This window comes from Lycium barbarum, chromosome 10 (assembly GCF_019175385.1).
Source record: "Lycium barbarum isolate Lr01 chromosome 10, ASM1917538v2, whole genome shotgun sequence".
In the NCBI taxonomy this organism is placed as follows: Eukaryota; Viridiplantae; Streptophyta; class Magnoliopsida; order Solanales; family Solanaceae; genus Lycium; species Lycium barbarum.
Window position 1 is genome coordinate 120,901,424 of NC_083346.1, and position 72,089 is coordinate 120,973,512.

The following is a 72,089-nucleotide window of genomic DNA, read 5'->3' on the forward strand; positions in this document are numbered from 1 at the left end:
TACAAAAAAAAAAAAATGCAACAGCATTTCTAACTTTTTGAACAGAATCATCAAAATGCACAAGACCATCTTTAACAATTAAATTTAAAATGTGACAACTACATCTTACATGAAAAATATTTCTTAGAGGAGGGTTTATTTCTCTTTTTAAAAGACCAATTGCCTTTGTATTATTAGAAGCATTATCTAAAGCAATACAAAGTGTTTTTCTATAAATGTTAAAAAATCTCATTATAGTAGACATTGAATCGGCTAAAATTTTTCCATCGTGACGACCTTTTCCTTCGTCATATAAAAAAGCTATAATTCTTTTTTGCATAACCCAGTTGTCATCAACCCAATGACATGTAATAGCAAAAAAATCTAAATGGTTAATACTAAGACCCAAATCAGCGGTAAGACAAACATTACAATTTAAAGAATTAAATACATGGCGCAAATAAAATCTATATTTTTTAAACAAATCTATAACATCGGCTCTACAAGTACTTCTAGGAATACCCTCAAATAACGGGTTATAACAACGTTGAATGTAAGTAACAAACCCCAAACCCGAGGGAAAGGAAAATGGTAAACAATCATAAGCTACCATTTTAGCTATTTCTACGCGTTCTTTTTTCTTGTCATACTTAAAATTTCTACCGGTTCGTGGGTCTATCGTCATTTGAATCCCCCCCATATTTGAACCCGTTTGTTCTCCCCAAATATCCATATGTTTGGTTCTCATATGACCATTTAGTGTACCCGTTCCACCATCCTTACCAGTTCCTTGCTTAAAACTAAATACTTGTCCATATAGGGTACACGTAGCTGTTTGGTTTTCCCTATTCTTAGTCATAAATTTCCAAACTTTAGCTGTTGGCTTACGAGTTCTAGGCGGTTTGTCTTGTGTATGTGATTGTGCAGGACATGTATCTCCTATGGGATTTTCGGGGGGTTGTGTTTCATCATCATCATCTAAGTCTTCATTAAAAGTGTCGGTAAAATGTTGTTGCATTGCCTCATGACCTAAAAGCGGATTATTTCCACCAACATCAATACCTAAATTAGGTGTTTCTTCCACAAATGTTTCCTCATTAAGCGCACCCCTAACAGTACGACTACTACTACCTGCACCACGTCTTAATCTCTTTGACATTATTAAATAGAATTAATTTAAATCACAATCAAATAAATCACAAGAAAATAAATTAAAACAAATTAAATTGCGTAAATTAAATTGTGAAAAATAAATTGCTAGAATTAAATTGCGAAAAATAAAGATAGAGTTAGAACGAAGGTACCAAATTGCCGGATTAATTTCCAACAAAGTGAAGGCGGCTAGAATTGCAAATCCACCAAAGCTACTTCGGATTGTTGCAAAATCACCAACTCCACCAACAATATTATAATTGCAAAATTAATAATTGAAAGTTGAAACTATAATAAGACTTTGTGGCTAATTATTGCAAAGAAACTATAATTGAGAGATTGAAATTTGAGAGAAAGATGAAGAAGAGTGAATTGATGTGAATTAAAATGAAAATGAAGAAAGGTTTATATAGGGGTGGGGATGGGTTAAAGTGTTAAAAAAAAAAAATTTGGGGCCAAAAATTAAAAAACTGACCGTTTGGCAACGGCCATTTTTGCAAATGGACCGTTGCCAACGGTCCATTAAGGCCCAACGGCTCTTTCCTTTTTTTTTTTTTTTTTTTTTTTTTTTAATTTTCAGCGGTTAAACCGGTCTAACCGGTCCGGTTCCGATTTTACCGGTTTAACCAGTTCCGGTTTCCAAAATATTGGAACCGGACCGGTAAACAATTACACGGTTAACCGGTTCCGGTTCCGGTTTAACCGGTCTGGTTACCGGTTAAAACCGGTTAGCCCGAACCGGTTGCCACCTTTAGGTTGGACTCGAGAACACTAGCATGGTCCTATATTTGGCCATTATTCATTGATTTGTTTGACAAATGGGATCCAATACAAAAATCACAATGTTGGATGCGAAGAAGTGTCAATGTGGAAGAAAATTTTGATTATGAAAATTCCAAATACAACTTGAAGTTGTATTTGGAATTTGAAAAACAATAAAAACCTTATTTTTCACTTTTTTTACTACCAAAACTTTGTTGTAAAAGTACATTTTAACAAAAAAAAAACTATGGCCAAGCACAACTCTAACTCCAAAATTCCATAAAAAAGAGAATAAATTTTTTATTTCTATGGGCAAACGCCTACTAAATCGATGGAGTATATTTTAGATGGTAGTAATTATCTAGGCAATTATAGGCTTAGAAGATTTAGGACTAGACCTCACTATTAGTTTGCTGCTACTCCTCACAAGACACTTTTGCAATGTTATTTCTTTTATTCAGATTGTAAAGGATATGGTAACCCAAGGATTATGTTCACCCATTTCTTCATGGACTACTCCTTTATGTACGTCCCACTCTATTAAAATCTATAGTATACTTCTTAATTTATTGCTTCGTAAATTTTGTTAATATTCCTTGACTACCAAATTTATCTTGCTTTTTCTTGTTTGACCACTTTTATCATTGTATTTTTCCCTTATAGGTGGTTCAATTATTAATTTCACCAACAGGTTTATCAAAAGCATGTTTAGCATCACTATGAATGAGTCACTTTTTTACAATCAACGCGGCATGGGGAGTCATTGGTCCCCTAATCATAATTATTTTTGGCATATATAATATATTCGGCGATCATTTTTTTTTTTAAAACAATCGTAATATTCGAGTCAATTTGCGTACATCTTGATTAATTTCACGGTATACAAACTTAGGCGACCATTGAAACTAGTAATGAACACTTACATTGACAATTCGACTCGTGATTAGAAGCTTGTTAAGCTTAACTGGGGTCACGATAAAATATGACGAGTATGACAAGTTTAAGATTGAAAGTAATAACAAACATCATTTTTTGAAATCAAGCCAACATCCTATTCCTATATGTCGAGTCAACTAGACCAATCTTCTATCTATATGCCTTGTGGACAAGATCAAGTATATGGAGTAATATATAGTCTCCAGAGAACAAATAAAAAAGGTAATTAAAACGTTATAAAAACATTCGTCTAGATATGTCATCTGATGATCAAATTTATAAACAAGGATTGAAGTCATCTAGATGTAAAGAGTTTCTTAAGAAAGCTATATATTGTCTGTGTCATGTCCTATTTTCCAGAACAGTTCGAAAACCAAAAAGAAAGGACTAAAGAAATAGGGTCAAAACTATAGAACACAACAACCAAAAGGACAAAAAAAGGTCTTAACGAGTAAAAAGAAAAAAAAATAATAACAAAGAAAGTTCTTTTTTTTTTGGTTTTCTAAAGCTATCCCCTGAAGCAAGTTTTCTAATTGTCTGCTAAAACCTTGGAAAAAAAACTTCAAATTACAGCTATCTGCTTCATGCTTAATATTCTCCTCCTTCCAAACATACATGCATACCCTGCAAAAATAATCGTAAATTAATCAATAAGGATGCCAGGATGCACATACGAACACGCAGACATATACATATTACTTCTTTCATCCTAATTTATATGATGCACTTTCCTTTTTAGTTTGTTAAAAAAATCATACTCTTTTATATTTAAAAATAATTTAACTTTAAATTTCATATTTTACCACAAAGTCGTACAACATCTATCACTTCTCAATTTTGATCCATGGTGGGTAGATTCGATATATGAATCATCATTATCCATTCGATCATAAAAGAAAAATTACGCGAGATTGTTCACCTAGAGAGTTCTAAAATGATTCTATATATTTGCTATAAATATTTTCACTATTAATGCACTTGTAAAATGTAATCAAAGTTCCTCAAACATTATAATTTACCTCTAGAAACATAATATGAAGATCATCCCTTGAACCAACAGGCAACACCGATAAAACTAATTATTGCTCCAGAACTAGTAAACCAACTATTTTCACTCTTCTATAATGGACAATTTGATACAATTTCACAACAAAATCATATATTGGTTGTTAGGAAACTTAACAGATCAGACACAAAAGGAAAGACACAGAGACAAGCACACATATCCAGATGCGAATAAAATTTCCATTTTTCTCATTATATTTCATGACTAAGAAATATTTTTAAATTTTTTAAACTTGTACCTGTACTTTCCTGTGCTTTCCTTCTTTCTTCATTTAACTTTTACCTTTTCTCCTGAACAAGTCATTGAAAATTGCCAGCATTTCCAAAACTCAGCTGGCTTTGATTTCTCTCTGGATCAAATAATGAGCTCATCATGTTCAATCCATTATGCTGCTGTTGTTGTTGTTGTTGTTCTCTTTGGCTACTAAATCCTCCACTCATACTTCTTACTATCTCTCCAACTCCAAGGAAATCTCTGGTTAATTGTTTCTTCTGAGGTGGTTGATGCTGCTCAAAACTTAACTTGGTTGCTGTATTGTACCCTTGTGATCCACCTCCATAAGCATTCATTACACCATCTACCAGGTCATGCAAGTGGTTATATCATTAAGTTAGTGGTGGAGCAAGAAATATAACAAGTAGACACAAACGTAATATTTCACGTGTCTCAATTTAAGTGATGACGTTTAATCAAGTACAAGTTCAAGAAAGACAAACTTTTGAAAATAGGTAATTACTTAATTACTCGTACTTATTGATTATGCTGTGTTAACTTACTATAGTTAAGTGATACAGTGAGGTGATATTAATTAACCATGATTAAGTGGTAGCTATAAGTCCATGCGCAAATACATATCATATATCTATTAGTTTAGGGTAAACACCTAGTTCAGGTTATAAGTTTTTATCGTCTAAAATATGCTATAGACATTTCTGTCGCTGTAAGTAAAATGAGAATTTTAAAGTTACATTATTGCTAAATAAGTAAATGTATTATTCTTTTTGAGACAGACTAAAAAGAAATTTGACATATAAAATGAGATAAAGGGAGTATATAATTAAAGGGGTTCAAAAAAAAAATAAGGGGTTCAACTAAGTCTAGTATATTTTAAACACCGAGCATAAATATATATGTGAAAAAGCGCTAAATCTTAACTAATAGTATGCGGTAAGAACTTAACGATTGAATCCGTTGAATATCAGTCATGAATCCACCTCTGCCAATAAGAAATTCGAAAAAAAATGCAAAAATGTCACACCTGAAATGTCATTGCCACAGTTGAGAGCTTGGTGATCAGATTTTGTGCCACTAGAAGATGAACCATCTATACCAGTATTAGTACTTCCAAAGGCTTTGAGCAATGTAGCATTGGTGCTAATATTACTTGTAGTAGATCCAATTTGAGCTGCCTTTTGAAGAAGTGCTGTGGCTGACATTACTGGTGCAGCTGAACAAGTACTACTATTCTCAACTTGTGAGCCATAAAGTGAAGGCATTGAACAACTAATATTATTGTGATCACCCAAAATACCACTTGTGGACAAATTATTGCTATTGCCAACACCAATATTGCTGCTATTGTTCTGGAAAAAATTGAGGCCAAACATACTAGGAGTATTATTATTGTTCTGATCAAGATTAGGGAGTTGCATTAGGCCATGGACCATTGGCTTCATGTTGGCATAATCTTGATTTGATTCTTGAAGGAAAAAGGAAGAAGAAGAGCCAATGGGTGTTCCAATAATGAGGTTGTTATCAAATTGACAACCATTAGTCTTTGTGTTGTTAATACTGGAACCCAATTTGGACAAGCCCAAATTTATGTTGTTGCTATTTCCATATAAGAATTGGTTGCCAATGGCACTCAGGGTGGGTGGATTTCTTGTACTTTCTTGAGCAAGGGCATCACAAAAGGCTCTATGTGTGATGAAACTGTCACGCCTGTGTAAAAATAAATGAAAAAATTATTAAGACTTTAAGTTCTATGCACTGATAATACAAGAACTATTTATACTGATGATATGATATAAAAAAGAAAAGTTTAAGCTGTCAATGTGTATAGTATGACCTAAATTCCAAAAATAACACATAAACCCAAGGTGAAAAAAATAAAGAGAAAGAAAATTTTAGTAGCTCAGTTGGTTGGTTACTTTAATTTTTTTTTTATTGGTGAGGGATGGATTCTCCACCTTGTAATCCTCCCCTACCCCTACCTGTGCCACTTATGTATAATTAGAAAATAAAAGTAAACAATAAGAAGAAGAAGAAGAAGAGGGACAATTTAGATGAAGTAGGTTAGCTGAAATTGAAATGACCAAAAATTAAAGAAAGAAGATTCCAGTTAAGGCTCTCATGTCCAATTGGGACATTATATAACTTCTATATGCATTGATATCAAATCATTCTAAAAATAATACACGTAACATTTCATAATAAGTGAGAGTAGTTACTTGGAAATTAAAATATGTTAAATTCAATATTACTAAGTTAAATCCAATTCAAATTGTCCTGCAACTAATGACAATGACAATCGCATGTTTTTGGGACTAAAACAAATTATGGACGGTTGTAGCAACAACTACAAGAATATTTTCTTTAGCTAGTCTAAGTAAAAACTTTACGTAGCATATGATTACCATACAATTGAATTTACCGAAACTAGTCAAGGAAATTGACTTGAAAATGACTCAAAGTTTGAGAAGTGGTCCCATTATAGAAAAGAAAACCTGTCAAGTTGACCAAGGAGAAAGTTTTGTGGAAAAGCTAATTAAGGACAAAATTTGGAGATAAAAATGAAATTATAAATGCATTTACAGGTACAACATTCAATAAATTCAAGCTAGTTTTTTGCGGCCATGTCATTGTTAAATTAATGTTGGTGGGAGAATAACATAATATACAAAAACAAAGTTATGAGGGAAGAGATGAAAAAAAAATAAGTTACAAAAAAGAGAGAAGAAAATGAGGAATATAATTGCCAAAATTGACAGAAACATAATCAAGGATGGTCAAATAATATATTGCCAAGTTTGGGTAATGAATGGTGAGAATGAACTTTCCGCAATAAATAAACAAACTAATGAAACAGAAGAAATTGAGAAATTAAATATCAAATCAAAGAAGTGAATTGCATAATCTTCAATAAATGAAACTGCCAGTCATAAAAATCATTTAATTAAAGTGAAGAAATCCCTTTCTGCTATTCTTTCCATTCCTTTTTACTTGTTCATACAATTCCAAAATATCGTACAAACAATTTGTGTAAATAAAGGAGAAATTCCAAATATTATTTTAGAGTCTAGGGGCCTAAGAGAAGGAAGATAGATCACCAAGGCTGATTTTTAAAAGGGAAGCTATATTTGTTAAGTAGAGGAGAATTTAGGACGGGTCTTATAGGTTAAACTGAACATATACATATATGCAAACTAATATTATAAAAAGATACAGTATATATAATAAAGTAATTTGCTACCTCTATATTTTAAATTCGTCTGATCAGCTGGTATCAAATGACAAAGGGGTCTAAAATATTAGTACTATCATGAAAAGGGCTGGCTGCAAAAATTCAGAACAATACACATCTAGCCAACCAATTAAGAAAGAGAACAAAACCTGGCAAAGGTGACCATTTCTGCATGGACATAGCAACACGTGAATAAGTTGTAAAGGTAAATGTAACGGAAAAGCACGATGGTTCCTAGGAGAGACAGACTCTCTGGTCGTTGGGTTGGTGAATAAAAGATTATAATTCCGCAATATCATGATTAGCACACATTAATAGAAATAGAGGATTTTCTCATCGATATTCAGTGAAAAAATTTGTGTTATAAAACATCATATTCCCAGCTCATTCCTACCGAACCAGCTCATTGGAAATTAAAATGCTGGGAAACTTTGTAATTTTTCCGTGTGAAAACACTATTATTTATGTTTTTCTGACCACATTCAATGGAAATAGCCACTGAGCATTTTTTTAGTGGGAAAATAATACTCCCTTCGGATAAAAAAAAAGAGCCTACTTAGCAATTTGCACGCCCCTTAAGAAACTACTCACTCCAAGAAAAAAATACGTAAATTGACTAAACTACCCCTAATTAAATAGGCATTGGGATTTGATCACATAACACTTAATAGGGGCAAATCTGGAAAGATAAAGGTTAATTGTTTCTTGGTTTAATAAGTGAAAACTTTTTTTGACCCAAGAAAAAAATGCTAAGTGTGGACACTTTTTTCTATCTGGAGGGAGTAATTTTTTAGTAGTGACATTTTATCTCTATCCAGGATACTCCCTCCGGATCAAAAAGAGTGTCCACTTACCCTTTTTTTTCGTTCAAAAAGAGTGTCCACTAATTACCAAATCAAGAAACAATAAACATTATTCTTCCAAAATTGCCCTTATTAAGTGTTAAGTGATCAAATCCCAATATATTTAATTATGGATAGTTTAGTCAAATTATCTATTTTGGTCTAAGGATTAGTATTTTCTTAAGGGGCGTGCAAATTGTTAAGTAAACACTGTTTTTGATCCGGAAGGAGTGAATAATCATGTCATTACTAATTCCGAGATAAAAAATGACACATTGTCCTCCTCCAAAACTTTCCCCCCTAAGTTTCTTTTAAAAAAAAAAAAAAAACACAAAGTTAAAATTAGAAATGAAATTTTATCCCCATTTATCCGGTTTAAACCAAGTATATATTTTATATTATACCTCTATCCTAGTCATTATTATAATTTTGGAATAACTTGTTTCTAACAAAATGAGAGTCCATAGAGAAAAAGAGAAAGAATATGTACCATGGTAAGAAAACAAAAAAATATACGACCATGGTTTCTCAAGGATAGTTTCACGTGTACACATTGTCTATGCCAGTAAAGATCAAAGAAAAAAACAAAAACCTACAAGTGTACAAAACCAAAAAACAAAGACCAAACAAAAAGAAAGAAGATAAGAGAAAAAGGTGAAAAAAATGAGTTCAAAAGGAGAATCTTGTAACCGTAGAAAACTTTTTCCTTTCATTTCTCCTCTATTTCATCACCTGGGGAATCTAAAATTAGCCCTAAAACCCAAAGAATATGCCAAAGCTTAATTCACTTCATGTGTGTAACAACTACACAGTCACGACTTCAAATAAAAAAAAACAAGAAAAACCAAATTTCAAATAATCAATAGCTGGTCCGAAAGGACGATCAGTCACATTTCAAGACTAAGACATGACTCAAAATCACTAGAAACAATAGCGTGCACTTCAAAAAAAATATATATATATTCCGTCTGTTTTAAGTAATTTATTGTATAACGTAGTTTGACTGAATACAAAATTTAAGAAAGTAATGATTTTTTTTTTAAAAACTTGTAGCCTTAAATATGTTAGTACTATTAGCAGAAAAATGGTTCATAAAAGTCGATAATAATCAAATATTCGATTGTCATAGGTTCTGTTGTTAAGTCAATAACGACGAGATTTAGTAATTAACCCTAATAAAAAAATTTAGGCCACTAAATAAAAAAAATAAAAATAAAAAATAAAAAAAGCTAGATAGACGATCGAGTTCACTAAAAAAAATAAAAAAATTAGCGGCGGACGGATAACTTCTATCGCTAAACAATGAAAAATTATCATTAATCCTATTCTACGATGAATTAGTGACGGATTATTATCAAAAAAATCCAGTTAGGTGCGAACAGTCTTGCACTAAATTAGCGAGGAATTCCGTACCTTGAGAAAAGAGTGCCACAATCACATCTATACTCACGAGTGCCACAGGTTTTGCTATGTGCTTTCCAATCAGACTGAACAGCATACTTCTTTGAACACTTCTCACACTTGTATTTCTTCTCACCATGTTTTCTGAAGTAATGTTTTTTAACCCCAGTGAGGTCACCAAGTGCTCTGCTAGGTTCATGGTGAACACATGTTGGTTCTGGACAAAGATACACCTTGCGTTTTGCTACTTCATTTGGATTCTTTTGCTTTAGCTTCCAAGGCAAATTGTGTCCTCTTCTGTGGAGTTGTAAATTTTGTTCTCTTTGGAATCCTTTGTTGCATACCTCACATAAGTATCTGTTTGTTGCCATTAGGGTATATGGTGATAATGCTATCACTTCTGCGTCTGGATCTGTTCATCCCACCACAAAAAAAAGGGTAAAAAACAAAATTCTAATGACAAAATATTTAATGAATATGTACATCAACTATGGTGGAAACTTACAAAATATTACTCCATATTTATGAAGCCAACACATAAAAATGAAGAGAGACGTTTTTCTTTTCATTTCTGTTTTGTTCCAGTCATCCCAACCTTAATAAATGGACTATGAAGAGATAAGTCGAATGGCTGGATTTTTAGTCGGTTTTCATTCGCCTTCTTCCCTTATAGTCCATCATCTATAAATGGTGGAAACTTACAAAAATAGATTTTATCGGATAAACTTGAAGAGAAAGATACTTTCGCTTGTGCAATTTGTACTTCTACCATTTCAGCATTAATGAATGAACTATATATGAAGGGGTCAATTAAGTGGTTCGAGTTTTCAGTCATTCGGTTTAGCTTTTCCTCATAGTCCGTTAGTGGAAAGGGTGATTTTCTTTGCAAAAAAGAAATTGAGGAACCTATCAAAATTAGGGTTTTTCTCAAAATTGTAAGGTAAACTTGAATTTCAGTCTTAAATTAGTGTCCTTTTCAGCTTTTACTTGTACATAAGAAGATTAATAAGAAAGGAAAAAAGAATTTAATGTTCTCTCTTGTTCTTTTGTTTCAAAAAATTGAATTGCATTCCCTTTTCACAAAATTAGTCTAATTAATTAGATACTTGCTTGGTGTTCCAGGTTGATTTCTTCTCTTCTTTGTTGTTGCTTGAGCTTGAGATTGAGCCATGGTTGAGGATTGAGCCTGTTGATGATGAAGTAAAATTCCTTGTTGATTCATCTCATGTTGATTTTGTAATTCTTCCCTCATTGCAAGAAACATAGCTGATGATGACCCTCCATCCATCTTTAAATTAATTTCTTGTTCCTCTTCTGCTTTAAATAGAAAAATTAAGAAGCTCAACCAAAGAGATGGAGGGAAAAAATAAAGAAGAAAAAAAAGAATTGAATTCAATAAGCTTCACACACAAACCTTATCAAGAAACTCAACCTTGTTGCTGCAAATGAATTTTAGCTAACATAAAATTAAGTGAGTGACTGAGTATTTTTTTTTTTTTTGAGTAAGGAAGAGATTCATCCCATGATGAGCTATTTGATGTTCTTTTTGTTATCCTTCAACCCTTTTGGTATAAATGAATTTGTCAAGAAAAGATGCTATGAGGTTCCTCTATATGTGTTTTAGGTGTCATGCATATACACAAACACATATCCATACCCTTTTTTTTCTTTTTAATTTCTCTCTCTCATTTTCCTCTCTTATTCATTTAATTTATCTCTGTTTTATACTTTCATATCACTACTTAAATCTACTACTCAGATTCGATGTCTACACCAAATAAATAAGTATACAAAATATGTCATTTGTATAAATTACTTCTCGCACTTAATCATGATTAATTAATATATATCTGATGAGCGCACGTCAAAGAGGTTTAATTCGATTATATTGCCATAATTATTAAAACATTTGTGAGTAATTTTAGTGATAGTATTATTGGAAAATTCACTTCTATGTTTTGTTATTTGAAGGTAAGTTGTGAGTTTAACGTAGAAGAAATTGATTTAAAACAACAACAAATCCCAAAATATCCAAGTTAATAACAAGAATTGGGCAAGTATATAACAAAAACAAAAATTGATTCCTTTTGCAAAATTTTCTCAAAATTTGAAAGGATTGGGAGGAGGTGAGGGGTTTTGTCTAGATAAACAACTTAGTTCAATGTTTACACAAAATAAATGATTACACAATATATGTCATTTATATAAATTATTTCTCTCATTGAACCATAATTGAATAAGATATATTCTCACCTCAATTCATCAGCTAATCATGATAAATTAACGTAATTTAACGTACAATAAAGTAAATATTAAACGTGAATAAATATTTTCCGAATATTTAGCCTAGGATGATGTGATGTTAATGTGTAACATTTGGGTCCATCGACCAGCAAACGTTGCCTCCCTTTCTCTCATTTCGTATCTTCTACTCACTCTCAGACAAAATGTTCTTTCGTCACCTTCTTCTTGGCTGTCAATGTGAAAGAGGCACTTTAATATACAAAAAGATAATATAATAATTTTCTTTTTAAAAAAATGTTTGTATAGCTAGATAATAGTCAAAATAAATATTCCAAATGTATATAGAATTGTGAAGTCCTTGTCGAGTTTCATTTTGCCATTTTGTGTCATTGCGTTTATTAGGTATGTTCTTGTGGAGCCTGTTTGCTAAAGAACAACCATTCTGTCAGTCTTCAGATTTGTATCTGATAATAAATTAGATAAATTGAACTGAAGAACAATTTGAAAATAATTCAATTTGCTTCTTGAGAATAAACAATTTTTTTATTTGGTAGCGTATGTTTTTAATTAACTATAAATTTGAAAGTGTATATTTTGTTTACCTGAGATAGGGTCTCCCACAAGAATATTCTTTTTATTGAGACGACTAATCCGTTAGATTTACCATTTAATTAATTCGGCAGATTAAAGTTAGTCTTGTCTTTACCGTCTGTCACACACCGGTCAGAGATGGAGCCACATGCAGTAGTTGTTACAGGTTTGTCAAAACCCAAAAACTTTAGTTCAAAGTTCAAATTCTTTATTTGTGTTAAAGGCTTTATTTAAATACATACAAATAATCTATCTAAAATTCAATTAGCAAAAATAATTATAATTCAGAACCTATAAATTAAAAATTCTGGCTCCGCTCTGACACTGATTTTATCCACTCGCTTCTCTTGCTTCTCTTAGAGGTTGTCATCATTAATATGAAGATGTAACTTATATTCACGCACCGTTAACTGGTTAATTAATAATTCATAACTGATAATTAATATCTTAATTGTTTGATTATCGGTTTAGTATATTTACAAATTGATAAACGATAAACTAGACCATTAACATTCAAAATCGAACCAAATCAAATGTAAATAGCTCTAGCTTGAATTCATAAGTTCTAATTAAGATAAAGTCTTACGTCCTACCGCATTCTTTGATGATGTACATACAACTTGAGACTAGTGACTTATCAAGACTCAGAAAGAATAACCACTTTCTTGGCGGTGGCTCTTGTTGGGAAGTGATGATGACGACTGCCAGGAAGCATATGTAAGTGCTAGAGGAAGATGAGTTAAGCCAAGGGAGACTATTACATCACAATACCAACACTCTTATCTTTGCTTCAATTTGAACATTAATAGCTGCAGTGTTCGAACAAAAAAGAGACTTAACTTCGTTTTGTTCTTTCTTGACCCTCATGAATCGGGGAGAATGTTAGAATTCATGAATTCAATATATTTTGCTCGAACGTCATATATTTATAAAAAGAATTCATAAAAGAAGTATAAATAGTTAGTTTAGAATTAAGTAAATCAAATAAGTAGTTATGGTAGAATCCAGAATCCGTAAAGTTAAATCTTGGTTCTGTCAACGGCATGTTTTAAATGTTTCAAAGCTTGCGTTCTTGCACTTCTTCTTGACATGACGTCGTCCTTGAGTTTCACTTGCATAATTTTGAATTTTAGGATACGGCTTTTTTTGAGTTTCATTTTCATAGTTTCGAATTCCAGCAAATGGTGGTTGAGTTTTACTTGTATAGTTTAAAATTCCACGATACTATCCTTAAATTTTGTGTGGCTACTTATGTAGTGATATTTTAAAGATTTTTCAAAATTTTGGTATTACTTGGAGAAATGGCAATTTACTTATTGGCCAAGACAAATACTTGGTTGGCAAGTTACTTGTTTACCAAGTACATGTACTTGGATGGCAAGTATACTTGCACTCCACCACTTTACTACTATAAATTGGCCTAAGGAGCTTTCACAATAATCATCCAACAACTAAGAGCTAATCTCGTGCTCCAATTTAATTATCTCGTGTCCTTTTTTATAAAAAGTTCTTTAACCACTATTACTCTTTTCATATATAGATCTTTTGTTTGTTTTCATTGAAACTTGTTGGTATTATTTAATTTTGTTGATTCCTGTATCCTTTAATTAAATTTAGAGAAGGACTTGTTTAATTCTGGGGAAACATTTTACATTGCTAAAATAGTTTCTTAGGACAGTGCCTAGCACGACTCAAGTCATCTTTACAAAATATATTATCGTAATAATGTTTATTTTTCCAAGTATATTTTCAGTAGTATTAGTTTGCTAAACAAAAAATATTATTTATTATTGTACTGGTTTTATTTTGTGGTTTTCCTAATAATCTAAGAAACTATGGCAAATAATATTGCTTGTGAAATTAGTGATAATACCGACATGAGTGTTGTCATGGCTTCTCCCGTTCCCGTCATCTTTCTAGATATCCATGGTGATGCAGATGCATTAATGTGTCCACAGTTTAGCCAAATGATGATGCCAAAATTCAGATATGTAAATGGACATGGTTACAAGCCCAAAGGCAATAATAAAACCTTCATGAAAAATACACCTCAGTGCAAGAGAATATTTGGGAGAAATGACAATCCCGTTAAGTCAAAAATAAATTTGGCTGAAGCGGAAGATATAATTATTGCGGTCATTTCAGAAATAAATATTGAGGCCAATATGAGAAACTGGGTAATAGACTCTGGTGCTACTAGGCACATTTGTGTAAATAAAAATAATTTTGTGTCATACACCCAAGTTGAGGAAGGAGAAGAAATTGCTTATCTTGGTGACTCAAGGACAACTCAAGTTCTTGGAAAAGGAGAAGTTCTTCTCAAACTCACATCTGGTAAAATTCTAGCATTAAGTGATGCATTGCATGTTCCTACTATCCAAACCAATTTGATTTCTGTGGGATTATTAGGAAAAGTTGGGGTGAAGGTTTCTTTTGAAGAAAATGAGATTGTGTTGACCAAAAATAATATTTTGGTGGCAAAGGATCTTATAACCGTGGTCTATTTGTGCTTAATGTTTCTAATGATATATGTGAAAATGCATCTACTTCTACTTATATGGTTGAGTCTATTTCTTTGTGGCATGCTAGATTAGGACATGTTAATACTGTATATATAAAGAAAATGCAGTCGCTTGGTTTAATATCTGGTTTAGACTCAAATAATTTTGACAAGTGTGAAATATGTGCTGAAACTAAAATTACTAAAAAGTCGTATTTTTCAGTAAATAGAGAAACTGAATTATTATCTTTGACTCACACTGATTTAGGTGATTTAAAGCAGACTATGACTAAAGGTGGTAAAAGATATTATGTGACTTTTATTGATGATTTTTCTAGATTTACTAAGTTGTACTTGCTTAGAAATAAAGATGATGTTTTTAATGCTTTTATTTCTTATAAAATCGAGTTTGAAAATCAGCTTAGTAGAAAAATCAAGAGAATTAGATCTGATAGAGGTGGAGAATATTTGTCCTTAAATGTTTTTTGTGAAAAGAATGTATTATTCATGAAATAACTCCGTCTTATTCACCTGAGTCTAATGGAGTAGCTGAAAGAAAAAATAGAACATTGAAGGAAATGATGAACTCCATGTTAGTTAGTTCTAATGCACCTGATAATTTGTGAGGTGAAGCTATTTTATCTGCATGTCACTTACAAAATAGGATTCCTCATAAAAGAACTGGCAAAACTCCTTATGAATTGTGGAAAGGTTATAGACCTAATCTGAAATATTTAAAAGTGTGGGGATGCCTTGCTAAAGTTCTCTTGGTTGAACCTAAAAAGAGAAAAATAGGTTCTAAAACTGCTGACCGTATGCTTATTAGATATGCTGAACATAGTGTTGCATACAGATTTCTTGTGTTGAAAAGTGATGTGCTTGACTGCAATACTATAATTGAGACAACGAATGCTGAATTTTTTGAACATATTTTTCCATGGTCTGATAAATTTCTCATGCACCTGTTGAAAGAAATAATGAGATTACCTCTAATGAGGAACTAAGAAGGAGCAAAAGGCCTAGGAAGGAATATTTTTCTTATGGAAATGATTTTCAAACTTTTCTTGTCGATAATGAACCATCAAATTATTTTGAAGCTATATCTTCTTCTGATGCTAAGTTTTGGAAAGAGGCAATAAAAGTTGAACTTGATTCCATTATGAAAAATAATACATGGATTTTAACTGATTTACCTCCTGGTGCAAAACCTATTGGTTGTAAATGGATTTTCAAAAAGAAGCTTAATCCTGATGGCTCTATAAATAAATATAAAGCTCGTTTAGTTGCAAAAGGATTTTCTCAAAAGCAAAATATTGATAATTTTGATACATTTGCACCAATGACTAGACTTTCTTCTATTCGAGTTTTAATTGTCTTAGCATCAATTCACAAGCTCTTTATCCATCAAATGGATGTACAAACAGCTTTCTTAAATGGTGATTTAGAAGAAGAGATTTATATGGTTCAACCTGAGGGATGTATTGTTACTGGACAAGAAAATAAAGTTTGTAAATTAGTGAAATCACTTTATGACCTTAAGCAAGCTCCTAAACAGTGGCATGAGAAATTTGGTCAAATCTTATTGAGAGACGTTTTTTCTTCTGTTGAGGTGGATAAATGCGTTTATACTAAAATGGTAGACAAAGATTATGTTATAATATGCTTATATGTTGATGACATGCTCATATTTGGTACAAATTTAAATATTGTGGAAAGTACCAAATTATTTTTGTCTACTAGTTTTGATATGAAAGATCTGGGTGAAGTAAATATGATATTGGGAGTTAAAGTTATAAGGAGTGATGATAATATATTTCTGTCACAAGAACATTATGTGGAGAGACTTCTTAAGAAGTTTGAATGTTTTGAGGTGACACCTGCGGCCACTCCTTATGATGCTAACTCTCAATTGAAAAAGAATAGTGGTGACCCAGTTGCTCAGTCTAAATATGCACAGATTATTGGGAGTCTGATGTATTTAATGAATTTTACAAGGCCTGATATAGCCTATGTTGTGTGTAGACTGAGTAGATATACTCATAATCCCAATCATGAGCATTGGTCTGCATTGATTAGACTGATGAAATATTTGAGAGGAACCATGAATTATGGTATTATGTATAGTGGATTTTCCTCTACTTTAGAAGGGTATTGTGATGCAACCTGGATCTCTGATTCAGATGAGACAAAATCCACTAGTGGCTATGTGTTCACCCTTGGTGGGGGTGCAATATCGTGGAAATCAGCTAAGCAGACTATCATTGCTGGATCGACTATGGAGTCAGAGTTTGTAGCTCTGGAGTTAGCTGGTTCTGAGGCTGAGTGGCTTAGAAATTTTCTTAGCGAATATCCCTTCAACGAAGGATGAGTTGCCTCCTATGTTTATGCATTGTGATTGCCAAGCAGCAATAGTTATTGGAAAGAATAAATCTTATAATTGTAAGAGCAGACACATGAAATTGAGACATGATGTCGTTAAGCAGCTGCTGAGAGATGGAATGAATTTGGCCGATTCACTAACTAAACCCGTGGGAAGAAAATTAATTCTTCAAACATCAAAAGAGATGGGGTTAAGGCCATATGATTGTCAATAGAGATGGTAACCCAACCTATGTGATTGGAGATCCCATGAAGTAGGTTCATATGGATAATAACAAGTCGATATTGGCTCTGCGCACTTAAAGAGAGTGCTTGAACTGCTACTAATTGTGAGGATGAGTTATTAACTCTTAATGAATTCATAGTTCTTATGGATGGTGTATTTAAAGCAGTATACAGTTGATGAATTCACCTATATGAGAGTGGAGTGGGGCCGCTCCTATGAGACATTAGCCTAGTCTCTAGAGCTCTCATGAATAACCAGGCACGCGCATGGCCTAGGGCGCAAAACCGCGTTGAACAACAAAATTACGGAGTCGAAATGTGATTGATAAAGTCTCTGACTTACCACAAGAATTATTGGTTCATAGAAATTTTATATTTCACCAGTAATTCTGTAAGTTAAATTTTATCAGTCTAAGTTTGGTTCATAGCCCAAAAGGCACCAAACCTACTGCATTTCAGACATACAAATCCAGCAAGTTTTACTCTTCTATTTAAAAATTCTTTAAAATAGTGGGGGATTGTAGTGATATTTTAAAGATTTTAAAATATTTTGGTATTACTTGGAGAAATGGCAATTTACTTATTGGCCAAGACAAATACTTGGTTGGCAAGTTACTTGTTTACCAAGTACGTGTACTGTCATACCCCATTTTAACCGGAGTACAACATATTGGTGATTCCTGTTTTATTTGTTTTAAGGAGTCGCCACCTAATTAATTTAACGGTGAATTAGGACACCTAGAGATTAACTAAGGCAAAGTTAAAACTAAACCTCAAATAATAGTCTGTTTAACCAGTGTGATTCTAGGTAAGGGCTCTATATTATCCTAAAGGGAAGGGGTTAGACATCCTTTAGAATCCGTTAACTTACGGTTATCCGACTAAACTTAGGTTAATTAATATAGACTAAACGCAAATATAATATTAAGAAAATAATTTGTAAATTATTGCTAAGGTTTTAAAAGAAAAAAAATGTAATAATGCTATTTAAAATAATACTTATAGGTATTACTAAGGCTTTAAATGAGAAATATTAGCTAGAATAAGATTGATAGAAAATATGATAATTTATATAGAAAGGAAATTTCAAATGCCGTTTAACAGAAGATTTGAAATGCTAAATAACACTTAAAGATATGTTGATATGATTTTAAATACTAATACTATTTTAAAATAAAACTTATAAAAGATAATTTGCATATGAGTAATAGTTTTAATAGAAGACTTCGCAAATTTGAACTTTGAATAAGATAGCGTGACATGAATATGACTATGTAGAAAAATCTAGACTATTTTTTAAATGGAAAGCAAAAGGAGGTGAATTTTCTTTCTCATTTCTTATTAACTATGATAACTATGCTTAGCAGAAAATATGCGTGATTGATTCGAACTTGAAAGGGTTATTTATAAAATATGCTTGAATTTATATTTTTGCGTATTAGTGGCGTTTTGAAACTTTATGATAAAATACGATTTTCTTTTACTTAAAATATATATTCGTGTCATTTTGCCAATCAATTATTCCAAATAATAAATACTATAAATAATTTTAACATGAAAAGAAGAGAATAAAAACTTATGGAATTAGTCATTAACTTCCTTAAATTATCTACCCATTACTAAGAGAAACTATTCATACTAATTTCCATAATTCACCTAAGCTAAGGGAAAGCGCAATAAGAAAAGTGTTAGTCAAATAATATACAAGTCAAAGGCACAAAATAACGCAGAGGCATAAATAAAATTAAATGGGCTTGGCCCATTTTCTAGGACTGCTGCTGTTGGGAATGGGCTCAGCGCATTTTAAAGGCTGCTGCGACTGTTCATGCTTATTGGGCTTTGGCCCAGTACTTCTTTTTCTGCTATGGACTGTTGCTACTGCTGTGTGGGCTTAGGCCCAATAATATTTTTTTATGCTGTTGCGGATAGACTGATGGGGAATGACTCGAGAGGATTTCGTTGGGCTTTAGCCCAACATCGAATGCGAAAGGAGACGAGTCCCTCAGACTCATATGCGGTGGTCATGCATAAAATGAAAGAAAAAAGGATTAGGATACAATTAGATGAATAAGATCAATATGCAAAATATATACTCGAAGCAGTTCACGTATATGCGGTATATAATCGAGTATACCTCATGTATACATATATACTATCAAATATGACCTGCTTGCAACGTGAAGGCATAAAAATGAACAGGCAGGAACACAACATGCCTTTTTTAAACAGTCTATTAACAACTTAATGACTTTCGAAAACCTTAACTGAATGTAGCAATCCAACACTCTATATTCCATTTAAAACAATTCAGAACACGCAGAATAAAACAGACAAGCATGCAGGTGTACGTCACAGGCAGAATTCGAATGAGGTATATGGGAGTATTCATGCATATACAAACAGGACCAACTCTTTATATCTGCGTGTGCAAACAACTCATGAAGACCAACAGGGTTTCTTAACTGAGATTAAGAACCTGAATTTCCTTTTTTATCAAGCACTGGAATCAAACTCCTTAAGCTAAAACCGATACTATCCTTCCAAACAATGCCCTAGAAAAGAATGACGAATAGGATGGACCAGGGACTAAAGTCTGGATTTCCATCCAGTTAAAATTCTTTTAAACTGAGAATCAAGATCAAGCAGTTCAGATGAACCACATACCACTACAAAAATTAGGAAATTAGGACCCATCCTCAGGTCTATAACCTCAACACAATGACATAGATCGAGTTTCACAGTTTAAAACTTTCTTTATTGAGTTCTTAGATAAGTGATCAAAGGCTAATAATTAAGCCAATCCAACATGATCCCAAATAAAAGCTGGATATGTGACTATTTAACTGATTCATACTAGATCGACTAGGTCATATTAGATTAAGTTCCACCAATGTGAGCATCTGCAACAAATATGCCGAACTAACCATTAGCCAAATTAACTAGGAGTGAGACCCAAAATGAACCTATAAATACTTCTAGCATGATTCCCACATATCACTTAGATGCAACAGATTCACAATTCATACAGATTTTAAAACGAAATATCTCCTAATGATGTATACTCATATGATTCACACAATGCTCATAAATGAACTTAAACAGATGAGACTCAGCAAGATTGATAACTGAACATCAATGAATGCCATGAAACAGAACACTTTCAAACAGAACAGATTCATACAGATTCAGATGCCCAGGGAACACAACTGAAACCAAGGATGAAAAGGAGGGATATCTAAACTGGACATTAGGGAACCAGGGGGAATCGTACTCATGTAACATTACCTCTTTTCACATAACTAAACTCAGGCGACTAACTACAAACTACAGATCAAGATTTGCTGATTCCAGATTACAGGAATGTCCATTATGAATTAAGCTAATAGCAAATAAATCGTATGAAGGGTATTTAGATTTCCCACGAGCGTACATAGCCAACTGACACATAATGAACATATCACGAAATAATTGTCATTAAGCTAAATCTGATTTGCCAACTTAAGACTTGCTATTGTATGCTAACATAGGTAGATAGACTGAAACAGAACTAACGTGTATGCTGACCCTCATTAACTGCAACTAACACATCAAGGCCAAACTAACCAACTAATTTATATACTAGACATATATGAAACCTCATTGGCCTAACCTAAACAGAGGCCAACATAACATCAGTTGCTCTCAACAACTATTAGACTAATTTTCAACTAACCAGCAAGCATATGAAACGCATACAACACATAAGACAGACAGGAAACATTTAATTCACTGATAAATTCATGAAGGAAGATGTTTACCGACCTTTTTCGGATGCAGCGAAGTGGGTGCGGGTCTTCGATTCACACTCGAAACACTTCAAATTCGAGGTTGCGAAACTCGGATTCGCAACAACCACAGAACAGACGAAAAATCGTTTGAGTATTTTTGATTCGATATTTTTGCGATATTGTGACAACTAAACAAAATATTTCGCAGGGGATTTCTTGAACTGAAAGAAAATCGGCTGTTTGGGAATTTGCTGAATCCAAAAAAATCCCCCCTTTGATGATTTAGAAACGATTATTTATAGGGCGATTCTAGGGTTTGTTGCGAAGAAGAGAGAGAGGAGCGGGGGGGGGGGGGGACAAGAGTGAAGTGGAGGACTGGAGGAGACAGGGTATGGTGGAAACGATTATTTAGCCTAGTATCATTCTGATAGGGAGATACCTACTTTGTATATAATGACTTTCATACATCAATACAAATCACGGATTGATTTCCTACATGGTATCAGACTAGGTTTCTCCTAAAAACCCTAACTTCTTAAACCCTAGCCGTCCACCTCCCTCTTCTCTCCTAACCCTAGCTGTAGCTGCCACCCCTTCCTCCTCCCTCTTCTCTCTTCAATGGCTGACAACAAATATTTCCATTCTGCTTTAACCATCACAAATGTGAAATCTTTAATCCCAATCACTCTAGACATGGAAACCAGCCATTATCACGAATGGGCGACACTATTTAAAGTTCTAGCCCGCGTCCACTCCGTACTTGAACACATCATACCACCAACTGACACCACTGAACTCACCGCGTACAACGCAACAAAGGCGGCTAACCTTCCGCTCTGGAAACGGCTAGATGTGGTGGTCCTTCAATGGATATACGCCACCGTATCCTATGATATTCTTACCTCTATTCTCATGACGGATGATGTTGCAGAGAATGCTTGGGATCGAGTTGCTCAAATTTTCCAAGATAACAAGCACTCATGGGCAGCGTACCTTGAAACTGAATTCACCACCACAAAAATGGCCGACTTCAGCTCGGTTATGGCCTATTATAATAGGCTCAAGTCTCTCGCGGATCAGCTTGACAACGTGGGGTCGCCGGTGTCCGACCAACGTATGGTCTTACGCCTCCTTGCAGGCTTACCGGAGACATATGCACACTTTGTCACCACCATCTAGCAGAAGGATGTGCTGCCCTCTTTCTCTAAAGTGTGCTCCAGACTCAAGCTCGAAGACGCAGCAGCCAAGGAACGTGCCCGCGATTCCAGTCCCGCGGCTCTACTTGTTGATAATGATACTCCCTCCCCGCCACCTGGCAGCAACAATAATTCAACTAACTGTCGTGATAATAATCGTGGCAGGAATTCTAACAGGAACAAGGGAAAGGGGAACAACAACAACAACCGCGGGAAATTTGACGGCGACGGCGGACAGACTAGCAACGGCCAGTGGCCGACGGGACAGCCATCGCCAGGGGGCTACTACTGTCCTGCCTGGCCGCCCCAGCAGTGGCCAATGACCCCCTGCCCGTATCCGACGAGACAGTGGCAGCAGCGTCCCACCACACCGCGGCCCGACAGCGGCATTCTCGGTGCGAGTCCACGACCTCAGCAGGCCTATTCCATGCATGGTCCGACCTATTCTGGGTACACTCCGACAGACGTGGAGGCAGCCATGCACACTCTGTCCATGCATCAACCGAATGATAATTGGTACATGGACACCGGAGCGACTTCCCACATGACTGCCAACTCAGGTACTCTCACGTCTTATTTTAATTTGAGCAATAATTCTGGAATCATTATTGGTAATGGTAGCACTATTCCAATTCGAGGCTATGGTCATACATCCCTATCCCCACCTAATCCTCAATTACGTCTCCTAAATGTCTTGCATGCTCCAAAACTCATCAAAAACCTTATTTCCGTACGCAAATTCACTAAGGACAATAATGTTTCTGTTGAGTTTGATCCTTTTGGGTTTTCTGTGAAGGATTTACCGACGGGAAGCCGCCTAATGAGATGTGAGAGCACCGGGGAATTGTATCCTATCATTGCCACAAAATGGACCACTCCACCATCCACCTTCATTGCCGCATCACCTAGCTTGTGGCATTCCCGACTCGGCCATCCGGGAAATGCTATCCTCAGTTCTCTTCGTAGTAATGCTTTAACTGAATGTAATAGGGCCCGAACTTCTTTTTGTACCTCTTGTCCTTTGGGGAAACATGTTAAATTGCCATTTTATGATTCATTGTCATTTACTACTATGTCGTTTGATATCATTCATAGTGATTTATGGACATCTCTTATTTTAAGTTCTAATGGGCATCGCTATTATGTTTTCTTTCTTGATGATTATAGTAATTTTCTTTGGACTTTTCCAATCTCTAACAAGTCCCAAGTGTATTCCACTTTTCTATCTTTTAAGGCATTAATACAGACTCAATTCGAAAAAGACATTAAAAACATTCAATGTGATAATGGGCGGGAGTTCGCCAATGGGCATTTTCAATCTTTTTGCGCCTCAAATGGTTTAAATTTCTGATTTTCTTGCCCCCATACCTCTCCTCAAAATGGCAAAGTGGAAAGAAAAATTAAATCCATTAACAACATAGTGCACACTCTTCTTGTCCACTCTTCCATGCCCCCTCTTTTTGGCATCATGCTCTCCAAATGGCCACATACCTCCTTAATGTACTTCCCACCAAAGTCCTTGGGTATAAATCACCAACGCAAGTTCTCTATCAACGAACCCCCTCCTATTCGCATCTCCGAGTTTTTGGGTGTCTATGCTATCCACTTTTCCCATCTACAACTATTCATAAGTTACAAGTAAGATCCACCCCGTGTGTATTTTTGGGCTATCTATTGAATCATAGAGGATATAAATGTTATGATTTATCCACCAACAAAATCATCATTTCAAGGCATGTCTGTCATCTTTGAGGAAACTCGATTTCCCTTCTCCAAATTGCACTCACCAACCCCAACTTCTTATGATTTTTTGGACCATGGGATTTCTCCATATACCCTGCATTTTCTGTCACAGCCTCCTCCACCCGTTGTTCCCTCGGTCCAGCCCCTCCCCCCATTGCCGAGCAGCCCCTCCCCCCGTTGCTCCACCCGTGACTGCCCAGCAGCCCTCCCCCCACTGCCCAGCAGTCCAACCTCACGGTCACTGCCCCACAGCCCCTACCCCCACTGCCCCACCCGTGACTGCCCAACAGCCCACCCGCATGGTCACTAGAAGCCAACATGGGATTTTTAAGCCCAAACAACCGTTCAACTTAAATACTTCTAGCACTCCCTCCATCTCGCCTATCCCACGAAATCCTGTCAGTGCTCTAAATGACCACAATTGGAAAGCTGCCATGGTTGATGAATATAATTCTCTAATTAGCAATAAGACGTAGGAGTTGGTTCCACGTCCCACTGATGTGAATCTTATTCGTTCTATGTGGATTTTTCGTCATAAAAAGAAATCTGATGGTTCTTTTGAGAGGCACAAAGCCCGTCTTGTCTATGATGGCAGGTCTCAACAGGTTGGAGTTGACTGCGACGAAACTTTCAGTCCGGTTGTCAAACCGACTACTATTCGCGCTGTCTTGAGCATTGCACTTGCACACTCTTGGCCCATTCATCAGTTGGACGTCAAGAATGCTTTCCTACACGGTAATCTTAATGAGACTGTTTATATGCATCAGCCTATTGGGTTTAAGGATCCAAAGCATCCACATCATGTCTGTCTCTTGAAGAAATCGTTGTACGGACTTAAGCAAGCTCCCCGTGCATGGTTCCAACGCTTTGCAGACTATGTCTCCACTATTGGTTTTTCACATAGCCGATCTGATCACTCTCTCTTTATTTATTGTCGAGGTTCTGACATTGCTTACATTCTGCTATATGTTGATGATATTATTCTCACAGCTTCCTCAGATGCTCTCAGAAAATCCATCATGTCTCTGCTTAGTACCGAATTTGCTATGAAGGATCTGGGCCCTCTAAGCTATTTTCTGTGTATCGCTGTTACCCGGACTTCACACGACATGTTTCTCTCTCAGAAAAATTATGTAGCAGATATTATAGAGCGTGCGGGCATGACTGCCTGTAAGCCAAGTCAGACACCGGTCGACACCAAAGCCAAACTTGGTACCACGGCCGGGCCTCCTTGCAATGATCCCACCCAATATTGTAAATTGGCCGGTGCGTTGCAGTACCTTACATTCACAAGATCAGACATCTCCTATGCGGTTTAACAAGTATGCCTTCACATGCATGATCTAAAGGTTGCACATATGTATGCTCTTAAACGCATAGTCCGATACATTCAAGGTACTATTGAGTTTGGTCTCCATTTGTACAAATCCTCCATTGCCTCTCTTGTTTCTTATACAGATGCAGATTGGGGTGGTTGTCCAGACACTCGCCGATCCACATCAGGTTACTGTGTCTTCCTTGGCGATAATCTCCTCTCATGGTCATCCAAACGACAACCTACTATGTCTAAGTCAAGTGTTGAGGCCGAATACCGTGGCGTCGCTAATGTCGTCTCTGAGTCCTGTTGGCTTCGCAACCTTCTTTTAGAGCTCCGTTGTCCCATCCGGACAGCTACATTGGTTTATTGTGATAATGTTAGTGCCATATACCTATCAGGTAATCTAGTTCAGCACCAACACACTAAACATATTGAGATGGACATACATTTCGTACGTGAGAAAGTTGCCCGTGGAGAAGTTCGTGTTCTTCACGTCCCGTCCCGTTACCAGATCGCAGATATCTTCACTAAAGGTCTTCCGCGCGTGCTCTTTGATGATTTCAGGGACAGTCTAAGCGTACGACAACCTCCCGCTTCGACTGCGGGGTGTGATAGACTATGTAATAGTCTATGTAAATATTCTCTTCCTTATGTATAGTAATTAGGTCCTATAATTTAGCCTAGTATCATTCTGATAGGGAGATACCTATTTTGTATATAATGACTTTCATACATCAATACAAATCACGGATTGATTTCCTACAGACTCATATATTGATATAGATATTGGGTTAAATTTACATTGCAGCATTAAAGTCGTACTAATTTCAAGGGAGTGATACCACAAAGCAAAAACATGCTTCATAACTATTTTTTTTTTTACAGTTAACAAGCAAAAACTTATTTGTAATCTTTTGTTATAATTAGCATATAATTCCCAGCCGCGTTTAGGACCATTATTTGGAATATAACCAATATAACTTGTTTCCCAAAAGCTCTTAAAACCCAATAATGTTTGGGCCTTAATATTATAGCCCAATCAATTCAACCCCAAAAAGTTGGTATTGTGCATTTAACCCATCATTTTCCCCAAAAACTCTTAGGGGTCGTTTGGTACACGGTATTAGCTGGAATATCTCAGCACTAACTGTGGGATTAATTTTGTACTATGTTTGGTAGAAGGTATAAATTTATCCTGTGATAAACTTATACCTTGTACCAAACAAAGTATAAAGTGCATCCCAAACTTAAAGATGAGATATCCCATCTTATCCTATTAATCCTGGGATTATTTTATCCCATCTCCTTGATGGGATAAATTAGTCCCAGGATTATAATCTTGAGATAATTTTGTCTACGTACCAAACGACTCCTTAGGGGTCATTTGGTTGGGGAACAAATTATTTCAATATTAATTATCTCAGAATAACTAATTCCGAGATTAATTGTACCGCAATTTTCTCCCAACCAAATGTAGAATAAACTCATCTCAAATTCATTCCCGGTACCAACCTTTGCCCTTACAATCCAATAATTTATGGGCCTGAAGATTAATTAGCCCAATCCCCAAACAGTCCAAAGCCCAAAAACACATTAACAAACCACAACAACTTACAAATCTCCAAATCCAGGAAAACTTGCAGTTCCAATCGCTGCAAAAATGGAGGTACCAGGTTCATCGAAAAAAATGATAGCAACACAAGCAGAATTAATTGAAAACAAAGTACCATTAGCATATCGTGATCAATGTGCACATCTTTTAATCCCTTTAAACAAATGTCGTCAATCTGAATTTTACCTACCTTGGAAATGTGAAGACGAACGTCATGTTTATGAAAAGTGTGCTTATGAACTTGTTATGGAACGTATGCTTCAAATGAAACAGATCCGTGAAGATGAAGCCCGATCCAAACAGAAAAACCCGGCCCAACAAGGGATTCCTCTTATCCCTAAGACTGCTAATGCTTAGGGTTTGTTTTCTTATCATCTAGGTCAGTTATCGCTACTTGATTTCATTAATTGCTTAATTGTTATAGTGATGTTCGAATTGTTCTAATTTTGTTTTTAATGATGTTGTTTGACTAAATGTAGAGATTAGAATGTTGAGTTGATTTGATGAATGAGTTAAGTAGTAATTTGGGAGGTTTGTTTGAATGTGGTAATTTGAAACTTAGCGAGTGTAATTCAAATTGGAATGGAGAGTTTTTTTTTTTTTTTTTTTTTTTTTTTGTTGTTGGCATTTTACTGATTTAAGGGATTTCGTGGAAGGATAAATATAAGATTCAGATAACGAAAAGATTTAAAGAATTCCACTAATTTTGTGTTAAAAGACAAAAAAAAAAATTGATTAGCGCCGGGTGTCCGAGTCTCTTTGAGCCCCGACTAATCCCGGGGGTGCACAGGCCCTCGGCAAGGATTTCCCGCAAGTGCACCACGGGTAATTCAGGGTTTCCCCAGTCCGATAGCCCTCAGAAATTGTTTGCACCCAGCGGGTTTCGAACTTGAGACCTTGAAAGGGAGCACCCCAAGGCTCAAGTCAATTGCCACCAGGCCAACCCCTGAGGGTTTAAAAGACAGAATTTTGTATTGAAATGTATTTAGTATTGGAATGAAACAATCACTAAAGTTGCGCGGACTCTTCACTTTCAATGTCGCACCCGTGTCTGATTCTCCAAAAATACACTACTTTTGGATAATCCGATACACACCCGTTGACATTTTTGAAGAGTCCGAGCAACATAGGCTATGGAAGCCCGAATGAAGTAAAAAAAAACCCGGCCAAGGCCCAGCAATCCATTCCTCTAATTCCTAAGACTGCTAATGCTTAGGGTTTTCTATCATCTAGGTCAGTTATCGCTACTTGATTTCTTAATTGTTATAGTGATGGTTTAAATAGATCTCCTTATATATTAGTGAGATTTTTTTTCTCTTTTGCATCCTCTTTTTAATTTTGCTCCAAATAGCTTTGAATATTATTTCTTACACTGGGTATGTTGCTGCTGCTTTGAATATTATTTTTAGTGATGGTATTTGACTAAATGTAGAGCTTAAGACCATCTCAAAATAATTAAAAAAAATGTAGAGCTTAAGATGTTCACTTGATGAATGAATTAAGTAGTTGTTTGGGAGGTTTGTTTGAATGTTGCGAAAGTTCTATATAGTTATAATATTTGTGGAATTGTGTCAAACATTTTGAAACATAGAGATTGGTAAACAAATTGGAACGGAGAATTTTTATTTTTTTTGGGGCAATTTACCGATTTAAGAGATATTTTGGAAGAATAAACCTAATATTCCGAGAACGAAAAGATGCATGAAGCAAAAAAGCCTGGTCCAGGCCCAACAATCCATTCCTTTCACCCCTAAGACTGCTAATGCTTAGGGTTTTCTTATCATCTAGGTCAGTTATCGCTAATTGATTTTGTTAATTGTTACGTGATGGTTTGAATTGATCTGCTTATATATAATGTCTAGTTTCTTGTATCATCTAGGCCAGTTAACGCTACTTGATTTGTTAATTGTTGTATTGATGGTTTGAATTGATCTCTTTATATATGGATGAGCTTTTTTCTGTAGGCCTCTATTCAATTTTGCTCCAAATTTCTTTGTGTTTTTAATGATGCTGTCTTGACTGAATATATAGCTTAAGATGTTAACTTGATGAATGAATTAAGTAGTAGTTTGGCAAGTTCGTTTGTGAAAGTTGCGAAGGTTGTATAAAGATATTATTTGTGGAATTGTGTCCATTTTGAAACTTAGAGAGTGTAGTTTATTGTTTTGGCATTTTACTGATTTAAGTGATTTCCTTATTTATGGATGAGCTTTTATTTTCCAGCATCTCTTCAATTTGTGCTCTCTAATTGCGTCTGTGTTTTGTTTTTAGTGATGGGTTTTAACTGAATTTGGAGCTTAAGATGTTAATTTGATGAATGAATTGAGTAGTAGTTTCGGAGGTTTGTTTGAATGTTGCAAAAGTTGTATAAAGTTATGTAATTTGTGGAATTGTGTCTAATATTTTGATACTTAAGAGTGCTATACAAATTAGAACGCAGAACATAGCCTTTATATTGCTGACCATTTTACTGATTTTAAGGGATTCTTTTTGAAGGATAAACGTAAGTTCAGAGGATCAAAAGATATAAGAATTAACTAATTTTGTATTAAAAGACAAATAATTTTGTATTCAAATGAAATAAGTATAGTTATTGCTAAGTAGACGCAGAATTCAAGGCTCCAATAAATGCATTTAGTATTGGAATGAAACAATAACTAGAGTTGCAATGACCCTGGGAAACCAGGGCTCATATTCCTGTACAGACAAAAGTATAAGTTTTGGTGGATAGAGTTAATCGGTACTTTTGCTGGTGGAAGGTAGCATGTTTCCCCTGTAGATTAATTGACGAGTGGCAAAGTAGCCTTGATACCACTTTTATGGAAGAAACAAGAAAATATTGAAGTTGTGGTTAGCAAGATAGATTGGAAGTTGTATATTTTAATATTATTTGTAGAATTATGTTATTAACTTGAGACTCATTAAGAACGTAAGTAGATAATGGGGGCATGTGGCACTACAACAGTCAATATCTGGCATATGATTGGCCTTTCATTGAGAAGAAGTTAAGGAGATCATAATGGACTGTTTCTTTGGACAAATAATTTGGTGCATGCTTGAGTTTATGGTGGCACATCTTTAGATTCCTTGCCACATATCCATACCTTCTACAATCAAACCTTTTTTTAGGACTTGGAAGATTTTATCTGAGAGTTGATGGAGTTTGGTAGGTTCTAGAACATGTCCACAATGTGTCTATTGGGAAACTGACATCGTGTGTGATTGAGATTATAGTAACACATATTGAGATTCTTTGGCACTGATGCATATATTTTGCATCAACTTTTCCTTTAGGATAGTCATATTTTTCTCATATAGTTGATGATCTCAGTTTCAAGGATGTTAGTTCCTTCTTTTATCATATTGAGGATATCTAGGTTTACTTACAGAGGCAATGATTCATTGCCATGTGACTCTTTTCAGCAAGGGAAGACCTGAGAGTAAGTTTTTAGGATTTGTCTGATATTTGTTCTTACTTTTGTAACTTATATAAGAACTTGGTCGTTATTTTAAATTTTAATAGCAGAACAAGGTTTGACTGTGACTAATCAGTAATTTGCCTAATCATGCTTCATCTAATTGAGATATGAGGTAGCTCTATGATCTGATGATTAAAAGATTTCCTGGGTTTTATGTGCGATTCGGCTTTCTAGATGGGGCATGAGATGATTGTTAAGTGAAAAAGAATCCTCTTCTTTAGCGAACATGTTCCGTACAACTTTGTTTGGTAGTTTGGCTCATTTAAGGTAGTTGTATACTTGTACATCAAAATGCCTTATAACTCGTGCTCTTCTGGAAAGTCCAGCAACCTCACAATTATAACAGGTATAGTGGAAGCAGAATTTATCATCTTTTTTTGGGCCATGAAGAGTTCTTGTCCTGACAACTGTAGAGTATCTCTTACTCAACTGTTCTGAACCAACCGTCAAGGTCTTAAATTTGAAATTCTTGACATTTTTATAATCTAGCTTGTGCAGTTGTTAAACTGCAGATTTATTATGAAATATTGAGCAACCTAGATTTTTTTGACATAGTACCACTATCCTTTTAACTTAAGACATATAGAACATGCTGAAATAGATTCTTATCTTTTAAGCACACGTTGTGCAATGGCATCATAGTTTATTATGTTTGTGCAGCAGCTGATGGAAGTGATTTTGACTATAGAACATCTAAGTCTTGCTTCTTTACCATGTAGTACCTTATGTAGCAATTGATATAGGTGGTTGTGTGTCCAACAAAGGTAGGGGTAAGGTCTGCTAACATCCTACCCTCCACAGACCCCACTTGTGAGATTACACTGAGTATGTTGTTGTGTGTCAGCAACAACTTTATTGCAAGCCCTTGAGCAGAGTGGAGATTCTTTTAACTTCAATTATCGTAAAAGGTTAAATTTTGTCGAGTCCTTACATAACAGGAAATAAATCATTTTAATCTCCTTGAGGAGGTCTATGCAAATGATTCTTCATTGTTCCACGAGGTGGAGCGGAGGTATTTTCAAAAAAAAAAATAAAAATGAAAAGGGTCATATAACTCTTACAAGATGATGCCGCTAGAAGTATAGAAAAGTAACTTCATAAAATTCTAATTCTTTCTATGTTCTGCCAAGCTTGTGGCAACCTTATTATCATTCCCACGTATTTCAAAGGAGGCTAGTTGGAATTCCTAGAATTTCTATCCCTTCTATCCTTCTCTTTTTGTCTTTGTCACACACCTCTCTATTTGCATCTGTCGTTCAGCTTTCTGATCTAGCATTACTGTATTATTTTTTAAAACACAGCCCACATGTATGGAGTACATGGACTTTTTTTCGGGGTGTAGTGAACTCCATCCTGCAAATTCCCCTACACAGGAAACCAAAGTGGATAATGTATATCAAACTAAGAATCTTAGCACTACGATGGTTCCTGGGTAACTATATAAAAATAAAAAGGGGTTCCAGCTGTACATGCTCCTGTTCCTGTAAAGAGTATGAAATCTAGCATGCTATTTTCATCTTTAACATCCTGTGAGTTACGCCAAAAGCCATAAGCAGCTAAACTTAATCTTCTCTAAGTATCTTCTTTCCTTAGCTAAGCAGCTCACGTTCCTTCCATACCCAACAGACACAATTTGAGACTGTTCAGACCTGCCTTACTAATTTCTTCATTCTCCTTCACTGTATATTGCTTAACAGAAAGAATCCTGAATATGAAGAAATAGAGATCAGTTTTGACTTGCCACCAGACACTGCAAAAATAGGTGACTGCAATCTCCACTTCACGGTTGCACATAAAACACCTGCTGCATATCGCCAATCCTCTTATCTGAAGTTGTCATGACTGAGACATGCATCGTGTGTAACTAGCCACATAAAGCTATTAACCTTGTAAAAGGCGCCTTAAGACTTCCGTAGATGCTTCTAATGCCCATTTCCACTTTACGCCGATGGTGAATCAACTCCCAACCTTATGGTTGGAAGTGAAGGATCTTTTCTACTGGCTACCCTCCTTTTTCTTGGAGCCAAGGAGTAATATGTCTTAGCGTCCAGTCAATACATGCTTTGGTTTCACTTTGCGGAAAAGGAACAAGTTTTTTGTTAGAGCAAAACTATGATTCTTCCTTCATTCTTCTTCTCCCCCTCTCTCTGCTTTTTTTTTGGGGGTTGGATATAGATGAAAGAGATTATTATTATTCATGATAAGAACCGGGGGGTTGCCAGCTCCGCTAAACAAATCAAAATTAAAGCCCTGGAAGACCACAAAAATGAAGATTGCATGTCACTCCTGGTGCATGGTCATTTAACTTTCTTCTAACCTTGCTAACAATTGTGTTTATTCTTGGAAGCGCTCCTTTTAGAACTAGTACCAACATGCTCTATAACAATTAGTATGAAAAGGTCAAAAGCCGATTCGTTACATGAAAATATTCTGGTGGTGTGTGAACTGATCTTTAATCATAGCTGACAGAGGCACCTCTTCCTTTGTTACACTTGATTAATTGCACCCTGTACAAAATTTTAAGTATAATTTTCTTCTCAGGTGTTTACTTGTAGGGAGAACCTGTACAAAATCATGTTTGCTCCATCTGAATTCAACTTTGGCTACTATTTTGACAGGGAGATGAAAAATTGCCAAGAGGTCTGCAGAAACCCAGAGCATTGTCAAGTACTAGTTGGTGGATTTATATTTGAAGTTGATTTCTGTTGAGTGATAAAAGATGGTGGACTCATTGAACCTCTACCTGAATGCAAATAATGTTTTCAACAGAGTTTATGCTATTCTAAGACCAGTTTGTCATTTTGCTTAAATATTGCGTGTTCCGTTCCTTCATAGTACTTGTAAGATATTAGTGGTCGACAAAATAAAACTTGCATGTAAGATGCAAGTTTGGATTTAGATGAAACCGGCAAAATGGGTACTGAGTGAAAAAGGATCATTTTACAAGTGTTCGGTAAAGGGTAAAAGTTAACCTGCATCAGGTGTTTACACCAAACCAATAAGCAAATATGGTTAAGTGATATGATCTTTAACTGCTACGATCGATTTAAATAGTTTGGTGTAAATACCCGATGTGAGGAAGTGTATCCACTCAGCAAAGCAACAAGTGTAGGAATCACGCAAACAAAACCTGATGGCATGTTGAGGTCTTAACTTAAAGTTTAAGCCTAAAGTGAGCCGTATTAATGAGGTGATGTCTCTATTATGATGACTTCTACATGAAATGGAGTGGACATTAAGCAAAATTAAATGGTAGTGACCATGAATAAAGTTGTATGGGAAAAATATAGTACAAGGTTGGTAATCTCGTGGTTGCGAAACCACAACTAATGAAGGGGTTCAACTGAACTTTCTTTGTTGAAAAATCGTATTGTGTTGGTAGGCCTTTTTCACTGAAAAAAAACTCATTCTCATAATTCTGTAAATGCAAATATCACAACTTAAGCATGAAATTATATATAGCAGTTAAGCAACTAAATAAGAACTTCTAGTTTCATAAATAAACAAATACTAATACTAAAGAAGCAAAAGAAATTGTTATTCATTTAACTAGAAAAAATAACAATAATTTTTCTGCCTTAGCAAGAGAAAACCTGTTATGAGCTAAGGAACATGTTATAAGAAGGTGGGAAATAGTCTTTTCACTCTAGAATTTTTGTTTTTCTTTTCTGAAAATTTTTCTCTAGAATTTTGACACAACTATACATATAAAATTGCCCATTACTCGGGGTATTTGTTTATAATAATAATAATATGAGCTACCCTCCTTGTGAGTTGTGAGATTAGAAAACTTTGTAAAACAGACATATTGTAGTCAACATTCCCTAATTTCCCAACTTATTATTATAACCAAATAATTTACAACCCTTTTCATATTTGCTCCAACAATAGAAACAAATCAAAGACTGAATCTGTCAAATAACCTCATTTCTCATTTGTTCCAACTTTGGAAACAAATCAAAGATCGTATAGTACTCAATTCACCTCATTTCACATTTGTTTCAACTTTAGAAACAGATCAAGAATCTTGTTATACATCGATTTTCTTTGATTTCTCACTATGTAACAACAAAACATACAATGCCTATCATTTAAATTAAGGCAACAGCATTTTCCATCTCTTTATTGTTGGTAAATTTCTATGTTGGTCCTTATAATATATGACTCAAAATTAAAATATGTGCTTTTGGTCATTTTATGTAGGTCATATGTTAATTTGGACTATATTTAGAAGTACTGCCCTCAAATATGAAGTAGCAATACAAATTAAATAAAACAACACGTGGATAACTAAATGGTGGAGCAGTTAATACTTCTGAAATTATGTGAATTCCACAAGTAAAGGGATCAAAAAGGTACAGTTCAATTGTTAAAAAAAACTAACGAAAGTTTAAATGTGCTTAATCAAATATAACAAAGACTAAACTAAAATGTATCAATAATTGAGCGATCAAAAATATTATTATCCCTTTAAATTATACAACACGTGATCCTTAACCTGAGCTCACCAAATAGTGAGAGAAGAAGAGACAATAATGATCATAAAAGAAAGTGTAATTCATATGATTCCGTTGAAATTATTTCCACAGCTCATTCATGTAGGGCCATATAGAATTTAAGAAGTTAACAATAATTCATAATTTTATATGTATTCTTATTAAATGATCTAGAAATGTTAGTCATAAGGTAGCCGGAATTTTTGATTACTCGATAATATGGTGGGCATTTCTACGTACTTGAAAGGCTTTAAATTATATTTTTTCCATTCTCTAGGTGATATTCTCTCACCTTTTATTGACACCTAAAAGTTGAAAAGGAAATTATAAAAATAAGCTTAGTACAAGCAATAACAATTTCGGGATAAAAAGTGAGATTATTTTATCACACACTTAATTGAATTTTTATTTAAGTATTAGACATCTTGTGATTATTTACACTTTAATTATGGTATTACAAGAAATATCGGGAAAGATCTATTAACCTACAATTTGAAACATAAAAGATTGCACTAGATATAAAAATAGATCAAAAGTAGCAAAAATTGATCTCAAAATGCTACACTAAACTCTCGAAAATAGATAAGAAAAAGATAACATAAAGTGAAAAAAATTATACCTCTAGATGTGAATTCCGCTAAATTCTTTTTTCCAGAACTACTTTTATCAATTATAACTAACAAAGTTCGTAACTCTTTGAGGATTAAAAAATACTCATTTTTAACGGGTCATTTGCACTTCTACCCTAGTTTGCACCGGTCTTTAATTTTTGCCTTTCAAATGGGGTTTTTAATGTTGCCTTTTAAAATCGAATTTATGTCTAGAGGGCATAATTACGTATCATAAAATCTACAAGTTATGTCAGTGCCTTTAAAAACTAATGCTCCACTAGGCATAAGTTCAATTTTGGAGGGAAAAATTAAAGACCAGCCCATTTAAAGGACAAAAATTAAACATCAGACCATTTGAAAAAGAAAAAAAAACCGTGCAATTACTTCATTTTTCACAAATTTATAGAATTAAAACTGCTCAAAAATATATTTTAAAATTACCGAAATATAAGGGACTATTTTTGTTATTTTCTTGACTTGAGGCCAATAAGATGAAAAAGGTAGACGTAATGCTTACCTTATATGTGAAGCCATTAGAATAATTCTGAAGGTCAAACTATGTACATTTCAAATCATGGATGTGACTACAAAAGTTCTTTCCATCAAAATCAAACCATGCTATTACTTTACATAATTTTTAATCTTTGTTACAAATTTCAATCCCATCTCACCTAATCAGTAACCCGGAGTAGAAAAAGTCCAGGGAAATGGACCCCATTCATTCAATCATTGTTCATTCCAACTAAAGATTATCACTTAATCAACTTTTTTCTTCTATCATGGTCGACTACTAGTCTAGTTTTAAATGGACTAATCTCAATTAACTAGTGCAATTAGATTTATACCTCCAAACATTCTAGAACCCTACTTATTCAATGATGAAACACAAAAAGTTATTCCAGCTTGTTGATAACGGTAAAAATTTACTCACATCACAAGAGAGATGGACCTTTTTTTTTTTTTTTTTTTAGAGACGGACCTAGAGTGTTGTTTGCTAGTTCATACCTGAGAATATAGGAAGTAAAAAATCATAAAGATGATTAATTAACTTTTATTTGGTTGAAAGTATAACTAATGCCATGATAAATTTTTACCTCAAATTTAATGTTGTTTTATCCCACTAAAAGGTGGGACAATTAGCTAGAGCAAGAATTATAACCTCAGGACTATAATCTCGTGGTAACTTTGCCCGGTAACCAAACAATCTCTAAAGTATATACGATAATTTAAAACAGGATGAGAAGAGTAACTGGAAGCAGAAAAAAAAAAAATTAGTTGAACAATGAAGAAGTAATGAATGTGGCACGTAAAAAAGGTGTGGTATGGCATATCTTGTCAATCTGTAAAAAGCAGGCACATCCATTTACAATTCAAGAATCAATATGGATATTTATTCAGATCTTCTGCTACTGCTACTCCTACAGGAGTAAATAATATATATAGGCCTGTAATTTCTAGTCTCTTCTGTTCTGTTAACTCATTCCATTCCTTTTGCTCTAACCCAGATACGTTACCTTTCGGCTATTCAGGTCCAGGGTCCTCTCTATAGCCTATATAGCCTATACCCTACTTAGACCTCAAAATCTTCATTTTTTTTTCCATTTGATATTTTCAGTTTACAGTACTTAAAAAAGGTCGGAAATCAACGACGACAACAACATAGCCGGTATAATCCCACCAGGTGAGATTTGGTGAGGATAGACTGTTGATCTTACTCCTACCTTGTAAAGATAGATAAACTATTTCAGATAGACCCTCGGCTCGAGAAAAAAAAGAACGACCAATGCCTAGTGGTAGTATTCTACCATGGTAAGGACTAGGGATCGATCCCTGGATGATGCATTTAAATTTATGTAATTTAAAAAATCGATCGCTCGCGATAGTTATTTTTCCAAAAAAAAAAAAAAAAACTTAAAACCGATCGCCTGCGGTTGGTTGGTTTTCGATACCAACCAGGCCTATGCCTACTTCTGTAGATCTTTTATAGCTATTTCCCAAAAAACGACCTCTCGCGGTCAATGGTGAATCCAGACTTTTCAATGAGGGAATTCGAGAAATAAAAATGTAATGGGATTTGAACTTGAAACCTCGAGGTGAATTTGAACCTCTAAACCAGTTGTAAACTTGTGTTTAGAGTATTCAAAAAAAAAAAAACTTATATACATGATGTAATTTTTTACCGAGGGTGATCACCCTCCCCGGACCCTAGATCCGTCCCTGCCCACGGTCGGTTTTGGAGGTGGACTTTGACTTTTTTTTTAGTAGTGTTATCTCTTCATGAATTTATGAGAATATGATCAAATTTGTTCATCTATTATTGAAGATTGAGCATCTTCGCTCCCGGTTATACTTTTGGTTTAATATTACTCCCGTCGTTAGAAGTCCCATTTTTGCCCTTGACCACTAACGGAAGCTTCAACCTGACAATAATATTAAGTTATACCATCAGACATTTTTATAACGGCATCTACATATAACAACATCTCTTTATAACAACCAAGTTTTTTTGAAACCGATCTTTTATTTTATATTTAACATCTCCATGACAGTATTTCACCTATAACAACAACAGATTCAGCTCCCCTCCAACGCCAATTCCAGTTCCTCGGGTGCTATTCTAAAATTTTGACACGTGTCTCATTAACAAATCAATGGTTCTGATTTGTTTTACCAACCACTGTATTTTAACCATGGTTATAGAATAATCTTTATTAGTTTTCTATCCAACAATTTAAGCCCAATTATCACTTCCTACAGTTGAGAGTCAGGAAACTTGCTGGAACACGGCCTTTAGCAAGCTTCTGTTTATTTCTAAATAATTGATCATACCGAAAAAATTACGTAATCATGGAATTACGTAGACAATCTGTAGAAAAAAAAAATCACATAGAGAAGTCCAACACCAAGTCAAACTTGAAGGGGCAAATCAAGATGAAAATTTCAAGTTACTAGTGGAATAAATGTTGGAATTGCTTCCATTAAACGGCCAATCGATCGTGAAAGAAATGAAACTGAGGGTCCTCGATACTATTAATAGCATTCCATTTCAAAGTCAAAAGAGCATCAATCAATATGATTGATTTCTAGTCAATAGATTAATAAGTTGCCATATTTAGATTTCACACTAGACAAGTGAAGTTATGGCTTGGAAGAAGAACTCGTTCAACAAAATTTGATAGTAAAATAGAGGGAGAGATATGTGTGAGAAAATTATTAACCATGATTTAGGTGTTTCAGTCAATACATAGTAAATCAGAACCATTGATTTGTTAATAAGACATGAGTCAAAATTTTAGAATAGCACTAGAGGAATTGGAGATGATGATTGACACCGGAGGGGAGCCGAATCCAACAACGACAACTAACTTTATAACAGTATGCATTTTGTAAAATTACGCCCCATATAACAATTATTTTCTTTTTTTGATAATATAATAATTAACAATCTTTATAAAAATATAATATATATGATTATCAATAATAAATGTAGAGATTTTGACGAAATATTTGATCCTTTAATACACCATCTATGATAAAAAAAAATATCATATGAAGGAATATATTTTCATAATTAAAAGATTTCCTTCATTATATAAAGTGTGATTAAGCTTAGAATTTGTCAATTAAAAATGAAAACTTAGATTTTATGGATCTTTTTAGCCTATAATAACAAAATATTATTTAAATGTCAATGCTCTTATAGGTGTATAACAATAATTTACTTTTAAAAGTCAAAAAACTTCGAACTCAACCCTGCTATTATAGAGAAGTTTGACTATATTTAGAAGTCAAGGAGTAAATTTGGAAATTTTTTTCTCGAAAAAAATAAACATGCGGAGTCCTTATATATTTTACGCGAGAGTTTCGTTAGATGTAATATGAATATGAACCTCAAGAGTAACATATGAAAAAATTGAACAATTCCACGTCATAATACATACGTAAATTCGAACTTTTGAAAGGGAAAATCTAACACTTGTCATGCATATAGAGCAATTTAGGGAATTTGGGAGGGAAATTAGTAAAAATGAACTTGCAATTTTATTCTGAAATTCTTAAACATTTGAGAATTATGATCCCTATAATCAAGCCGCTGAACCAAAGAATTCAACAATCTCGAGTGTAGATACACAATCTAGGGTCAAAATTAGAATAAAATCCTTTCAAAGTCAATATTGACCATTGCCTAAAGAAAATAAAAAAGTATATTGACAATTGCCTAGGATATACATAGAGTGGTTAATCCTATGGCCTATGGGAATAAAAATTGATGTAGGTAACTACTCCCACTACCAATCAATTTGCCTACCTTAGGCCCTGTTTGGACATCGTTTGAAATCATGGTTTGAAACCTGGTTTCAAATCATGTTTGGATATACAATTTGAATATTTTAAATTGTATTTTCTCTTATAAACATAAAAACCCCACAAATTGTGAAAACTATCAAAGCATTCTCAATTCTTATACAATCTTATCAAATGAGCAAATCATAGTTTATAACAAAATTAGTACACTACTAGAAGGTTTTTCTAAAAAATGCAACATCAATTAATCAAATTTTACTTCAATAAAATCGAAAATTTAACATGAATAGTAATGTAACTACTATTTAATATAATCTTCCCACATAAATTAAAGATTGGTAGACATAAATAAACGTTAGTGAAAGTTAATGAGATTGGTAAATGATTGATGGGGTAATTGTTAAAAATATTTACCAACTTATGGGTTTTTTTTACAAAATATTAACTTATGGGTTAAATTTTGTATTTTAAAAAGTTTGAAACCATGGTTTCAAACCCAAACCAAGCTTTTTTGGATGATTTGGGTTCAAACCATGGTTTCAAACCACGACTTAAAATTGATGGCCAAACGCTGGTTTGAAACCATGGTTTCAATTTTGATGGCCAAACGTGTACTCAGAGTTACAAGAGAAGGAGTCTGAACCTAAATAACTCAAGAAAAAACAAAAGTGACCAAAGTAACCTAAAGAAAAAAAAAGTTACCAAACTCCTTTAACGCACTCTTTGTAGAGTCCGGAACTTAAATGACCCAACAAAAGAAGAAATGAACCAAAATACCTCAAGAAAAAAAAAGTGATACGAAAATATCTTTAACGCAGCTTTTTTATGCGTTATATAAAAGTGAGTTAACGTCTCCCGTTAAAATTCGTTACCCGAATTTTCTTTAAAATAAAAAATAAAAAATTACATAACGCACTATTTTAGTGCGCCATGTAACCAAATTGGCCCTGTCATCTATACTTAGTGTATCCATTCATTACTCTGCAAAAGTTTCCATTCATTACTATGCAAAAGTTTCCATTTCTAAAATATATATATATATATATATATATATATATATATATATATTTATGAAAGTACTTATTCTTATAAAAAATATTTATTTTCTTATTTTTTTATAATTATATTTTTTAACAAATTTTTTAACCTCTTGTTCATCGACTTGGTGCTCCCTTTTCTTAGTTAGTGTGTGTTTAGCTAACTCTAAAAACAATCGAGCCTATGATCTTTTTATCACTGACAAAAGTAAAAAAAATTCTATTATAATTGAGGGTTAATTATTTAAATACTCCTGCAATAAAAATTAATTCGAGATACATCCCTTATATTTAAAAATCGAACATTTACACCATTTATACTATGAGAATCATGCACATACACTCTCTATGGGGTATAGTCGTAACTAAATGTATTTATTAAACGATAAATTAAAATTATAAATAACACAAATTACTTAATAAAATGTACCAACTATTGTTATTAACTTTCTCGCACATTAAGCGACAAGTTATTTTAGTTATATTGAGTTATAATATTTTATTATATAAGAATTCCTCATCTTTAGTTTATTTATTCTTCCGCTTTAAAACTATTTAAAAATTATTTATTCCGATAAATTGTCATTTGCATAATATTTCTTAAGAAATTAAGTTTTTTGTTTGAAAATTAGGAATACATCACTATAATTAAGATTTTTTAGTTTTTTTTTTTTGCCAAATACGTTAAAATTCTAGTTATCTTTCTATTAAATATTCATGTAATAAGAATTAATTCGAGATACACCCTTGTATTTAAAATCAAAGGTAGAATTTGCACAGTATAAGTGGTGTAAATGTTGTATGTACCTGGAATTAATTCTTATTTACATTAGTATTTAGTGCAATTAATCGTCACTTATAATCAAATTATTAATTTTTATCGGTAAATAGATCTTAGACTTAGATTATTTTTAGAATTAGCTAAACGAACATTAATTAAGAAAAAAAACCAACCAGCCAATGAACAAGAGGATAAATAATTTGTTAAAAGATAATTATTAAAAAGTAAGAGGATAAATACTTTCTATAAAAATAAATGTTTTTCATAAATATCAAGAGATAAGAGAATTCATACTTTGGTAACTTGTTAAAAGATTCTTATAGTATTAGAAGATAAATTAATACTCCCTCCGTTCACTTTTACTTGTCCAGAACTTTACACATTCTTTAAGAAATAATAAATGAAATGCATAATTTATCACGATATTCATTTAATTGATGTAAATTTTTAATGGACTTGAAAATGATTTAAAATGAGTAATTACTACTATGGGTAAAATAGGGGGAAAATTATCTTCTCTTAATATGCTAAAAGTGACAAGTAAAAGTGAAAATGTAATTTTAGAATACTGGACAAGTAAAAGTGAACGGAGGAATATTATAAATATTTTAAAAGATGAAAACTTTTGCATAGTTTTTTAAATGGATACACAGTTCGATGTTGGATTAGTTAAGTAAATTCATAGCCTGCATAGCACACTAAAATAGTGCGTTATGTAATTTATTTATTTATTTATTTATTTTAAAAAATAATAAAATTCGGGTAACGGATTTTAACAGGGGACGTTAACTTACTTTTATATAACGCATAAAAAAACTGCGTTAAAGGTACTTTCGTACCACTTTTTTTTCTTTGGGTATTTTGGTTCATCTCTTCTTTTTTTGGATCATTTAGGTTCTGGACTCCTCTTTGTGTATGTTATATATAATTGAGTTAACGTCCCCGTTAACATTTTTTGCTTGAATTTCTTTTTAAAAAGTAAAATAAAAAATATTCATAACGCACTAATTTGATGTGTTATGCAACAACCACAAAAACCAACAGTACCTTTTCAACTCCAAGAGTTGCTTTCCAACATATATGTATTTCCAAGGGTTTTTAATTATTTAATTAATTAGCCTTTTCCTCAATTTTTAGTTTGTATGCACTTTTTAATTACATATAAAATAGTTCTAAATAACTTAAAACCGATCGCTTGCGGTTGGTCGGTTTTGGATACCAACCAGGCCTATGCCTACTCCTGTAGATTTTTGATAGATATTTCCCACAAAACGACCTCCTGCGGTCAGTGGCGGATCCAGAATGTTCAATGAGGAGGTTCGAAAAATAAAAATGTAATGGGATTTGAACTTGAAACCTCAAGGTGAATTTTGAACTTCTAAACCAGTTGTAAACTTGTGTTTAGAGTATTCAAAAAAAAAAAAAAAACTTATATACATGATGTAATTTTTTATCGAGGGTGATCACCCTCCCCGGACCCTAGATCAGCCCTTGCCCACGGTCTGTTTTGGAGGTGGACTTTGACCTTTTTTTAGTAGTGTTATCTCTTCATGAATTTGTGGGAATATGATCAAATTTGTCATCTATTATTGAAGATTGAGCATCTTCGCTCCCGGTTATACTTTTGGTTTAATATTACTCCCGTCGTTAGAAGTCTCATTTTTGCCCTTGACCACTAATGGAAGCTTCAACCTGACAAGAATATTAAGTTATACACTCAGATCTCTTTATAACGGCATCCACATATAACAACATCTCTCTATAATAACCATGTTTTTTCAGAATCAATCTTTTATGTTATATTTAACCTATCTATAATAGCATTTCACCTATAACAACAACAATTAACTTTATAACAATTCGCTCTTTGTAAAATTACATCTCATATAACAACTATCTTCTTTTTTGGTAATATATAATTAATCATCTTTATAAAAATAGAATATTTATGATTACCAATAATAAATGTAGAGATTTTGACCAAATATTTGATTCTTTCATACACCATTTATGACAAAAAATATCATATGAAAGAATATATTTTCATAATTAAAAGATTTCCTTCATTATACAAAGTATGATTAAGCTTAGAATTTGTCAATTCAAAATGAAAACTTAGATTTTATGGATCTTTTTTGCTTATAATAACGAAATATTATTTAAATGTCAATGCCGTTATAAGTGTATAACAACAATTCTCTTTTAACAACAAAAAAATTTCAGATTCAACTATGCTGTTATAGAGAGATTTGACTGTATTTAGAAGTCAAGGAGAAAATTTAGATGTTTTTTTCTCGAAAAAAATTAACACGCGGAGTCCTATATATTTTACGAGAGAGTTTCGTTAGATGTAAAATGAGTATGAACCAAAAGAGTAACATATGAAAAAATTGAACAATTCCACGTCATAATACATACGTAAATTCGAATTTGAAAGGGAAAATTTAAAACTTGTCATGCATATAGAGCAATTTAAGCAATTTGGGAGGGAAATTAGTCAAAAAGAACTTGACAATTTTATTCTATAGTAATTCTTAAACATTTGAGAATTATGATCCCTATAATCAAGCCGCTGAACCAAAGAATTCAACAATCCCAAGTATAGATGCACAATCTAGGCCCTAGGGTCAAAATCAGAATAAAATCCTTTCAAAGTCAATATTGACAATTGTCTAGAGAAAATAAAAAAAATATATTGACAATTGCCTAGGACTGTATCTAGAGTAGTTAATCCTATGGCCTATGGGAGAAAAATTGATGTATGTAACTACTCCTACTACCAATCAAAATTGCCCTACCTTAGAGTTACAAGAAAAGAAAAGGAGTCCGAAACCTAAATGATCCGAGAAAAATTAAAAGTGACCAAAGTAACTCAATTTTTTTTTTATCAAACTACCTTTAACACACTGTTTTTGTGCGTTATGTAAAATTGAATTAACGTCCCCCTATTAACATTTGTTGCAGGAATTTCTTTTCTAAAAAATAAAAAATATTCATAACACACTAAATTGGTGCGTTATGCCAACTCCAACAGTTGCTTTCCATCATGTATGCAATCCCAAGGGTTTTTAATTATTTAATTAATTAGCCTTTTCCTCAATTTATAGTTTGTATGCACTTTTTTATTTAATTATATATTAAGTAGTGATTATGTAATTATTTAATTACATACAAAATAGTTCTAAAGAGGTTATTAATTATTTACTAATAATATTTAAATTTACTTTTTTACTGTCATAAATATTATAAAAATTCAGCACTTACACACTCTATGGAGGATAGCTGTAACTAAACATATTTAAATATAATTATTAAAAAATAAATTAAAACTATACATACCGCAAATTACTTAATAAAATATGCCAACTATTATTATTATTAAATTTCATACACATAAAGCAAGCACATTATTTTAGCTTTATTTAATTATAAAATTTTATTATACAAAAATTTCTCATTTTTAGTTTGTTTATTTGTTCTTCTGATTTAAAATTATTTTCAATTTACTTTTTTCGATAAAATGTCATTTGCGTAGGATTTCTTAAGAATTCATTTAATTATAACATTTTATTAAATAAAAAACATTTACACCACTTATACTATGAAAATACTATCTTCGCTTTTAAAATACAAGGGTTGTATCTCGAATTAATTCTCATTACATCAATATCTAATGAAAAGATAACTAGAATTTTAATATATTTGGAAAGATATTTTTTTTTAAATCTTAATTTGTATTACCTATTTTTCGAAGAAAAAAATTAAACTTCTCAAAAAATCCAATACAAACGAGACTTTATCGGAATAAGTAAATTTAAAATATTTTCAAAGAGGAAGAATAAAATAAACAAACTAAAGATGAGAAATTCTTATATAATAAAATATTATAATTAACTAGGACTAAAATAGCTTGCCTGCTTAATGTGCGAGAAAGCTAATAATAATAGTTGGCATATTTTTTTAACTAATTTTGTTATTTATAATTATAATTTATTTTTAATATTCATCTTTAATATATTTAGTTACGGCTATACTTCATAGAGAGTGTAAGCAGGATTCTCCTAGTATAAGTGGTTTAAATGTTCAATTTTAAAATACAAGGGGTGATCGAATTAGTTCTAAATGTTCAATTTTAAAATACAAGGGGTGATCGAATTAGTTCTAAATGTTCAATTTTAAAATACAAGGGGTGATCGAATTAGTTCTTTAGTACATGAGCATTTGATGTAATTAACCCTCAATTAAAATAAAGAATTGTTTACTTTTGTCAACAAAAAGATGTTAGTCTTGATTGTTTTTAGAGTTAGCTAAACAAACATTAATAAAGAGAAGGGAGCAACAAGTCAATCAACAAGAGGAATTTTTTTTTTGTTAAAAGATAATTATATAAAAAAACAAGAGAATAAATACTTTTTATAAGAATAAATGTTTTTCATAAATATCAAAGATAAGAAATATATATTTTTGATAAAAATATGTTAAAAAGATTCTTATAGTTTCATAAGATAAATTAATATTATAAATATTTTACAAAATGGAAACTTTTGCATAATTATGAAATAGATACAGTTGGATTAGTTATAAGAATGCTATTGACATGTAGATTAAATATTTGAGTCTCTTAAGTAACAGTTTTAGCAATATTCTGATTCAGAACAATAAGAGGCATTAAAGTTCAAGACATATAAAAATTTATTATCAGGTAGACAATTGCTGAAGAAGAAGCGAATAAATTTGGGTACTATTAAGAGTTGGAAGTCAATAATCTGGGATTTGACGATCTTCCAGCCAATTACGAAAAAATTTACACCAAATGTAGTGCGTTATGTATTTTTATTTTATTTTTTAAATAAAATTCGGGTAACGGATGTTAACGGGGGGACGTTAACTCATATTTATATAACGCACAAAAAAAGTGCATTAAAGATAGCTTGGTAACTTCTTCTTTTTCTTAGATTACTTTGATCACTTTTGTTTTTTCTTGGGTCATTTAGGTTCCGGACTCAAAGAAAAGCATATATGGCGTCTAATGGCATGGCAAGTAGGTGAAAATCTTAAAATTCTGGATTTAATATTCAGAATAGACAAAAATTTGGAGTATTTTGGTTACAAGAATACGGTGTTATCGCAGTATAAAGCTTTGGAATAAATTTGTTCAATATTTGGTTACAATATTTTTTAGTAACCAATTAACCATATGGGCTATAAAGAAAAATTGCAACCAAGAAAGGTTTGTTGTGAGGTGAATAAGATACCTTCACATTTAAATTGCAATCAAAAGTTTTGAGTTTGAGTTTTGCAAGGCAACAAAAAAAAATCAGTTATAATAAGAACGCTTTGCCTTGTTATGAACACTACATATTGCAAATCTTAATCAATCGGAATTCTAAAATGAATAACTAGTGCGAAATGATTTTTTTTTTTTTTTTTTTTTTTAAAAAGAGAAAACTTTGTAGTGAATCTAACATAATGTAAATCCAAGTTCGAAACCCCCTGCCTACGACAGCAGGGGATTTGCCTTCTGGGTCGAGCTCGTCACATCGGGCTTGCCTAATGCGGGTTACCTCTCCTGTGTGGTTTGCGAGCTATTGCACAGGAGCTGGGTTTACCCTGTGCGCACCTGAAGGGTAGCGGTTGCGGATTTTCATGTCATAAAAAAATAAAAAATAATGGGAATTCTAAAATGAACATTGAAAGTCGCATGAAACAAATCGTTGCATACCCAATGTGATTCTAGAAGTGTTGTTGAACAGGGTGGTGTTTACGCTAGGGCTGGGCATAAATATCGAAAATCGAAAAACCGAACCGAAACTTCAACAAACCGAACCGAACCGAACTAGTTTGGTTCGGTGTTTGGTGTCCATCGTCAAAAAACCGAAACCGAAATAGGCGAACCGAAGTTTGATAAAACCGAACCGAAAAAACTGAACGCGCACCGAAATTTAATACATTACCCAAAAAAATTAAAATAGTCCAGGCCCATTAAGTTTAAAGCAAAAAAAAACCCAATTGTAATAAGTCCTCTTTTGCATTTGTATCCCTAATTTTTCACTTCAATTGAAAAAATCAAATATCCTTAACAAAGAAAGGTAATTAGGATGTCTCTTTAGGATTAATGTATGTTCTTTATGTGTTTTCTTAATTATTCTTACGGTATGTATATTGTCATAACCCATTTTAACCCCGGAGAGTTAAAGTAGAAGTACGACATATTGAAGATTCCTGTTTTTGTTTATTTTAAAGAGTCGCCACCTAATTATTTATGGTGAATTAGGACACCTAGAGTTTATTAAAGTTATGTTTAAAGTTAACTCTGTTTAAGGTCTGCGAAACTTAAGATTCTAGGTAAGGGTTCAATTAGTCTAAAGGGAAGGTATTAGGCACCCTTTAAGACCCATTAACAATGGTTAACCGACCGGACTAAAATTTAATTAGGCTAAGTGTAAATATAGTATTATAGAAAAAAACAAAGTAGTCTTATAAGTATGACTAAAGTTATAAATAAATATGTAAGAGTGCTATTTAAAATGGAACTTGTAAAAAATAATAATAATTCGTATAAAAGAGTACTTTTAATGCTGTTTTGAAATACAACTTATAAATATGATTAAGGTTTTAAGACGAAAAGTATAATAGCATTATTTAAAATAACACTTGTAGAAAATAGTAAGTGCATAAAAGAGTTTAGTTAAAATGATCTAAAAGATAATGTTTGTACGTATTTGAGGAAAAGTGAGCTATGTCGACTCGCAATTTCAAAGAGTTATTGTAAAATCAATGTTGAATAAATATTAAAGGCTTCATATAAAGACTAGCAACTTAATATATATATATGGTGCTAAGGTTATTTCGAACAATCGTGTATTAAGTGTTGGAAGGAACTAAAGTAAAAAGTTATCCACTGAAACCTATTTCCTTTTATTTTTCTTAGGATAAGTTAGTATAAAATTTGGAGTGTTTTAAAACTTCTAAAATAGTAAGCGCAATTTGATTCTCTTAGTCAAGATATATAGTCATGGTACTTTGAAGAGCAATTATTCCAAAAGATAAATATTAGGGATAATAAATAATTTCGACATAAACTAGTGAAGCTAATTATTAGTTTTCTCTTTTTTTTGGATTAACTACCCACTATTAAACTAAACTTCATTAATATACTAGACATTATCTACATTAATAAAATAAAATAAGATGTTAGTCCTACAAAGCAAATAAAAATACACAACACCAATAAAAATAAGGAAGAGAGGAAAGAGTAAAATGAATCTGGCCCACTTATTAAGGCCCAAACGTGATGAACTGTTTCCATTACTGGGCTTATGCCCAGTAAATTCCTTCATATTTGCTGCTGTGGGCTGTCTTGGTTTATTAGGCTTTGGCCCAGATTTTGTTTTCTACTTGGGCAGTGGACAGAGCTGACACCGGAGGAAGATTTCATGTTGGGCTTTTAGCCCAACGCCAAATGCGGAAGAAAACAAGTCGTTTCAAACTCGTATGTGAAATGTCATGCATAAAAAAATGGAAAAAAAAAAGAATTAGTATCTATTCAACGAATAAAGTTAAACATGTAGAACATAAACTAAAAGAGGATCAGTAGATTGTGAATATTCTGTGTATATTTGAGTATATCTCATGTATACACATTCATAAGGATGTATAGAAGATTAACACCAGGGAAGGTTTAAACCTATACCAATGAGACCCTATTGCACTTATCTATTGTGTACATCTTTCTCCATTTTGCACAATACTATCAAACACTGCTGCTATACAGTGAGTAAAAACACTTTAACATACAGAATCATAAGAGAATGGACAAGGTAAGACTTATATTGGATTCAAATAAATAACTATAGAAGCAACTAGTATAGCACACATTTAGAAAACATGTTTTCGCAACTATATTAATCCAGAGTCCCATACTCCAATAAATACCCAACAAAATTTCTAAAGATCACAACAAGTAAGCAATATCACCATGCTATAATAACATCTATTATAGGCAAACAGATAAGGTGGGTTTCGAAAAAAAAAAACTCAGAATCAGTTTAAACCAACAGAAAGAGAACCAGATGGTACATGTTTATACAGAGCCATGCTAGGCCAAACAGACAACAAGAAAAGACACAAACTCACACAGATTTTTCATTACTCAAAAGTAGACAGTTTGGAGGTGATAAGACCAGATTCCATGCGATTTGGGAGACATGTATGATAATCATTTAAACTTTGCATAGAGTGTAGGCAGTTTCAAGAAGCAAATAAGCTCAAGATTAACAGCAAGCAGCAAGTAGTATTATCTATAGAAATAGGACATGAATGTCATGCTTGGACTTAGACACTTAACAGGCCACAGTGGAGCTAAAAAAAAACAAGTGACAAACAAGAGGCAAACTCAGAAATTGCAGCTATGATAAGCTCAAGACCAGGGCACCCTATCAATGCTTAAGTCTTGGCAACAAAAAAGGTCATTACAGCATTCATTAAAGTCTAGACAACCTATAATCCCACAAAAACAGACTGAAATTGGACAATTTGATAAGCTGATTATGTTTTAAAGACATGTTTACATATAGGCAATCATACAAGGAACCGATAAATGTCAAACAGATACACCAAAATCATTCCAGGAGATTCAGCTAAACATGGAAGGGTAATCTTCCAAAATATTCTGATGCCCTGACACCGAAAGATGACGTTAAGATTAAACAAATGAAGACTTGAGCTTAACATACAAATAGAAAATAAAGGCACAGGAATTGAAAGGACATAGCAAAAATAAGAGGATATTTCCTTTTTCAAATGCAGCCGTATAAGAATGGACTTGGAAAAGACTCAACATGCCCCTCCAAGCTCAGTTTTCAGCAGACTCAGCCACACAAAACAAAATCAAGTTTGAATCTTAACCTTGAACCCAACAAATTAAAGGCCTTGAAAGACTTCGAAGCCCCAAGTGTTTGAGTTCTATTTTTTGCATAGTAGCAGTTTCAACCACAGGTATAACAAACTCAAAGTACAGCTCTAGGGACTGGTATACTCGAAATTCGATTGAACTAGCATATAGATTCGTGTTTAACTAAAACACTACTTATGTTTATTTCTCACATAAAACTCGAAACAGATGAATAAACAAGGGATAGAAATAGTCTTGGTCACCTTATACATATATAAATACATACACACATTCACCACGACATGTCACAGGAGAAAATGAATGCACTTTCCATCTTAAAAGGCTTGTAAACTTAATCAAAGTATTGAAAGACATATACGTTTCCCATTAGCATTAATCAAGATAGAAAACTTAGACTTACAGATGAAGAGGCAATTATGAAGGTGGTCTAGTATCGATCTGTTTAAATCATATACACGACATGCTTAAGATATACACATCACGGTATGTATATTATCTGTATATCGAATGTATATCTTCTCCTTATCTTAATAAACAATTGTATACCCTATACATAATTGACCTCAAATAGATTCTAAGTTCTGGAAAATCAGTTTAGGTATCCAAAACTACGATGTACCTCTTTCAAATCCATTTTTAGTAATCAAACATCCTATCCTAACAGCACCCAAACGTCAAACAAACAACGCAGCGACAGAGAAATTCCATAACCACTAACATATAGCGGCATAAACTAAAAATCTTGAACAAGCAGAAATTAAAGATCACAAGTGACAATTATAGCGAAGTTTACCTGTTTTGTGCGTAGTGAAGCGGGTATCGATGTCTCGAATCTATACTCGAACGCGACGAACTCGAAACTTGATAAGAAAAATAACTAGAGTTTTAAAACAAAAACAAGGAAAGCCAAATAGAGTAATTGTTGACTGTTTTTTGTTGGTTAAAATTGATGTTTTTTGTGGGGGGATTTTGAGTTTCAAATCCTTCGTTTTTTCTGTTTTCTCCTCTTTCTTGCTCGTCAAATCCCTCCTTTTTTCTAAAACGATCTTCCATCCCCCCATCTAAACACTGAATTCCCCCGCTTTATAGGACTTTGTTTGGTAAAAAAAAAAAATAGAGGAGCGTAAGAGAGAGACGGAGTGGGGGACAAGGGCGACAGAAGCGACAGAGGCGTGGGTGAATGGGGAGGAACGTGAGGCGTGGGGAACAAAAAAAAGGTGGAGATGGCAGAGATGAAGGTGGGAGAACGGGAAACGTGGGGGACACGGGATAGTGGAGGTGCAGAAGCGTGGAGATGAGGGGGGGCGGCGATGGGGGGCGAAGGAGAAGAGGAGACAGCGGAGCGGCGGAGATGAGGTAAAAGAGAAAGAGAGAGAGAGGAGGCGGAAGAAGATTGAAAGGGAGAAGAGGAAGAGGGATTAGGGATTAGGAAATTAAGAATGGGTCGGGTCGCGGGTAATGGGCTGGTCCGTTTGGGCTGGCCCATTAATTTAAACATGGGCTGAAAATGTGGGTTTAAAATGTGGGTTGGGTATAAAAAGTGTGGGTTATTTATTTGGGTATGAAAATAATATTGTATTTGTATTTTAAACCATTAATTGGCTGAAAATTGTTGATCCTTCCTCCGCTATTTTAATTATTTTCGGGCTTCTAATTTAATAACTAGTACCATATTTATTATGTGAAGATAAATAGTAATTAGTATATAGAAAGTAAGGATTTTACAAAGTGCTGTCTTGTAATTAATTTAACGATTCCGGACCCGAAAATGAAACGATGACTAACCGTTTAAAATTTGTGATAAAGTAATGCTCGTAATGTTTTAAAAAAAATAAGAGTAGTGAAAATAATAGTAGTGAAAATAAAGTATTTAGCTCGTTAGTAAATTTAGAAACCCGGGTAAATGAAATAGGAGAGGGACAAAATTGGGTGTCAACAGATGCCCCTCTTCGACCGGAGATGATGTAAGAATCTTCGGGCGAAGAAGTTGACGTAGTAGCCAATTTTGTTTGGACCGACGAATATGGGTTTGTAAGAAAGTACGGTTTAGGAAAATTGATGGGAAATATTACGAGGACCGAAGGAATTATGGGAAATTATGGCCGAATCTCAGTTTCGAGTTGCCTACATATCTCGGGCTGCACGAGAATCAGGCCATGTGTAGTTCGAAAGTTTTTGTGAGTTCATAATCTTGCGGGGGTTGTAGACAGGTGACGAGAATGGAACATATGCTTATAGCCTCCTAATTATAAATGTGGTGCACAACATTCTCATAAGTAGGACTCTACTAGGCACTATGTAAATTCTTCAAAGATGCCCCAGTGTTGAGTTATGGAGACACTGGGGATGTAGAAAGGAATATGAGATTGTAAAAAGAGTAGATTCAGTAGAGTTTTAGCGGAGGATGTGAAAAAGAAATTAACCTATGTATCACGTGTTTGTGGACATAGGCGGAATCGAGTTCGAGAATAGATCCGTGACCTTTGCTTGTGAGTTTGGTATTCCTCTTCAGCATGTTTGCCCCAGTTCACTGCGTAAGATAAAGTTCCACGTTGTGTTGCGTCCCTGCAGGTTGTGTTTTCTGCCAAAACTGAAATTCATGTCCAAAATTAGTAATAGAGTTGAAAGTGTAAAATTGTAAAGAGTGTAAAATGATAGTAAATATGAGTGTGGGAATGAAAGTGAATCCGTGTGGCTAATGTTGTCTCTGATTGTCTTCAGCGACTTGAATGAATGCGTGATGCGTATGCTGAGGATGTGATAATATTTCTAGTTGCATTTGCAGATGATAGTGATAAGGTCTCCGGCTGTCTTCCGGGACTTGATGATAAATGATATCTGCGAATTTTAAGGTAAATTCATTAAAGTGGTAAGGTAGATGATGAAATAAAGGAACGAAGTAAGGAGTAAAATAGGTGTATAGCCGTTTGGCTTATGCGCGTGAGGCCGTGCAGCCGGGTGATGTCTCCAATGGTTGTCGGGACTCAATGATATGCTGATGAGGCTGTATAGCCAAACGATGTCTCCGGTTGTCTTCGGAGGCTCAATGATAATTCCTGTAAAGTTCAGGGTAAAGTTGTTAAAGTTGGCAAAGTAAATGATAAAGTAGAGAGTAAAGTCAAAGTGTAGCCGTCTGGCTTATGCGTATGAGGCCGTGTGGCCATGCGATGTCTCCGGTTGTCTTCGAAGACTTGATGATATCTCTCCGGTTGTCTTCGGAGATTTGATGCTGATTCCCGTAAAGTCCAGGATAAAGTTGTAACGTGGATGATGTCTCCGGTTGTCTTCGGAGGCTCAATGATAATTCCTGTAAAGTTCAGGGTAAAGTTGTTAAAGTTGGTAAAGTAAATGATAAAGTAGAGAGTAAAGTCAAGATGTAGCCGTATGGCTTATGCATGTGAGGCCGTATAGCCGAATGATGCTCCCGGTTGTCTTCGGGGACTTGATGCTATGTCTCCGGTTGTCTTCGGGGACTTGATGTTGTGTCTCCGGTTGTCTTCGGGGACTCAATGATAATTCCTGTAAAGTTCAGGGTAAAGTTGTTAAAGTTGGTAGAACAAATGATAAAATAGAGGGTAAAGTCATAGTGTAGCCGTCCGGCTTGTGCGTATGAGGCCGTATAGCCATGTGATGTCTCCGGTTGTCTTCGGAGATTTGATAATAAATCCCTCCGGTTGTCTTCGGAGACTTAATGTTGATTCCTGTAAAGTTCAGGCAAAATGGTTAAAACAGATAAAGAAGGTAATAGAGTATGTAGTAAAGTGATAGCATAGCCGTTTGGCTGATGAAGTCGATGCTATCGCAACAGGCTGAATCAATGACGCGTAATCCTGATTTGATTCGTCTTTAACTGTTTGGCTTTTGAGGCGAGGCCCTATTGGGCCAGATGATGCTTTTCGGTCGTGATAGATTTGACTGTTGATCTCGCGGTCTTTTAATTCCTGCACTCAAAGAAAAATTCTTAGTTTGGGAGGGGGGAAGTTGATTCGTGTTGACTCGAAGCTTGACGTGGTTGGCGCTCCATTCGTCTTGTTTGTTTGGATCTTGTGATCTCCGTTCAAGCCTCGGTAGGTGAACAGTAGTGAATCAATTGCAAGAAAGTATTTGATTTGAAAGGTAGATATGTAGGTATATGTATAAGGAAATGTGACTATATGTATATAGGTTGTGAAATATGTAAATGTATGTATGTAAGGAAAGATATATATGTAAACGTATACATATGTAAGTTGTAAAATATTCTGCCAACTTTAGATTGTGACGCTTCTAAAGTAATTGGTCTATAATACTTCCTGTCTGATAGCCTTAATCTTGTCGATGTCCAACCGTTCTTTCGTCTATATCTTTTCCAAAATATGCCCCAGTTTTGGGTTCAGAAGGGTGTGCTAAATTTATGTTGTGGTGTGACCGAACCTTATATAGGTTGCCTACGTATCCGTCAAGGAATCAGGTCAGAACGTAGTTCGTATGGCAAAAATTCTAACCTAGTATGACCGAGTCCCTATGTGGGCTGCCTACGTATCCACCGAGGAATCAGGTCAAGCGTAGTTCGCACGCATAAGATATTTTGGACTTCTGTTCTAAATGCAACCGAACCCTATGTGGGCTGCCTACGTATCCCACCATGGGAATCAGGTCGGAACGTAGTTCGTAACTAAAGGAAAGGTTGCAAACTAGGTTGTCTAACCTAATGTCGTACTTTGATTTCTTCTTGAATTGCTAACTTTTAGGCTTATGTTATCACCTATCGGCTATTTCAATTCTTGTGAGTGGAATCTTGTCTTGTCCCCCTAGTTTCTTTGTTACTCTCTCGGAATGTGTGTTGTCTATTCGTACATTTCATGTCACAATCGTAGAGTTGACAGTTTTGATAAATAAAGTAGAAAATAGATGATTAAGAAAAATCAGAAATGCATTCATAGTTTTGCAATTCAAGCTTCCACAAGGTGAAGCAAAACAAACAAAATTTTGAGTACGGTTCAAGCATCAATAAAAGAAAACAAGTTCACTACATGTTCATGCTACCAAGGCTCCCGACGGATCGAGGACGGAGTACAAGTCCAATTCTTCAGAGTCTTTCCTGGTTCGGCGCCCCATATTGTCAGTGCCTTGGTGTTGCGAGTAGTTGTATTGGATTGTTCCCACGAGAGCGACAAAGTTGTTGATCTGACTCTTTCCGCACTGGACTCCTCTAAATCTTGGCATTTCCGTGAGCAGGCAAAGGATTGTTGACCACATTGGGCTTAGCTTCAGCGAGCTGAATTACTCCTTCCTTAATCAAGGCTTCGATTTTGTTTTTAAGCCCATAACAATCTTCAGTGGCGTGCCCAACAACTCCAGAGTGGTATGCGCAGCTTTTGGAACCATCAAACCATTTTGGGATAGGCTCGGGAATTTTTCCTTCAATCGGTTGTATTATGCCTGCTGCTTTCATTCTTTCGAACAATTGAGCCAAGGGTTCAGCGATCTGAGTGTAATTACGGGTGTTTTTGGTGTCAGGGTTTGGACGGGCTCTAGGTATAGTATGTGGTCGATTTTGGTAAGTTGGAGCTTGGTTGGGTTGATACGGGCGTGGGTTTTGATGCGGAGGCGCTCGGGGTTGGTAGTAGTTTGCTTGGGTGTTGTAAACGGGGTAAGGAGGTAGTGGAGCTTGGTAGGGTTCAGGGTAGTGGTAAGGGTGGAAAGTTTATTGTGGGTGGTTAAAGTATGGAATGGCTTGGCTCGGCTCATGTCCTTGAGCGTTCATGACTGCAGCGACATCTTCCTTCTTCTTTTTAATCCCGTTGATAGAACCAGATTGTATAGCTTTGTTCATTGCTTGTAAAGCAATAAGATCCTGAATTTTCCCCGATTTGATTCCTTCTTCCAGTGCTTCTCCCATTCGAACAACTTCTGTGAATTTTTGTCCCATCATACCTATCATTTTCTCGTAAAATATGCCAGCCTGACATTCAATGAAAGTAGCAGTCATTTCCCTATCATTCATCGGAGGTTGAACCCTGGCCGCTTCTGACCTCCAACGTAGCGCATATTCGCGGAACGTCTCAGTTGACTTCCTGGTTAACTTAGTCATGTAAACTCTATCTGGTGTGATATCGGTGTTAAAACTAAACCTGTCCATAAAGTCTTGCGCCATGTCACTCCAACCACGCCATTTACGGACATCCTGTTGTGTATACCAAGTAAGTGCTTCGCCAGATAAGCTTCTTATGAAGAGCTTCATCCTTATGCTCTGGTCTCTGCCCACTCCAACCAGTTTGTCACAATAAGCCCTTAAGTGTGTATGAGGGTCGCCTGTTCCATTGAATGTATCAAATTTCGGCGGTTTGTAGCCTACGGGTAAATCGACGTCAGGTTGAACACAGAGATCTTCATATTCTACACTCTTAGTTCCCCTAGCAACTTGAAGGTTTCTCATTGCTTCTTTGAGACTGTGGATCTCTTTTAGCAACATGTTATCTGCCCCTGCCTTTGCATCCTTTTCCATTTCTTCGTACTGATCTACTTCGGGTTGGAACCTGACCGTTACTGGATTGGTAAAGGCTTGTGTTTCTGTGGCGTATACTGGAGGAACATATTGTGCATTAGGGGTGGCAAAGTGTGCCCCGTGCATATGCTGGGTTGGATAAGTCTGGACGATGGGGGTGTTTTGGACAAGAGGTGGTGTGTTATAATTGGTGTTTATAGGTGGTTGATTTGGTGGGTTTAGAGAAGTGGTCGTGGGTAGTGGATTAGTGTTGGCGGGTAAAGGAACATAGGGAGTATGAACTAGCGATTGACTTGGTGGGTTGACGAGTGGTGGATTATGAGTAGCATAGGTAGTGTAGGTGGGTGGTTGATTTTGTGGAGGAGTATAGCTAGTGTAAGTGGTTGGTTGACTTTGTGGGGGAGTATAGACGGATGTTGGATTTGGTGGATTTGCGGGGGTGATCGGAGGCAAGTTGTTGTTAGTAGGTGCATTGTTTTGGGGAGGAAAATGCTCAGGAACTGGGGATTCGAGTGATGGAAAACGAGGTGGTTCTGGTGCAGTATTGCTAGGTTCAGAAGGTGAATTTTGAAGTGTGATGGATAAATTGGTCAAGTCCCTAACCCGATTTAGTTCTCCACGTAGATTCTCAATTTCTTGAGTCAGGCGGGCGATATGTTCATCCCGTTGAATAGCAGTTCCATGTTCGGAAGTTTCAGGCGGATCGCTAGCGATCACGAGGTTTTCTACACCAGTTGGAACAGATGCGGTCGGATCAGACATAGTAATTTCATTTCCTTGGACAGCCCAACTACGTTCAGGTAACGATGACGTCTTTGACCTCGTGATGTAAGGATGGTCGGCCATCGAGCGTCAACACGAATCAACTCTCTGTTCGGGAATAAGATAAAATAGACATACAGTATAAACGATGTTAATCTCATGAACATATCTAGGTAAAGTCATGGTCACGTAAAGTCGAGTAAGGCATGTAGCAAATAATTTATCAAGTAGAGTCAAACAAGTTGTCAAACAAATGTAAACGATTATATCAAAACAACTAGCACGTCCTAATATGCATGTGACCTCTTTGCGCCAGAGGTGGGCCTAACGTTGTTTAAAGGATAAAATGTGCCATAATATGTCATCCCGTTGCTTTGATTAATTAAACAGATTCTATTTCTCAAAAGTAAAAAATAATGTAATATTTATTACATGTCAAATGAATACAACATAAAGTGTTTCCTAATCTAAATAAAGTAAATAAAATTTCTATGCCTAACTTCTAGCTTCATTTGTGATGCCCTTGATCTTCGTCATTTGTTGTACTCCGATGCAAATGCATACCTGTCATAGAAACGTTAGTCATTCCTTACTTCCTAAAGTTTAATTAATTAGAGCAAATAGTCAATATTTAGGCACAGTTATCCTTCAAACATGCACATAAGTATGATTGGTGTCACTTGGGGTCGTGAACCCGCTTGGACGTTTGGGTAAAGTCATCTAATGGGCTTAATACACCAAGGGTATTAAACCTCCTAGGTCATGAAATGTATGTTCTTAATAAAGGGTGTTGGTTTAGCTCTATCTTAGGCTGACTAAGAGTTGTTTTCCTATGACACAAGGTTCCCCCAAGCGGACAACTTGGGAGTGGAAAGTCTGTGGCCGTCGACTGCACCGCCGATCGACTAAATCCACAAGATCGATCCAACTAAAAGGTAATTTGATAGTGAACGGGCGCGAACCGCGAAACCGTTTTAAGTGTGTGAATATGTGTGAGTTTTCCAGAAGTGGAGGAAATATGAACGGAATGACAGTTTTATCAAAGCAGTAACACATAAACAGTTTATATTAAACAAACAGTTTATATCAAGCAAACAATTAATAGCATGTAAAAATAATTAACAAATGATAAAGTAATTTCAAATAAGCACACAAAGCCTATTTAAACTAAGTCCGTTATGGTTAGAACCTAAGTAATCCCCAGCAGAGTCGCCAAGCTGTCATAACCCATTTTAACCCCGGAGAGTTAAAGTAGAAGTACGACATATTGAAGATTCCTGTTTTTGTTTATTTTAAAGAGTCGCCACCTAATTATTTATGGTGAATTAGGACACCTAGAGTTTATTAAAGTTATGTTTAAAGTTAACTCTGTTTAAGGTCTGCGAAACTTAAGATTCTAGGTAAGGGTTCAATTAGTCTAAAGGGAAGGTATTAGGCACCCTTTAAGACCCATTAACAATGGTTAACCGACCGGACTAAAATTTAATTAGGCTAAGTGTAAATATAGTATTATAGAAAAAAACAAAGTAGTCTTATAAGTATGACTAAAGTTATAAATAAATATGTAAGAGTGCTATTTAAAATGGAACTTGTAAAAAATAATAATAATTCGTATAAAAGAGTACTTTTAATGTTGTTTTGAAATACAACTTATAAATATGATTAAGGTTTTAAGACGAAAAGTATAATAGCATTATTTAAAATAACACTTGTAGAAAATAGTAAGTGCATAAAAGAGTTTAGTTAAAATGATCTAAAAGATAATGTTTGTACGTATTTGAGGAAAAGTGAGCTATGTCGACTCGCAATTTCAAAGAGTTATTGTAAAATCAATGTTGAATAAATATTAAAGGCTTCATATAAAGACTAGCAACTTAATATATATATATGGTGCTAAGGTTATTTCGAACAATCGTGTATTAAGTGTTGGAAGGAACTAAAGTAAAAAGTTATCCACTGAAACCTATTTCCTTTTATTTTTCTTAGGATAAGTTAGTATAAAATTTGGAGTGTTTTAAAACTTCTAAAATAGTAAGCGCAATTTGATTCTCTTAGTCAAGATATATAGTCATGGTACTTTGAAGAGCAATTATTCCAAAAGATAAATATTAGGGATAATAAATAATTTCGACATAAACTAGTGAAGCTAATTATTAGTTTTCTCTTTTTTTGGATTAACTACCCACTATTAAACTAAACTTCATTAATATACTAGACATTATCTACATTAATAAAATAAAATAAGATGTTAGTCCTACAAAGCAAATAAAAATACACAACACCAATAAAAATAAGGAAGAGAGGAAAGAGTAAAATGAATCTGGCCCACTTATTAAGGCCCAAACGTGATGAACTGTTTCCATTACTGGGCTTATGCCCAGTAAATTCCTTCATATTTGCTGCTGTGGGCTGTCTTGGTTTATTAGGCTTTGGCCCAGATTTTGTTTTCTACTTGGGCAGTGGACAGAGCTGACACCGGAGGAAGATTTCATGTTGGGCTTTTAGCCCAACGCCAAATGCGGAAGAAAACAAGTCGTTTCAAACTCGTATGTGAAATGTCATGCATAAAAAAATGGAAAAAAAAAGAATTAGTATCTATTCAACGAATAAAGTTAAACATGTAGAACATAAACTAAAAGAGGATCAGTAGATTGTGAATATTCTGTGTATATTTGAGTATATCTCATGTATACACATTCATAAGGATGTATAGAAGATTAACACCAGGGAAGGTTTAAACCTATACCAATGAGACCCTATTGCACTTATCTATTGTGTACATCTTTCTCCATTTTGCACAATACTATCAAACACTGCTGCTATACAGTGAGTAAAAACACTTTAACATACAGAATCATAAGAGAATGGACAAGGTAAGACTTATATTGGATTCAAATAAATAACTATAGAAGCAACTAGTATAGCACACATTTAGAAAACATGTTTTCGCAACTATATTAATCCAGAGTCCCATACTCCAATAAATACCCAACAAAATTTCTAAAGATCACAACAAGTAAGCAATATCACCATGCTATAATAACATCTATTATAGGCAAACAGATAAGGTGGGTTTCGAAAAAAAAAAACTCAGAATCAGTTTAAACCAACAGAAAGAGAACCAGATGGTACATGTTTATACAGAGCCATGCTAGGCCAAACAGACAACAAGAAAAGACACAAACTCACACAGATTTTTCATTACTCAAAAGTAGACAGTTTGGAGGTGATAAGACCAGATTCCATGCGATTTGGGAGACATGTATGATAATCATTTAAACTTTGCATAGAGTGTAGGCAGTTTCAAGAAGCAAATAAGCTCAAGATTAACAGCAAGCAGCAAGTAGTATTATCTATAGAAATAGGACATGAATGTCATGCTTGGACTTAGACACTTAACAGGCCACAGTGGAGCTAAAAAAAAACAAGTGACAAACAAGAGGCAAACTCAGAAATTGCAGCTATGATAAGCTCAAGACCAGGGCACCCTATCAATGCTTAAGTCTTGGCAACAAAAAAGGTCATTACAGCATTCATTAAAGTCTAGACAACCTATAATCCCACAAAAACAGACTGAAATTGGACAATTTGATAAGCTGATTATGTTTTAAAGACATGTTTACATATAGACAATCATACAAGGAACCGATAAATGTCAAACAGATACACCAAAATCATTCCAGGAGATTCAGCTAAACATGGAAGGGTAATCTTCCAAAATATTCTGATGCCCTGACACCGAAAGATGACGTTAAGATTAAACAAATGAAGACTTGAGCTTAACATACAAATAGAAAATAAAGGCACAGGAATTGAAAGGACATAGCAAAAATAAGAGGATATTTCCTTTTTCAAATGCAGCCGTATAAGAATGGACTTGGAAAAGACTCAACATGCCCCTCCAAGCTCAGTTTTCAGCAGACTCAGCCACACAAAACAAAATCAAGTTTGAATCTTAACCTTGAACCCAACAAATTAAAGGCCTTGAAAGACTTCGAAGCCCCAAGTGTTTGAGTTCTATTTTTTGCATAGTAGCAGTTTCAACCACAGGTATAACAAACTCAAAGTACAGCTCTAGGGACTGGTATACTCGAAATTCGATTGAACTAGCATATAGATTCGTGTTTAACTAAAACACTACTTATGTTTATTTCTCACATAAAACTCGAAACAGATGAATAAACAAGGGATAGAAATAGTCTTGGTCACCTTATACATATATAAATACATACACACATTCACCACGACATGTCACAGGAGAAAATGAATGCACTTTCCATCTTAAAAGGCTTGTAAACTTAATCAAAGTATTGAAAGACATATACGTTTCCCATTAGCATTAATCAAGACAGAAAACTTAGACTTACAGATGAAGAGGCAATTATGAAGGTGGTCTAGTATCGATCTGTTTAAATCATATACACGACATGCTTAAGATATACACATCACGGTATGTATATTATCTGTATATCGAATGTATATCTTCTCCTTATCTTAATAAACAATTGTATACCCTATACATAATTGACCTCAAATAGATTCTAAGTTCTGGAAAATCAGTTTAGGTATCCAAAACTACGATGTACCTCTTTCAAATCCATTTTTAGTAATCAAACATCCTATCCTAACAGCACCCAAACGTCAAACAAACAACGCAGCGACAGAGAAATTCCATAACCACTAACATATAGCGGCATAAACTAAAAATCTTGAACAAGCAGAAATTAAAGATCACAAGTGACAATTATAGCGAAGTTTACCTGTTTTGTGCGCAGTGAAGCGGGTATCGATGTCTCGAATCTATACTCGAACGCGACGAACTCGAAACTTGATAAGAAAAATAACTAGAGTTTTAAAACAAAAACAAGGAAAGCCAAATAGAGTAATTGTTGACTGTTTTTTGTTGGTTAAAATTGATGTTTTTTGTGGGGGGATTTTGAGTTTCAAATCCTTCGTTTTTTCTGTTTTCTCCTCTTTCTTGCTCGTCAAATCCCTCCTTTTTTCTAAAACGATCTTCCATCCCCCCATCTAAACACTGAATTCCCCCGCTTTATAGGACTTTGTTTGGTAAAAAAAAAAAATAGAGGAGCGTAAGAGAGAGACGGAGTGGGGGACAAGGGCGACAGAAGCGACAGAGGCGTGGGTGAATGGGGAGGAACGTGAGGCGTGGGGAACAAAAAAAAGGTGGAGATGGCAGAGATGAAGGTGGGAGAACGGGAAACGTGGGGGACACGGGATAGTGGAGGTGCAGAAGCGTGGAGATGAGGGGGGGCGGCGATGGGGGGCGAAGGAGAAGAGGAGACAGCGGAGCGGCGGAGATGAGGTAAAAGAGAAAGAGAGAGAGAGGAGGCGGAAGAAGATTGAAAGGGAGAAGAGGAAGAGGGATTAGGGATTAGGAAATTAAGAATGGGTCGGGTCGCGGGTAATGGGCTGGTCCGTTTGGGCTGGCCCATTAATTTAAACATGGGCTGAAAATGTGGGTTTAAAATGTGGGTTGGGTATAAAAAGTGTGGGTTATTTATTTGGGTATGAAAATAATATTGTATTTGTATTTTAAACCATTAATTGGCTGAAAATTGTTGATCCTTCCTCCGCTATTTTAATTATTTTCGGGCTTCTAATTTAATAACTAGTACCATATTTATTATGTGAAGATAAATAGTAATTAGTATATAGAAAGTAAGGATTTTACAAAGTGCTGTCTTGTAATTAATTTAACGATTCCGGACCCGAAAATGAAACGATGACTAACCGTTTAAAATTTGTGATAAAGTAATGCTCGTAATGTTTTTAAAAAAATAAGAGTAGTGAAAATAATAGTAGTGAAAATAAAGTATTTAGCTCGTTAGTAAATTTAGAAACCCGGGTAAATGAAATAGGAGAGGGACAAAATTGGGTGTCAACATATATAACACCTAGTAATCCTATGTCATGATTATAGTTTTCTGTTCATGAGTATCCTGTTTGTTTGATTTTGATTTCAATTTATCAGTTTTATGTTTTATTGTTTTTTAGAATGTGAATTAGTGTCAATGGAATAGCTTCTAATATTATATTAAAAAAACCGAATTGAAAAAACCGAAACCAAATCGAACCGAACTTTAAAAACCGAAACCGAAAGAACCGAACCGAACTAGTTTGGTTCGGTGTTTGGTGTCCACCTTCAAAAAACCGAACCCGAAATAGCCAAACCGAAGTTTGATAAAACCGAACCGAAAAATCGAACGCTCACCCCTAATTTACGCGATCTTGCTCTTATCTTGTAAAGGTGTAGAAAATAAGGAAGACAAGAATAATAACCATAAATAATAATATAATCGAAGCAAAAAAACAACAACAACAAAAATTTCAAAAAAGGAAAAAGTTGCTGTGTTTTGACTGGTAATCCACTGACAATATCAATTGTCCTACGTACGTTATATAGAAGTAATAAGACAAGGCCCTACGGTTCAAAAGAAAAATAACTTGGCTTTTAATTTGGACTTATTTGAAAGTTTTTCAGACTCTCTCTTCTTTATGACTATTTTCTTCAATTTTGCATCATTCCATTCTCTGCAGAAGCCAGGAATATCCATCATTCCTTCTCTGCCACCCCTTCATAAAGACCCTTTTGTCAATCCCTATAACTCTCTTTCTAGTCTTTTCAATTTGTATAGTATTTTATTGGCTTAAAGCGTGAAGAATTTAATGCACTGTGTTTTGGTATTTGTTTGTATTATACAGTATGTATATATATATATATATATATAAATAAAGTACTGTTTGACTACTGTCCCTTTTAGGGAGACACTTCTTTTCCTACAGCACAAGTTTAACCTTTATCAAGGACAAATAACTTTAAGGAAAAAGATAAACTTTGGTTTGTGAAGTTTTCAAGTTACCCCATTTCAATTTATGTAGTTTTTTTTAAAGTCAATATGTTATACTATTTGTGTAAATGTAAAAATTTATTATTACAGATAAATTGATAGGTTTAAAATAAATTATTTTTAAAATAATAAATATATCAATTTTTTAAATAAACGTAGCTAAGAAGAGAATATTATCATATAAAATAGACAGGATTTAGTATAAGGGACCAAATGGGATCGATAAAACACACAACCCCTGGACAAATGGGGTTCATCAATTTTCATATTGGAGTAGGGGTGTCAATAGTTTTTAAAAACAGACTTAACTGACCGAATCGATTTTTAGGTTTTCTTTAAGAAAACCGACAGTTTTTATATAAATTTATAACCGTATCGAATAATTAGGTTGATTTTTATTTTTATAAAAATAAACCGAAAAAATAACAAAACGTACCAAATATATTTTATATATTAAGTTTAAAAATAATAAAATATTACTCCCTCTGTTTCAATTTATATGAACTCATTTGACTGGGCACGACATTTAAGAAAGAGGGAAGACTTTTGAAACTTGTGGTTCAAAATAAGCCTTGAAAATTTGTGTGGCTGTAAATCATTCATAAAGTGAATTTGTTTTCAAATTAGGAAAGAGGTCATTCATTTTGGCACGAACTAAAAAGGAAATAGGTTCAAACAAATTGAAACAGAGGGAGTAGAATTTTTGCCTTGGCCTTGGGGTCATGGAAACAACTATGAGCCGTCAACATAATTAACGCCCAAGGTCCTAACACCGAAACCTATTATACTACTTCTATATATTAAAACTAAATTAGTTCTACGACTAGGATCTGGATTAGTAACATGTAAGTTACAAGGTATTCGAACGATTTTGGATAGCAAACTACAAGATATTAGATTTCTTTCCTCTTGTATGATTTAAATTATAATTCTCTTATTGGATACTCAATCTTAGTAGACTCAGTTCTTGAATCTCATCTTGATTTATAAGTGAGATTGATATCTTCTCATTTGTGTGATTTAAATTATATGTTTTGTCTTTTCTTAACATTGTTTTATACTATCGTAAAATAGTGAGATCAATCTCTTTCCTGTCGTCTTTCACGTTTTCTTGATTTATCACCTTTTAAACAGTAAAAATGTCTGAAGAGTTTTTGGTCAAAGTTCAACCAGAGTATCGTGTTCTAATTTTTACTAGTGATTTTTACATGAAGTTTTTGTTTTAAAGAAATACCAAAAATTAACCGAACCGTAACGATATACCGAAGAAAAATCGAAATGATGAGACGGTTTCGAAAAGTCTATTTTTGTCAATTTTTTGCATCGTTTCAATCGTCGTGATCGACTAGTAGTACAAATTTCAACAGGGAGTTTAGGGTGAAGAAAATAAGGAATAAAATTTATGGGTAGCTTAATTTTTCAAATAATTGGCACCGGCTATGTATAACTACATTCCTCAACAGTTGTCTACGTTCATGAACCATGACTTTATTTTTGATACAAAAATCTACGTACGGAAACCGTCTTTTTGACTTATTTACCTTCTTATCATCACTTGTTCTTCGTCTTTCTACCGTTGATTGCCAACGAAAACTATATTGTACGGTTCAGATTTGATTTTCTAGTCCCTATTTGTCCTATGATGACCTTTTCTTGTTTTGACTCTTTCTTTCACCTTGTGCCTTGTTTAAGGTAAAGTTGACTTTTATCAGTCTTGACTTTGTAAAGGGTAAGAAAAAGGACTTTTTCCTTGACCTTGGATAGTTGGATAACCTTCTTACTTCTCTTGGTAATAGCCTAGATTGTTTTCACTTTAATTTTAACTTTTTTTTTTTTTTTTGGCGAATTAACGTTCAAAATTGAGGTTGAAAATAGATACCGATGAAGTTATTCATGTATTAAATCGTGCATAAATGGTAGCATTCTTTTGCTATGTATAAAATTCAACACACCTAATACGATGTTTGGTTTGGAATTTCGAAATCTGCGAAACTAATACATATATAAGTTATGAGAAAATCTATGCATTATTTTATTTAAGGTAAGAGATGAAATAACTTATACATGAATAACTAAATCCTGCATCTAATAGTACATATATGAATTTCCTCATAACTAATATTCATGTATTACTAATACTTGCGCACTCTAGCCTACTACCTAACCACCCCTAAATTATCCATATACCTTTTTTCTGTTTTAAAGTGGGTAATTCTACGTCGTTTCATGCAATAGCTTTTAAGGAGGAACTAGGAGTAGTTTATTACTCTCTTTGGGTAACTTGTTTATTACTAGTACTATTTCATAAGTAACATAAATTATTTTTTTCCACGGTATTATATTCTCAAAGAACTTTGAAAAATATAGTGACATAGTTAATGTCTGGCATTATTGAAAATTTGCTTTTTCGATTCTCATAAACCAATAAATTAGATAGTTTTCTATTGGGAAGATTGGTGTCAATAAATTTCCTATAATTATAGGTTGCTTAAGCTTATTAGCCCTCCACTGGATTTAGGTTGAATGTCGGATTCAAAGTATTTTTGAAGTTTCTTAAGGCATATTTTTGACCAATACGTTAATTTATACAAATAGTTTACTTAATATTAGAAGAATAGGAAAAATGTGCATCCAAATGAGAAAAAACGTTAGTCCAAATAGTCTTTTTGTGTTTACTTTTTAATATTTTGAATCTCCTGAATGAAATTTCTGGCTCCGCCACTGCCTGTACCGGTGGCATGTCGGTCTACATGACTAATTATAATTTGAGATAATTATAATTACGGACTCGAACATTCAAAAACAATGTGAAGACTATAACAAAGTAGTATAAGCTTTTACGTAAAATAAAAAAACTATTGTATTGAAAAAGCACATAAATTAATAATTATTCAGTGGAGATATAGTAACAAGTTTGATCTCGAAAAAGGAAATCAAACATTCAAGTTGACAAGGGATGAATTCTTAATAGGCATTTTGCCATAGATCCAAATATTTTCACATTATATGAAATTTATGAAATTGGAGTTGAAGATGAAATTGTATTTTTTATACTTTTTACGAAGGATATTTGGAATAATTTTCATGCTTGAATGTATTCGAATACAACTTCAAAAGTGAAAAGTGAGTTGGAAATCAGTTTATAACCCGTTTTTCAAATTTGAATTACAACTTTAAGCTGGATTTGAAATTTTCACAGCCGTACATTAATTTTCAAATAAAGCAAAAAAATTATCCCAAAAAAAAAAATGAATAATTTTTATGGCCAAACAGATTTAGCGTTAATTTCAAATTGTCACGACTCACGAACTAAAAAAACAATAGTATAAATATTCAACTTAACATGAAATGATACATATACGTAGTATTTATAGTTTATTGGATTCTTTCGTATCAAAAAGTGTATTAGAAATACTGTATCTCTGTCTTTGTCTAACCTTATTACGAGTATTTTTTTTTTCTGAAGAAAAAAGAATTGCCCTAATTATACGTTTTCTCAATTTATACAGCCAAAAAAGAGTAGAATAGGCACAGAGCTACAGGTACAGCTACGCATATAGTACAATAGCCCCATCTCTACGGAGCTAGGAAATTACTTGTATACCGAGTAATAATTGAAGGAAATTAGAGTAACCTACATGTCTGAATTTACCCGCATCTGATTTTTACACCAAATCAGTGAATGCAGGCCATGTGTATGAATATATAATAACATTACTTAATCATGGTTAGTAAATGTATATATTTATTACAATAAATTACTTAACTATATATAGTAAACTACTCTTGTTTGGCGTAACACCCGGTGTGGGTATGTATTTACCGTCTGAACAACAAGGGTATTTTAAAATGATTTTAGTTTATATATATTGATCGTGCAACTTTTTTCTTGCATTATTATTGTACTTGACCACGTTATAACAAGTTAGTTACATATTTTACAAGTTATAAATTAAATTTATCATAAAATTATTTGTAATTACCCCATAATAAATGTTTATTGTGTAAAACTTTTTACATGATCAGTGCATAAAAATTAAATTGATTTAAAAAAGAATCTAAAATTTAGGCACTTGCAATTAAGTTGAATTACATTTCGAGAAATATTGTTGGGCACAATTATTGCTCATAATTGGAAATTTATTATTTCAAAGTGAGAATCACTCTTACACTACTTTGCACTCAATATTTTCTTTCACTCACACTCTTATCAACCTTATTTGTTGCTCTCTATTATTTCTCGACAAGTGGGATGGTATGCAATTCTTCATAACAAATATCATAGGATAAACCAAAAAGTAGTTATTGTCTATTGGTGTGTATTTTCATTATATAATTTTTAAAATAAACTATTTTGTTTTATAATTATATTATGAGCATTTAAAGAGAAGTATATTTCAGTTCATTCATTTTGTCAAAAGATTGAAAAGAGGAAGAGCCTAGTAGTGAGCAATATCGATTCTTGCTTTTTGGGGGGTAATTTTTTCATTTCATTTCGCATAAACATAAAATAATTCATAACTTATACTATTTATTTTATTTAGATAAACTTACTCAAATGACTACTTTATTGTAGCTTCCTACCATTTGTAGCTACCCTTTTAAATATTACTATTTGTAGCTACATTTTGGCAAAATAGTGTATGTTTTCGCGTGTATTTGTTGCCAACAAATACATGAGAATAAGGTAAAAAAAAAAAAATGATCCTTGATTTTATCCTTTAACGGTGGAGCTATTAAATTAGATATTAATATATATATTTTTGATGTATTTTAGTGATTTTTTTTATGTACTTTAGTGATTTTTTTTTTGCCATAATGTTTTTCCGTGTTTTTTTTTTTAATGTATTTTAGTGATTTTTTTAATGTATTTTACTGATTTTTTTTGTTTTTGAAGTATTTCAGTGGCTTTTTTTTTATGTATTTCAAATACATTGTGTACATTCGAACTACTATGAAGCCAAATATATTCAAATTTTTGTGTATTTGAATGGATTTCATCATATACATTCAGATACAAGACCAAAAAATCCAAATACATGACAAATACATTAAAAAAAAACAATGTGTTTGGCTATTAACAAAATACACTAAAAAATACAAAGACAAATACATTAAAAAACAGTGTATCTGTGAGATATAGATTTTTGAATGTATTTGTATTTGGCTTTTAACAAATACACATGGCCAGATCTGAGACACTACCACCACCAAAAAGCCCTAATCTCTCCAATACCACAAAAATCCTAATTTGAGACACCACCACCACCAAAAACCCAAATCTGAGACACCACCATCACCAAAAAACCCTAATCTTTCCATCACCAACAAAACCTTAATCTCTCCACCTCTACGTCATCTTCTTCGCCGCCATCTCAAAATCAGTCCATCACCGCTGCCACCAACAATGCACACGGCCAGATCTGCGTCATCGCCTTACCGGATAGAGTGAAAAGAGAGAGAGAGGGGGGTGAGCACAGAGGGAGACGGAGAAGAGAGAGAGGGGTGAGCACAGAGGGAGAGGGAGAAGAGAGGGGGCGGTGCGGCCATGGTGGTGGTGGTTGAGAGAAGGGGAGAGAGATTTTTTAGGGTTTTGAGAAATGAAAAATCTGAAATGGATAGTGATTGGGAAAAAAGAAAGATATATGTGTTTGAGTATGTATTTTTTAATATAGCTACCATTTGTAATTTAGAAAAGTTAATTAATTACTAAATATAATTAAATAAAAGGGTAGTTAATATTAATAATTAAGTCTTAAAAGAAGCTACAACGAGTAAAAATTCCTTTTATTTATGTGTGATTATGAAATCAAGCATCGTGTTTGGTGTGTCGAGTTATATACAAAGCAACTAAACACTACTGAACATAATGATTTTTTTTTTTGCATCCGGTTTCCAGTACTAGCATTGGAACCCAACTATTTTGGAGTTTGCCACGTAGGGCCCATTCAGGGGAAGAGCTTCTACAAGGATTTTTTCATATTCAAGACTTGAATCCGTGACCTCTGATTAAGGGATCAACCCCATCTGTTGCACCAGATACCGAAGATTAATACGGGATAATTTCAATAATATACAATCTAGCATAAAATATTACATCCACGTAGCCATATTTTTAATTTACATTCGCATAGCCAACTTTCTTTTTGGTGACAGTGTTTATACACGAGATATACAACATTATACACTTACCATAGACAATATATAAACTTATTATAAAAGTGTATAATAATGTATAAAAGGGTCATTTCGGATAAATATTTTCTCCAAATAGATATAGAGTGTTATTTTCCCCAATACGTAACGATGCTAGTTTTAATATATCATAACTCCTTTTCTAAACAGCAATTAAACTACCTTTAAATATTCTTTTTTAACTTTAACATACGTATCTCGTGGACATATGAGATGATTTTTTTTTTTTTTTTTCTGAGAGGCATATGTGATGATGACGAAGTTGGCGCATTAAGATTCTAGCAAGAGAAACAGTAAAACTCTAAAAAAAAAAAAAATGGTAGCTCAGCCGTCTCACACAAATAGTGCAAATATGCCCCAACTATTACCTAATTGGTGCAAATATAAGCTCGTGATAATCGCAAAATTGAGGGGTAATATTTGTACCTTTCCAAACCAAAAAAAAAAAAAAAAAAGGAAACGAGAGTCAAAGCAGCAGGAAAGGGAGCAGCGCAGCAGTTGCTACTATTATTTGTATTTGTAATCATTTCACCTTCACACACACAAAATACATATATAGCCGTATAAGAAAGGGAAAAAACTATCCTACACACACACACAATATCAGAAAGCTCGTGATAAGAGTTGTTTCTTTGCAGCAGTAAGTACTAGCAAACAGAGATCACCAAATCACACTGTAAATTTACTAAGGAATTTTCTTTACTCGTGATCTCTTTCACTTTCTATCTCTCTCTTTCTACAGGTAATAATTGCCTATTTTTTGTTGCTTTAAACCTAGACACTTCCAACGAGATTGCCAAAAAAAACTTCTCTTTTCAAACTCCAAACTTGAGCCAAATGTCCTTCTTGATGAACCTTTATATAGAAAGAACTTAGCTTTCTTTTCTCCACTATCCTGTTTTTCTTGAAAAAATGTTTTTTTCTTCATTTTTTGGTGGAAAAAAGGAATCTTGAAAATACCCTTTTGTATTCGAAGT

The 72,089-nt window shown here is 34.0% G+C and overlaps 3 protein-coding genes across 7 annotated transcripts in view; 2 read left to right on the forward strand and 1 right to left on the reverse strand.

Moving 5' to 3' along the window:
• Nucleotides 1–3,055: 3,055 nt before the first annotated feature.
• Nucleotides 3,056–11,275, reverse strand: LOC132614495 (protein indeterminate-domain 5, chloroplastic-like). 2 transcript variants are annotated; one of them, XR_009572319.1, is made up of 6 exons: nucleotides 11,016–11,273; nucleotides 10,712–10,915; nucleotides 9,614–10,013; nucleotides 5,154–5,836; nucleotides 4,134–4,472; nucleotides 3,056–3,453 (listed from the first exon to the last, which is right to left on the reverse strand). XR_009572319.1 is itself a non-coding variant. In XM_060328955.1 (6 exons), exons 2-5 carry the CDS (start codon nucleotides 10,887–10,889, stop codon nucleotides 4,195–4,197), a joined length of 1,539 nt encoding a protein of 512 aa, XP_060184938.1. In that variant the 5' UTR covers nucleotides 10,890–10,915; nucleotides 11,016–11,275; the 3' UTR covers nucleotides 3,056–3,453; nucleotides 4,178–4,194. The 2 variants fall into 2 exon arrangements, 1 of the variants encoding a protein (XP_060184938.1); XM_060328955.1 differs by having other exon boundaries at nucleotides 4,178–4,472; nucleotides 11,016–11,275.
• Nucleotides 11,276–27,171: 15,896 nt separating this feature from the next.
• On the forward strand, nucleotides 27,172–33,465 carry LOC132614185 (NADH dehydrogenase [ubiquinone] 1 beta subcomplex subunit 7). Of its 4 annotated transcripts, none has more exons than XM_060328585.1 (3): nucleotides 27,172–27,538; nucleotides 28,947–28,964; nucleotides 33,197–33,465. In XM_060328585.1, the coding sequence occupies exon 1, from the start codon at nucleotides 27,225–27,227 to the stop codon at nucleotides 27,531–27,533; it is 309 nt and encodes a 102-aa protein (XP_060184568.1). In that variant the 5' UTR covers nucleotides 27,172–27,224; the 3' UTR covers nucleotides 27,534–27,538; nucleotides 28,947–28,964; nucleotides 33,197–33,465. The 4 variants fall into 4 exon arrangements, with proteins under 4 accessions (XP_060184568.1, XP_060184567.1, XP_060184566.1 ...); XM_060328584.1 differs by having other exon boundaries at nucleotides 33,274–33,465; XM_060328583.1 differs by lacking the exon at nucleotides 28,947–28,964 and having other exon boundaries at nucleotides 27,172–27,555.
• Nucleotides 33,466–71,366: 37,901 nt separating this feature from the next.
• Nucleotides 71,367–72,089, forward strand: part of LOC132616004 (putative Myb family transcription factor At1g14600) — a 6,070-nt gene continuing 5,347 nt past the window's right edge. Inside the window, exon 1 of the mRNA XM_060330614.1 lies at nucleotides 71,367–72,089. This exon is cut by the window's right edge and continues 460 nt beyond it. The gene's annotated coding sequence lies outside the window, so the exon portion shown is untranslated.

Excerpts from the sequence above, each read along its gene's own strand:
- LOC132614495 (XM_060328955.1), bottom strand. The coding sequence starts at position 10,889 with ATGGATGGAGGGTCATCATCAGCTATGTTTCTTGCAATGAGGGAAGAA. Across the intron at positions 5,837-9,613 it reads TGTGGCACTCTTTTCTCAAG|GCGTGACAGTTTCATCACAC; the intron begins GTACGGAATTCC and ends ATTTTTACACAG. Across the intron at positions 4,473-5,153 it reads CTGTGGCAATGACATTTCAG|ATGGTGTAATGAATGCTTAT; the intron begins GTGTGACATTTT and ends ATGACCTGGTAG.
- LOC132614185 (XM_060328583.1), top strand. The coding sequence starts at position 27,225 with ATGGAGGTACCAGGTTCATCGAAAAAAATGATAGCAACACAAGCAGAA.